Here is a 71,868-nt window from a genome sequence, read left to right on the forward strand (position 1 = left end):
TACGGGTGTAGACCTATTTAGGAAACTTTATAGGTCCGTCAAATGACTGCTTTCAGGTCTTTCTCACAGATGGTTCCTTGCATGACTCATTTAGCGATGGAGGAACAATTTAAAGGGTATACACCCTATCAAAATTCAGGAGTTTCAAGTACAGTTGACTGGTCATTTATATTGTCGTTTGATTTCAATTAGAAAGACATACATTGGGGTGGAGAATGTTGTAGAAGAGAGTTAAGGTCGGAGAACACGAAAAACTTTTAAAATCTACCGTTTTGTTTATGAAAGCTACAACTGAAGTCCGATGTGGTTTTTTTTAGTTAAACCAGAATTTAATTCATAAGTACGAATTCAATCTAATACTTTACATGGTTTTGAGACTTTTGGCTCCTTTGAGTACAACATGGATTTGCTAAGGTAAATTACAACGTGAAACATACAAAAGTAAAGACAACATGAAGGGAAAAAAGTACAATATTGCAAAAGAAAATAAAAAGACCATAAAGATCACAAACAAAAGATCCTAAAGATCACGAATGAGAAGACCATAAAGGTCGTGAACTTTATTATACTTAATTATATGTAGGAAGAATGAACCAAGTATAGAGGAATTATGGGTGCATCAAGAACACCACCAAGTTTCTCGGAGAACATTTAATGTTAATAGGTCGTCCAACTCCTTCATGAACAGAGACAAAAGTAACTCTTGTTCTTGAAAATTGTCTTGCTAAAAACTCATAAGAAGGTCATCATCAGATTCATCATCGTCGTCGTAACTATCGCTTCTCTGATTACCTCAATGATCTTGCCTAAGAATCGTAGAGCAGTCTGTTATGTAACCAATTAAGATGATGCGATAGTTCCACCACCAGATTGATGATCATTATTGTTAGTCAGAATCGCCGTTGAACTTCTTCATAAATCTTGATGAACGTCGAAACGGTTTTGAACTGAAGATGGTTGACGATGTAAGCATGCCATTTTTTGTTGTGTCAGAATGGGATATCATTATTGCCGGAAATGTATATTCTTAGAAGATGGAGGCAAGATATACGTAGATGTCACACAAAAATGGCCACTGAAGTCGATCGTTCAACTGAGACTGCAGATCAATTACGATATAAAATGTTGTCCCGTAAATTTAACGAACTTGCTGACTTGACTTCAAAGAACGAGGAGTATTTCTCAAGATATACTCAATGGTTGATAATGAGTTAAATTTTTTAAAGATGATGCAAACCAGTGCTTGTACGAAGACCAACAACACAATTGAAGAAATCAATATTGAAGAAGTTAACATCTATGACCCACTGGTAATCACTCGGAAATGACGTCCACTCACGAATAGATTGAAGCCAACTAAGTGGACGAGCAAGAAAAGAACAAAAGCGCACCAACAATTTGAAGTATGTATTTAATGTATTTCTATATGTTGATGCTCTCTGAACTTGTTTCGTTTTGTTGATGATGTTTTCTAAACTTTATATTTATGTATGTAGGTTCGAGGATCGAGCTTGAGATTTTGGAATGAAGCTGAAACTTGAAGTGGTTGAAATTGGATTTTATAAATGAAATATGGATTTGTGAAACCTTTGTAATAGATTAGTTTATTGTCTTTTAAATTTATTTTTTATTGTTTCGATGCAAATGTCGTTGGAACAACAATTTAAAACTGGTCGTCGTTTAGATCTTGAATGCAATTGTCTTTTGATTTGATTTTATATATCAACCTTGAATTAGCTGAAACTTGATTGTCGCTTGGAGCAACATTATGGGTTGCAGTTGCAGCATATTCGGAGCTGCAATATTGCAACAACTGCTCCTAAAAGATTGTAGTTTGGAGCAGCCATATCTGCTGCAATTGAAGCAACATGGAGCAGCCATTGCAGCAGCATGAAGAAGCCAAAGTAGTTTGGAGCTGCAACGTTTTCATTTATTTAGTTTCATCATATTGTCCTCATTTATTCTTTGTAATTTTTTCACGTGGGTTCCAACGATTAGCTACAAGAGCAAACAAATTAAACGGGTGTAGAAAATTTGTTATTTGAACAAGAACATGTACAATGTATAACCACATCAATGAGTTTTGTTACTAGTGTCATTTTGGCAAAATTAAATTTAAACAATTCCAGTTTGATTGGGCCCCTTGTGATGGTCGAGTGGACTGATGTCCACAAGTATGTCATTTTTAATATTTAGATCATAAGCACTTTAATCAAATTCGTCCATGTACTCTATACAAATTTACACCATTATAGAGTGGGCGGACCACATTAAATGTGAAGTTTGTCTAAATGAAAGGATTCGAAATTTTCAGAGGTAATAATAATATAATTGCTAGGAATATCATCTACAAGTATATCTCATCTGGATTCTGGACATTGTTAGGCAACAGATTGACAAGAATCAGTGAAAATCTGACTGTTATGTTTATATTCTTTTTTCAACCATCTAAAGGTCTTTTCAATAATATAATACAATATATGCAAAAAGTTAACTCAAATAACAGAAAATGCATTGGACATTCTATTTCAATATGTAGACAACCCCCAAACATTTACGAAGAATATAGTAGAACTCATACACCATGATAACTTGGTTATCCATTTCACCTTTCATAATCATATACATTTTTCATAGTCTTAAAAACCCTAAAATCAACTTGTGTCTTAAATTTGAATTACTCGATAAACAGGACAACAATGAGTAGTTCGGGAGTGGCTTCGAAAGCAAGTAGATCACTTTTGTATCTTTATGAATTCATGTATTCAGTAAGTATCTCCTTTTCACTTCAATATCTACATGAAATAGGCAAGAAAGACTATAAGAACACTTAATTTTGGTGTTTTTATGTGTTTGTTGTTTACTGTTGAATAACTAGGTAACTATAAGAACACTTGGATATCTTTGATAATACACCTCCTGACTTTGAATACCTTGAGTAAGGCCTGACAGTGGTGTGTGAAGGCACTCGTGAATACCTTGAGTCATGTGTGGTGCGTGAAGATGTCGTGGATAGCTTGAGTTGCCCATATATGGTGTAACAGACCTTGAATACCTTGAGTAATGCCTAGCTGTGATTGGTGAAGGAGACCCTGAGCTGTGCTTGACCCGTGAAGATAATCATGAACATGACTATGCTGTTACAGAGGAATACCATAGTCAATTTTTAGGCCAGAAACGACAAGTAAAATTTGTGGAATAAGTTAGTAGTTGATGAAACTAACAACCACGATATCGACGAGAAGATGGTATTGGTTCTTTCAAATTCTCCTTTGTGTTGGTCTCTGCAATTGTATAATAACTGATAACAAAAATCAAGAAATTCATGCCATTTAGAGAAGAAGAAGGCTTAATTAAAACTATTTTAAACGACAATAATCTTAGGTCAAGTGATAAAACTGCAAATACAATTAAAACATCATGAAAATAAAAACTTAACACATAGTCAGTCTATTAACATATAGCACAAAAATCATTAGACCACTAACAAACCCTAGGACATTAAAGGGGATTTCTTCACCAAAATCAAAATAGATTTTTTTTGGCTGACCTAGAAGATGATTTCAGAGTTAAGTGATTAACCGTAATCGACGAGAGGATTCAAACACCATGAGATTCCCGACATCAGAGAATTCCAACCGAGACATTTCCCGCTGAGATATTTCGAGCTGGGTGAAAAAACTAGAGAGTGAAAATTTTACACGAGAAGCGGCATTTGAAGTTGAATTTTGGGTTTTGTTTGATAAAGATTCAATCTAGGCGGTTCATTTGTTCAATACTCCAGATTCCCAGGTCAAATATTCAACGAAATCCACGTCACCTTGTTGACTAGATATGGTGTTAGTTAGGTCAAGCAATGTGTCAATAACATTATCGTTAGCAATATCAGTGGCTCATTTAACATCACTTTTATTTTAATGAATCATCACTTACTTGGACAACTCATTTTTCATTCACATACACCAAAGTCAAGTTTCATTCACACACACCACTCAGTAAGAGTCAAACTAATTAAAAATAATAATGTCATCCACCACACCAAAAATTTAGGAACTAATCCATTAATAACACTTCACCCGACCACTTTAAGTCCTTTTGTAGGTAAGTATGAATATTCTCAATATTACACCACAATCTTCCTCCAATAGCAGCTTCTGTTGTGTAGTTTTGCATTAGTGTTTTAATAGTGAAAATTATAGAAAATGAAAAAAAATTAAAATTAAAATTTAGATCAAAACAAAATGGCAAAGACAAAACAATCACCCACCTAAAAAGTATAAAAGGATTATGTAATCTTTGTTTCGCATATTATTTCAATGAAAATGGTGCATTAGGTTCGTAGTGTATGGGCCAAAATATGTCACCAAGGAGCGCCCCAAAAAATTCACGATTAATGGGCTTACATAGTGACCAAGCCCATAAATTAATGATTAATGGGTCTGACTTATTTATTTTCAGGCACCCCGAAGCAACGTTAAAATACTCCAGCACATCCGCCTTGGATAAAGAGGTTAGTCCTCACCTCCTAAGCAGATCTCCCTCCGTATATCTGTCGGGGAGACGTTACTGTCATTCAAGATGACAATATCCCTGATATACTCGTTAAGGGGTTACGATATCCGTATTTATGGTGACAGCTCCATGCGTTACCACAATAAAGACAACAGCTCACCGCCAGTTGACGGTCGACCACCAACACTATAAAGTGACCAAGAAGAAGATGATACCATCCATTTGGTTATCGACTAATACATCTCATACTCGCCGAACATTACTATCGATTATTTGAGATCCCGATATCTAAACATCCAAACCACTTTCTCTCTCATATAACCTTGCTCTTTCATAGAGTTTCGCTCTCTCACATAATCCTGCTTTCTCCAAGTATTATTGCGGTCTTTGACCATATACAAAACATTATGAAGTTCGTGGAAGGTACAAGACCTTACCAAGTACATCCACCAGGTCTTACCAAATACAAGATCTTATCAAGTACAAGAACTTATCAAGTATAGGGTCTTGAGGAAGCAAGCGTATATTTTTTATCAGCAAAGGTTTGCTTACTTTATCTCTCCTAGAGGTCAGACCTTTTCTACATCACCACGTGATTATCTATAAGGTTAGACTCTCAAAGTTCCCCATTTTATTTACGGTACATACCCCCAAACGAGGAAAAACTCACCAAGGGTTGCCTTATTCAAAGACATACCTCATAGGCAGTCATATTATCTCTCCATCCAAACCACTCATCCCGTAGAGATCGAGCTCCGGCCACTCTACGAGTTGTGCCAAACTCCGACCATCCCCTCAAGGATAACATTCACGTATCTATTACTTCTCTTGCAAGCTTACTGACTTGACCGTCGGAGTCCCTTTGTCAGGTACAATCTCAGTGTCCTCCAAAAATCTCACGGTCACGTGTGTTTCGTTTCTTATCATAGGTTAAGCCAAAGGGCGTCGTTGGTGCCCATAAAATATTAATAGGTGAAGGTCCGACTTTCCGTCAATGGTCTGGTCCTTTTGACTTCTTGACTTGCGATTTCGGCCCCTCACATATAGACCCTTCGACACAAAGTTGTCGATGGGTATATGCGTGAACTACATAGAGATGTATTGTAGAATCTATCGGTGAGTAGTGATGAACTACCATGTCGCCTTGTTGTCCCCGACCTTTCACAATGAATAACTAATAATTGTGTATTTTATCGATTTATATATGATGATCACTTCTCAAATATTTCAGACACTCAGTTTTCTTTTATGGATTATTGATATTTTAGTACGTAGTATCGTTTGTGAAGAAAATATTTTGACTAGGATAGAAATAAGTACTCAACACGGAGACTCTTGAATGTCTTCAAGAGAGATGAGATGCAATTGTCGATGCTATGACATGGTTGTATGTATATGAAAGTCTGAATGACGATGAAATTTATTCCTCAATTTAGATGTCTACATTTTAAAACCGTGAGACAGTACTAGTCGACTAAATAGTCAATATCAAATGTAGATATTTTCTTGATTTTCTTGTCTATGATATCAATTAAATTTATATTTACAAGTAAATGTTCTTCAATTTGCAAATGAATGAAAAATTACACTTTTTTTATGTAACTTTTATTTTTATTTTTCACAATTATTTTGGTGTTTCTGTTTGCAGGATGAGTGCAGATGACAAAATAAAATAAAATTATGGGCATATTTTCAAATTATTTCTGTTGAGTCTAATATTAGTCATACTTGACCAGTCATGAAATCAATCGATTGACTTATTGGACACCACGTGCTGGATCCTTGAATTGGCACGTAAGAGAGACTTCGACGAAACCAACATATGGATGGACTATAGGGTTATGGTTGTTGGGTTGTGATGCCACCTAGTGTTCTAAGAGGAATCTCAGACTTCTAGTACGTCTAACACTAGTTTCCAGGATCACATGCAAGAATTAAAGATGAACTAGAAACGGAAAGAAGATGACCTTAATCGCTTTCCCACATACTAAACACGATGCCTTTTCAGAAGATATAGAGCTCCAAATTGTAGATCCTCTTCTTGAGACACCCGAGTAGGTTGACTTGATCTCCCTTCTTTAATGTAAGCTAGGACCTTATTGAAGGTTGAGAAGGAGAACTTTTTTCTTCTTTGACTAGATAGATAGTTGGAAACTTTTTCTCTAAAATCTACTTGATATTGTAGAAATACATTTTTCTCTTGAGAAAATTCCACACCTTTTCTGTTCTAATATAAGTCCTTATATAGAGAACCCTAAAGTAAGAGGCATACTCCAATTAGGATTCAAATAAGATCTCTAGAAAAGATAAGACTCAGAAACCTTTTATGAGCAAAACTCTAGATGGGATTTTTGTCCCATTTGGACTCCTTCATGTGGCCGGCCAGGGCAAACCCTTTAGTGGGCTGGACCTTGAAGAAGATGTCCTTCGACCAAAGATGCGATGCGAGTAATTTGTCGGATAGGACAATTGATGAAGAAGATCATCAAATGCGGACGATTTAGGGGTCGTAGTATTTAACTAGAAACCAACTACGATCGTCGAATTACGAAGTAATTCGCGGCTAACTTCGACCAGATCCTACATCGGGTTACACACAAGAATGTCCATTTGATTAGATGATATAATTAGTGGGAAGAGACATATAATCATGGGAGAGTCTCATAAACATGTCTCATAGGTCTAAAAGAAGTTTAGGCAAATATAGCACAAAAGGCCCGAAAGAAGGGATTTTGGGTCGGGGGCAAAAAGTGAAGTTTTTTGGCCCAGATTGGGGCCGAACTTGGCTGGACGGTTCCCCTAATGGGGCCGTCAGACTGCCCAATTGGGCTTGGTTTGGACGGCCACATGTTAGGGAAATAGGAAAATAAAAACCAGTTTCTATGTTCGACTATTTCCTTAATCTTATTCAAAAAGGGACTTTTTGGAAAACCTAATTAGGGTAGGACTCTAACTAGGGTTCTATATAATGTCTCTTAGGGAGTTGAATAAGGTGTGGAATTTCTCAAGAAGCTTTCTTACTCTAGAGAGAGGGAAAGTGAGTTAATTCCCAAGATATCTAACTGGTCATAAAGAAGAAGGTGTTCTTCATATCAAACCACCATTGGAGTTCTAGCTAGCTACAAGGTGGGAGATCAAGTTGATCATTCAGGTGTCTTAAGTAGAGGAGCAACACGTGGGGCTCTTGGTCTTCGCATTCGATTGGAAAGGTTCGAGGGAAAACTAACGATTAAGGTAATCTTAAACTCTTAGTAAATCATTAGCTTATGCATGATGATCTTGGGACCATACTAGTGTTAGAATGAGATGTATGAGATTCTGCTTAGAACACTAAGTGACACCACAACCCAACAGACCTGGCCGCCCACTTCATGTGGCCGACAATAACATGGGCGCCCCATCCTCTTTTGGTCTCGGCCCCTTTTTGGGCCTAGTTCTTCCTATCTTTGTCTGGACTCTTTCCGAACCTTTTGGGTATATCAAACTGGATCTAATCCGTCTATTTGACTAGTTCCCTCTAGTCAATTCTCTCCGATCAAGTCACAACTCTTTGGTGTAACCCGTTGTAGGATCTAGTCGATATTAGCCGCGAATCACCGAAGTGATCCGACGATCGTATTTGGCTTCTAGCTAAGCATTACGATCCCTAATTCGTCTGGACTATGATATTTTGGATAGTCATCATAATCCTATTCAACAAACTAGGCGCATTGTCATCTTTGTCGAAGGACACTCCTTCAGAAACACATTTCCTTCAGATAGAAAGGGCATATCCTTCAATAGTGTCCACTAATGTTCTAAACGGAATCTCAGATGTCTACACGTCTAACATTAGGTTGTCTTGATCTCATGCCAAAACTAAAGATCGATGAACTAGAAGTTTAGAGATTTACCTTACTAAACTGATTTCTTTCTCCAAAGATCTAAAGCTCCACTTGTGCAGCTCCTCTACTTGAGATAACCAGACAATCGACTTGGTCTTCTGCCTTTCAAGTTATCCAGAACCTTCTTCAGCAGTGAAGATGAAAACTCTTTCTCCTTAGACTCACTAGGTAGCTGAGAATTTTCTCTTTTCTATCTTCAGCTTGATGTAATCCGAAAGATAGAAAACTTGGTGAGAGTTTTCCACATGTATTTTTTTTAAACCATATCCTTTTATAGAGACTTTTAAAGTAGAGTCTTACTCAAAATAGGATTGCTACAAAGAACAGAAACAGAAAACCTAAACTGAGTGGGGTTTCCAAATGAGAAATATGTCTCATATGGTGGTTGGTCGAGAAAAGCCTTCACTCGTAGAAGAAAAATAATTCAATGAAAATGTAAATGAAGATGCATCACTATCAGCTAAGAATCATTCAGAATAAATTGTTGATATACATATTAGATCTTGTCATTCTTAATTTAAAAGTAGATTCGAACAGTTTTAGAAGTGCAAAAACATATTGTGGAATATAACTATAATGAAAATATTTTAGTACTTATAATTTATTTATGGGTTATTTCCCAAATAGCCCCAAACTTTATGACCAGTTTCCTGCCTAGCCCCCTACTTTATCAAAAATACTCAGATGACCCCATTTTTTAGTTATTGTTATAACATCGTTAACTAGTCATCACCTCTCTCCTCCACCTCATCACCTCTCTCTGCCACCTCATCTTCTCTGCCACCTTATCACCCTTTTTGAGTCACCGGGCGACCGGCGACTTTGATCGGTGAAGACGATGAGGTGGCAGAGAGAGGTGATGAGGTGGAGGAGAGAGAGGTGATGACTAGTTAACGGTGTTATAACGGTAATTCAAAAATGGGGTCATCTAGGTATTTTTGATAAGTAAGGGGCTAGGCAGGAAGTTGGTCATAAAGTTTGGGGATATTTGAGAAATACCCCTTTATTTGTATATAATTCTGATTTGCGTATAGTCTAGGGGCCACATTTTCAGGTCTCGCTTCGACCCACCAAAAACTCAGAGTTGCCCCTACAAGTGAGAAATTGTTGGAAAAATCCAAATTATGTGGGCTCACATATGTAGGGATGTGTATGGTTATCCTAAAGTATAGTCAAGCCACAGGTGATTTAATATGGTTTCCAATTGACCTAAGGTATCAAAGTGTCCCAGAATAAATGCGTAGAAATTATTAGGTGATTTCTAATTTAATGAGGGATCAAATTAGAAATAAACAAAATAGTTCAACTATTTAAAGGGGGCATGGTCCGCATTTGGTCTTCTTCTAAATCTCTTTAATTTTTTGTTTGAATTTCACATCCCTTTCATCAAAAAAGAGATTCCAAGAAGAAAAAGAACCAAATCAAGTCAATCACTTGAGCCTATGGATCAAGAGATACCCTTTCACTTATATTTTCTATGATATCTATGAATCTAATGGAATTTATTCTACATGTTTATGTTTGTTATTTGATTTGATCATTATCATCTTAGAAACATGATTAAACTATGATTTTATGGTTAAATTTTTCAACATGTAAAGAAGTGATCCTGAAGTCGGTTTTATGGGATAGAATTGGAGGCGAGGGTTTAGAGAGCATCAAACATGATTAACTCTTTAGTAATACTTGTAATATTGTTATGCATTCACAATGAAAATTATCGTGCTTTTGTTCGTCGTTGAGTGGGTCTCACAAACCGGACCACGTAAATATATTGTGGTTGTGTGATTGTTTACTTTCCATTGTTGTTTTTCTTGGGTTGTTTGTTCTTCGTCATAACACAAAACTTGAAATATTCAATCTCAAGGTGATTAAAAGTGTTACTTGCCTCTCTAATTTCAAACACTATCTCATGAGATATTACATATACACTTATCATCTTTATGGCATATGCTCACAGTCCAGACCCATTTTTCATATATACACACATTTTAGCCAAAAGTCTTTTGGTTGATAAGACAACTACAGATGTGATTTTAACTAAATCAGATAGATAACTCCGATATAAATGTTTGGTTGTCAATACTAATCCTACTTACGATAAAGTAAGAGCAATAATTTATAGGGGTAGACCATGATTAATATGTAACCCTCGTTTTTTTTTTTTCTAGTAAGACAGACACTAAATCCAAATAAACTTGATGATGTCGATAAGTAGCTTCTCGTAGATCTTCCTGAAAATCATCGTTATTCATTATATAGACTTGCACGGAGGTGGTGAACCACCGCTTTAATGGTGGTCACGTGGTAGGACCGTTAATGGAATCTTTCTGATCATAGTAGATATAATTGTATCTAGAGATAATAATCGGAGCTACCTGGACTCCCACACAACCAACATTTTTCTCATGCATTATAGAGCTCTATCGAGCATACTTCTACAAACTTCCTATGTTAGGGTTCGGTTGCCAGAACTAGGGGTGGGAATCGGGCGGGTATGGGTGTCACGGGTAACTTAGTTTCGGGCTCGGGCGGGTCGGGTAACTATTCTACTTGACCACTCGGGTAATTCGGGCGGGTATTTTTTATTTTCCCATTGATCAAAGCCCGCCCACGCCCATATAGAAGCTCGGGTCTTTCGGGGTCGGGCATCGGGTGATGCTTTACCTTGACCCTTTGACTAATCAGAGAACCATGAAAATGCTACTCACCTTACATCAGTTATAAAAGCTTCAAAATAGCTTTGCTCACTAGTAAAATGATGTGGGACAGACTATGTGAAGTGTAAACTCCAACTCTTACCTCTCATTATTTATCAAAGCTTGCTATAACTCTCTCATTAGTAAATGAGCAATGTGGGACTAAAGTATGTGGAGTGTAAATTTTCCATGGACTTAAGAATATAGTCCCACATTGGAGACCAATGATAAAACTGCTTTGAGATTGTGATAATAAAGCCAACACTTCCCAGCTCCTTATGGATTCATAATGATGCCTACCTGAGTACATAGTAGTTGTTGGGTGAAAAGCTTCATGAATTTTTGTATCTTGCAATGTATCTTGCTATGGGATTGGTAAAGCCCATTATTACTAATTTTAAATGATAAAGCTTCGGGCGCCCCTCGGGTACAACATGTGGGTTCGGGCCCGGGCGGTTGCTCGGGTAAGCCTCCTCACCCGAGCCCGCCCGTTATATTTCCTCGGGCTGGGTGGTGTATGCCCATTCCGGGCATGGGCGTCCACGGGTAGGTTCGGACCCCGGGTGCCCATAACGGGTGACGGGCTGCCGGGTGGAAATCCCACCCCTAGCCAGAACTGACTCGAATCCACACTTCTGTTGGCCTTTAAGTTATGACAAAAGCTCAAAGAACATAAATGGCTCTTGCCTACACATTTATTCCGTGACACTTTAATACCTTAGATCAATTGTAAACCATATTACATCACTTGTGACTTGGCTTACTTTAGGGTAGTGATATTACATGTGCCAGCCCACATATATTGGGGTTTTCCAACATTACATTGATAACAACCTCTTGTAGGATTAGGCAAACATAACTAAACAGGTCGAACCAAAATTTCAGATAGCTGCATTAAAACGATTTTCGAGTCGTAAACTGGGTTAAACATTGACCCGTATTCAAGATACTTTAAACATATCGTAATTAATCTCGAGTCATCTCCTTTGATGCGAATAAAAAACCTTCTTTTAAAGAAGCCTTATCTTTTGCTGGATCGAAAGGAATAAAGAAGAATAAGAAATATTTTCGAACTCTTTATAAGAAAATGTATAAAATCTAATAATTCGAAGCTCAAAATTACACAGAGCTATGACCCAAATCATCGAATGAGGACAAATGAGATGCCAAAATATGATTAAGAAATGTAAAGAAAAAAATTAAAGAACGACATTTTATAAACTACTCAAATACGATACAACGGTACGTAAACACCATAAAGAAAGGTTAATTATGTTTTGACCCCCAATTTGTGGTCAACTGGCCTATTTGGACCTCATAGATGTCCGATCTTCTTGTTTGGACTCCAATTGTCGAGAATTCGATTTGGTCCCCAAGCTTTGTCAAACCTTCAATTATGCCCTCATACTTTTTTTATAATTATAAATTCTTTTATATATTCATCATATTCATTCATTTTACACTTCATTTTTTACTTTCCTCAACTTCATTATCACAGGAAAACGCCCTCATCGATAATATTGAACGATAATATTGAACATATCCATGCTCCATTATAATAGTTAGAGATATTTGAAACAATTCCTTTGGCTTTAAAAGAAAAATAATTAAAAAGTCTATCGTATCCGACAAAAAAATAAGCCATTATGATTGAACATATGAGGACCCACTCCGAGTCAGCACCACATAATAAGCCTATCTACTACTTGTACACGCCCGCAAATTCCAACATCCCTATCCTCTTTACCAAAAATACCCCTATCATCAACAAGTAATCACAATTTTGTTTGTAGTCTAAACGAGTGAAACACGAAGAAACCAAGGGGCAATTCAGTATCTTGATTTCTCAATCGGTTACCCCAGTTTCTTAATACTGTACCATTTTTTTTTTACTCAAAGGCGGTTTCCCGCCATCCCTGTAGCTGGATCCATCTTGGTAGTTATAAAAAAGGCGGCCGCACCTCGTTTTTTGTAACGGTTCCTGTCAGTCTGGTTTTCTTCTCCCAATAAAATCATTTTCCTGAAAACGATACCATTCACCATCAACCTAGAGAGAGAGAGAGAGAGAAAGAATCAAGATTCTATTGAGCAGAATTCTAGAGAGAGAAAGCATTTGAAAAACAAAAGCTAGACGGTGGGTGGGTGGTTTTCTCTGATCTTTGTTTGGAATTGGGGTTTTTTTTTTTTATTGATTGAAGGAAGGTAATGGAGAACAGCTTGAATTCTAAAGGATCTGAGTGCACCGAATCATCTAGTGAATTGATGGAGTTGGGATATGGGGATTACGGGTATTTTATTTCTTAATCACCTAGGAGTAGTAATTAAGATTAATAGTTAATAATTTGTTAAGAAAATTTGTCTAATTAAATTTGGGGTTTAAAATTGGTTTTGCATAGGTGTGTTCATTATAGAAGGAGATGCAAGATTCGAGCTCCTTGCTGTAATGAAATCTTCAATTGCAGGCATTGCCATAATGAAGATAAGGTCTTTTTTTTCTTCTGAAAATGCATTTTCAGTAGATGAGATTAAGATAGATAGAGGGGGGAGTGAGAGAGAAGTTTCTGATTTTTTTTTTTTTTGTTTTTGAACAGAATTCAATAGAAATGGATCCTCTCGATCGACACGATGTACCTCGGCATGAAATTATGAAGGTTAGGTTCTTCATCTTCTTCTAATTCTGATACAAATTAATGCAGATTATATTAGGCCTATCGGCCAAGTTTAATGGGTCTCACGGCCACGAGAGGGAAGACTAGTGTGGCCAAGTTTAATGGGTCTCACGGCCACGAGAGGGAAGACTCACGTGGCCAAGTCTAATGGGTCTCACGGCCACGAGAGGGAAGACTGACGTGGCCAAGTTTAATGGGTCTCACGGCCACGAGAGGGAAGACTGACGTGGCCAAGTCTAATGGGTCTCACGGCCACGAGAGGGAAGACTGACGTGGCCAAGTTTAGTTAGATCAGATTTAGGGAAATGGTGAATGGAGATTAAAATGGTAAATTCCCCCTACCATTAAATGATTAAACTTGTCTATTTTGGGGAAAATGGGGAAAAAGAAAGAAACAGAGAGAGAGATGTTTTATTTTTTATCCCTTCAAAAGTTCCAATGATTTTTATGGATATTTTGATTTCTAATCAAAAGCTACCAACTTTATGAATTATGGATAAGATGTATTTTGTCTTCACTCTTCAACCATATCTCTAGTTATCTCTTTCTTTCTCTTCTGTTTTTTTTTTCTTTATTTTTGTTAAACCAAGAACTTAAAATTTCTTTAGCTTTTCTAATACATAAATAAATAACCCATCTCATGGCTGGAAAAATGGGTTGGGACCAGAGGTCCAAAATGAATATGATCATTTCGATGACGAGAGAAACAAATTTTGTGAAACTATGTATCAAAATAGCCTTTCAAAGAATGTCTATGTGATAATATAAATGGACAAACTAATTCGTCAAACGAAAAATAGGCTTGATTTTGATACATATAATAGTTATTGTTCTAGAAATCAAAACTAAAAATGAAGCTTAATGAGATGATGATAAGTTTAATTTCTTTCTCGATTCGATCTCTCTTTTGCTGGAAATGACATTAATGATAAAATTTTACCTCTAATGGATAATCGAAGCGTTGGAAGCTTGTTAAATGGAAATGGAAAAAAAAATTTATTTTGATACACTAGTCTGAATTTATTTTCTGCTCATAATGTATTATGAACAATTATATTGTGTTGTACATGACATGACATAACATAACATACTATCTCCATTCATAACGCAAAAAACGATGTTGTAATAAAAAAACGATGTTGTAATCGAATTGAAGAGCAAGATTGCATCCTGTTATAGTGCATTATGATGGAAAATTTCTTTAATAAATATTTGTTATATAGCCTTAATTTCAAATTAAAATCACTAATCCACTATTTCTAAACATTTCAGGTCATATGTTCTCTCTGTGACACAGAACAAGATGTAAGTTCCAACCTAAAAAACAAACGTAAAACACAATTCAATGGTTGACGCAAAAAGTATTTATATAGATGTTTCGTGGTTCTTTTTCTTCCTTTCAGGTACAACAGAATTGCAAGAACTGTGGGGTTTGTATGGGGAAGTACTACTGTGCAAAATGCAAGTTTTTCGAGGACAATGTAAGTCATCTTCAAAGAACATAATTTTATTCTGGTCTCTGTACTCAAAAGAATTGCTTAAATGAGCTGATTACTTGTGCAGGATTCAAAGAGCCAATACCATTGTGATGGGTGTGGAATATGCAGGTTAAATTCTGCACCTAGGTTTCATTTTTTCTGTTAGAGTCTCTGCTTGTTCATTCTGTGAATTCTACTCACCCACTTTCATGTGCTTGTTGTTTTTCAGAACTGGAGGCAAGGAGAATTTCTTCCACTGTGATAAATGTGGTAAGTAGAAGTCTGTCTTCTGCCTAAATTTTGTTTTCGAAAGTAGTAATTTTCTTAGGAGTTTATCTTCTGCCTAAATCTCTGCTCATTCGTTGTAACTGATGTCGGGGTGTTACGAACTTCCTGATTCAGGATGTTGTTATGCAATTTCATTGAAGAACTCGCACCGATGTGTTGAAGGAGCAATGCACCATAATTGCCCCGTCTGTTTTGAGGTAGAATATAGAACAAGAAACACATCCTTTTCTAGTTCTTCTTTGTTTTCTTAATAGAATTATGATTTTGCTCGCCTGTTTGTTTCTGCATTCAGTATCTCTTTGATTCTACTAAAGACATAAGTGTTCTCCTCTGTGGACACACGATACACTTGGATTGCTTGAAAGAGATGGAGGCACATTATCGGTAAGTACTAACAAACAAATTTGTTCTCTTTGGGAGTGCTTTGCCGAGTTGAGACGTAATGGCTTTTTATGATCTCACAGGTTTGCTTGCCCTGTTTGTTCAAAATCCGTCTGTGATATGTCCAATGTGTGGGAAAAGCTCGATCAGGAGGTATGTTAGTAAAATAATAGTAATGATTGGAATAAATCCCTGAAAATGATCGTGTCTTACTCCTTTCTCTTACTTGATTTTTACCATGATTCAGGTAGCTTCTACCCCGATGCCAGAAACCTATCAGAACAAGATGGTGAGATTCAAACCAACTCTAAACGCGTCTTATGTTACTTATTTACGAGGACTGGTTTCTGAAAGCTGCTGCTTTTTATATTGTATGATTAGGTATGGATTCTCTGTAATGACTGTGGAACAACATCAGAGGTTCATTTCCATATTGTAGCACACAAATGTTTGACCTGCAAATCGTATAATACCAAGCAAACACGCGGGGGACCTTCTTCATGCTCATCGAGGGACTGAGAGAGTTATGGCTGATCTCAGTCAATATTTATCTTGAAAGAAGTTTCAGACCTTTCAGCTTTTAATGAATAACAAGCGACGGGTAGGCAAGAAGGGTTAGATCTGATTTTGTGAAAGAATGGGAAGAAGAAATCATGGTATCAACAAGCCAGGAGCTTCTTATCGGCCACAATCTATACAAATCACTAGTTTTACTGTCAAGAACGATATCATTCATGTAACAATCACTTCATTAGAAAGGACAGAGAATTCATTTAAAAAAGAATGATGCATAAGCATAGCTTGTCTTTTTCGAATATTTACATTCTGTTACTATCCCATGAATCGATCATTTTGATAGCAAACGGGCTACAAAATTTCAAATACATTAATTGTGTGATCAGTTTTTGCCACGTACGGAAATTCTATCATAAAAGTAAAAGAATATCAAATTCTTGTTTGGCTTTCCAGAATTACCAGTAATCTTGACAAGAACATGTTCCTCCGACAAAATGATGAAAACGGTTGCTATCTCTTAATATTATCTCTCTGTTAACAATCTTTGATATGAGTTTTATAGCAGAGTGGCAGTCATCACAAACCCGGAGATTTTTCACAATTCTAATTGCAGTTCCTTCAGGAGTATTAATCAACCCAAAAGCAACAGCAAGTTTCTCACTATGGACATTCAACGATTGTTCCTTCTCTTCCTCTTCTATGTCACACGATACAGAATTCACATTAGGTTTATAACCTTGAAGCTCCAATAGTTTAGCCAAATCACTCACCTTTTCATAAATCTTGTTACTTTGGGGGTGTGATTTATCTCCTGCAAAAAACTGATGAACAATGTTATTTAGCTCTATCCAACTTTTACCAGGTATCTTCTTCATCCCCGAAACCTTCATCATTTGCTTAACCTTCTTCAAACCATCCCCATCTCCCAATCTAGTATAGTAATTTGTTAGGTATACAAAACCACCAGAGTGTTTAGGATCGATGTCCAGAATCCTTTCTGCAGAAAGAACTCCAAGTTTGAAGTCTTTATGGATCTTACAAGCACCAAGTAAAGCTCCCCAAATAACAACATCTGGCTTGATGGGCATTTCCTTGATGAATTGGTAAGCTTGATCTAGATGACCAGCTCGACCAAGGAGATCGATAATACATGCATAGTGTTGTAGCTTAGGAACTAGTGAGTACTCCTTAGTCATGGAATCGAAATAAAATTTTCCTTTCTCGACAAAACCCGCATGACAACAAGCACATAAAACGCCAATAAATGTAATATCATTGGGAAACATACCTTGAAATCTCATATCTTCGAAAATTTCAATTGCCTCTACTGCTCTTCCATTCATGGCAAATCCCACAACCATGGAACTGCAAGAAACAACATTTTTCCGAGGCATTTTCTTGAACAGTTTATAAGCATCTTCAACCATACCACATTTACAATACATATCAATAAGGGCACTAGACACAAATATATCAAACTCATAACCATTATCCTCCATGAAAGAATGTATTTTCCTTCCAAATCCAAGAGCACCCAAATTAGCACAAGCTGATATAACACTAGCAAGAGTAATTTCATTTGGCTTCATCCCAGCATTACCCATGTTATCAAACATAGCCAAAGCCTCACAGAAATACCCATTTTGAGCATAGCCTGATATCACACTCGTCCACGAAACTAAATTCTTCTCAGGCATTTCTTCAAACATCTTCCTCATGGTAGAAACATCGCCGCACTTAGAAAAGCCTGATATCATAGAATTCCAAGAAACAACATTTCTAACAGGCATTTCTTCAAACACTTGATGTGCGAAATCAATACCACCAGACTTAGAATATGAATCAATTAAAGTTGTACCAACATAAACATCTGAATAAGTACCCAATTTTGTTAATTGAGTATGGATTTCTTGTATGGGTTTTACAGAAGAAAATACAGAAGCACACGCCTTGAGAATTGGGGGAAAGGTGAAGCGATTTGGTCTTCTAAAATGGTCATTAATGTCAGTGCGCAATTGAAAGGTAAAGAGAGAAAGGGCTTTAATTTCAAATCCGGGTGTCTCAGATAAAGCTTGAATCATGGCATTATACAAAAATGAATTAGGGTTTTGGGTTTGGAAGAAGATAGAGAGAGAATAATGTATAGACTTGAAACGGTAGGTAAGAAGCTTGATGAGATTGGTAATGAGAAATTGATCTTGGGTAAGGTCTAATAGGATTAAGCGGGCATGGATTTGTTTAAGGTGATTGGTAGTTGATGAGCCTTGCAAAAGAGAATTCAAAGTGTTTTGAAGGTTTGATGATTTTATTCCTTGCATTTAAAAGCATCTGAGGATTAACAATCTCTTCTTCTCTCTCTCTCTCTCTCTCTCTCTCTCTCTCTCTAAACGGCTAACAATAAAAATCATAAGACCGTTTTGATGGAATTCCCTCCAAAAATACAATAGGGGAGTCCCGGACTCTGCCAGAAACGCCGAGTCAGGAGGGCCGCTGGTGGCACCCGACTCGGGCATACGCAAACCCACCCGAGTGACCCGACTACCAGACATGTTCGGGATTGTCTCACCCAACTATCCTACCCAATACCCCCCCAATTTTTGTTTTATTGAAAGGCGATACGTTAATATAAAGAGTCTATTACAATAAGCCAAGTAGAAAAACAAAATTACAGTAAGTAAAGTAGTAAAACGAAATAACAGAATTGAAGAAGTGCATAAAATATCTTCGATTTGTCGAGCAGTCTTCATTCTGTAGCTTGCTAGGCTGGCAGCTCTTCTTGAGAATGATATGATATTTGATCTCGAGAGTCTGTCTGATTGATTTAAAGATGAAACTTTTACCTAACTTCCTGTAACACTTGAGATGGATTGAAAATACATCCAAAACTTCAAGAAGAAATAAAGATGTCTGCAAGGTGGAATCAAACGATGATTCCGGGTTATCTCGTCAGTATTCTCCATATAAAGAGACCATATCTGATTGAATTCTACAAAGTAGAAACAGATCAGACACCTGGTAAATGGGGTCGTCGTCATAGCCCGATTATAACTACCCAGCTAATCCGACAAACGATCGCAATAAAATTGCGAAAAGGGGTGGAAGTGAACATGTTACGGAACTTGGATTAAGAGTTAAATCTATATGAAAATCAAAGACAAATGTTAAAAAAAAGTAGAGGAGCTACACTTGAAGCTCTTGATCTTCTCATAAGCAATTGGAAAGGTTCGAGGGAAAACTAGCGAATAAGGTATTTATCTTTCTAGTTTTAATTAATGATTATCATAGGCTTATGCATGTGATCTTGGGAATACTAGGGTAGACATTAGATGTCTTATTTTCGCTATAAACACTAGTAGAAGGGTGTAAAACCCAACAGTGGCGTCAGAGCCTCTTGCAATTAGCCTATCTTATCTAAGTTTTGGACCAATTCCATGCTTTTCTAGATAGATTATTGTGTTTAAAAGTGTTTTGAACACAAAATTTTGATTAATTTTGGATAAGATTAAAGTATTTGTCAAAAGATTTCAAAATTTGTTCTTGAAAAGAGTTACAAAACCTAAAATTTTGATCCAAATTGGTTTGATTAAAAGAGTTGTTTTTAAGTTTTTGGAAACTTGTGAAAAACAAAATTTGGAAATTTAGAATTGTTCTAAAAAGAATTTGAGATATTTTAGAAGTGTTTCAAATTTTGGAAATAGCAATTTAGAATTGCAACACAAAAAAAAAAAGGGAAACTATTGAGTTTTAGAACATCAATAGGTCTGGCCAGGAAGCTTCCTGGCCGGACCAGTAGCCTGGAGTAGGGGTGGGAATCGGGCGGGTATGGGCACCCGCGGGTAGTTCTGAGTCGGGTTCGGGCGGGTCGGGTAAGTTTCTCCTCTGCCCACTAGGGTTCTCGGGCGGATTCGGGCGGGCTTTTCTGAAATCTTCTATGATCAAAGCCCGCCCAAGCCCACTAAAGCATCGGGCAAGTCGGGCTTCGGGCAAATCGGGCATCGGGTTTCTTTATCTGGTATTTTTCTACCAGATCAGGAAACTCTAGAAATTTGATATTGTTCAAATAAGCTTCTCTAAACAAATTGATACCAAATCTTTACAAAACTTATAAATCAAGAATGAAAGAAATACTCAGATTCCGTAACATAAGAAATCAACAACTGATATAGATCTATATATGCAAACATGAGACTTGGTTGTCTTCCATTTTTTTTCTTGTCTTTGTATGTTCCATTAGTTCTTCTTTGTTCTTCCTCACATCAAAATAATCTTAAAATTTGACCACTACATAGAGATGGAAGATGATCCCAATAACTTATTTAATAGAGAAGAAGGTTGGCATAAGAAGGTCTAGTAAATAAGAGAGAAACGGCTAGAGAGACAACGTAGATTCTTTTTCTCTCTCTATGCTACCGAATTTTTCAGATTCAATGTGGTAAACAATTAGGGTTGCTTCAATGTGTAGTTTATATATCTTGGGAGAAACCTTAAATCTACTTTGGGCTTTATAGTGAAGTATAATCGACACTCAAAGTGATTGGCATCTATAGGCACCCGTCGGGTGAGCATATCGGGCTCGGGTATGGGCGGGGTGGCGGGCAGAGCTTTTCACCCGAGCCCGCCCACGAAAAATCATCGGGCTGGGCGGGTAGTACCCATCTTCGGGCGCGGGCGTCCATGGACATTGTCGGGCGCGGGTAAACGTGACGGGTATCGGGCTTTCGGGTAGAATTCCCACCCCTAGCCTGGAGGACGCGTCCCAGATTACTGGTGGATGCGTCTTCCAGACGCGTCCAGCTACTGGGTGGACGCGTCTTCCAGACGCGTCCAGCTACTCCAGGTCGCGTCTTCCAGACGCGACCAGTAGCTTAACCAGGACGCGTCTGGGACGCGTCCAGTAGCTACCACCAGACGCATTTTTGGAGACGCGTCTGGGGTCCTGGGTGTCTCGGACTAGGTCCGAGACACCTAGTGCTGGTCCGGTCCAGCACCAGATGCGTCTAGGACGCGTCTGGTGCTTGGACTAGCGTCCTGGCTCCGGCCAAGACGAGATCAGGCCTATTGGCCTCGGCCCGGACATGTAGGCCCTATGGGCCGTGCCATGTTCAGACCCTGTCCGAGCTCTTTTGTGGGCTTGGGCCGGGACTTGTCTAGGACTTGTCCCGGGCCTTTTAAGGCTTTTCGGACCACAAAAGGGACCATTATTCGAGTGGGAGTTTTATCCAAATTTTCTCCCGATTCCAATCCAAATATTTCTGAAATTAACCCGAGCCATTCAAGGCCCAAACGGAATTTCTCTTTAAAATCAGATTTTAAAATCAAACCAAGACACACCATTAGTCTAATCCTTTGATGTAGACTTAAGGTCTGTACATGACATATGGATGTCGACAAAAGTATCTCCCGGATATACATGCATATATAATTGATAGCCTTGAAATATATTATATGATTGCATGTGATGTGAATGCGGAAACTAGTATGGCCATAGAATTTATTTCTTATTCTTGTTTTAAGCACGGATGGGTGCATGTTTTGTAATAATTTTAATTTCAAGTTTCCACGATTTGCGAATCGTTTGAGTCTTGTAATTAGAGTTTAGGGTTAATGAGTCCATTGATGAAATTCAAGGAGGAAATCCAAAGGCGAGTGGGAGAAATCGATGGAGGTTCAAAGATGGAGATCTAAACGAACTAAAAGGCGAAACAAGAAGCAAACCAAAGGAGATTAGATCTTCTAGGTTAAGGGCCATACTAGGATCCATATGTGCTTGATTTACTTTCTTGCGCGCATTTACTTATCTTTTATGCCTTATGTCGTGGATGTTAGTTAGGCTAATTAGTTCACTAAAACGAACGCCAGACTAGCGTAAAAGTCCCTAAAAGTAATTTTGAGTACAGTGCCTATCCAAATTAAGACACTCCTTGCGCCCTTGTTCGAGGAAGGTGGGTCGGCCTTCGCAGAGTACCTCCTCTACCTTGGGACATTGCGGGTAGGCCTATGGAAGAGGCCTACATGTCTAAATGGTTCTACTCAACGAGATCAGCAAGAGAGTCTTGGATACTCGAGGCAAAAGGATTGATTTTACACTAAACATGTAATCCATCAACCGAGAATCATATGGTATGATCAGTAAAAGTGTTCACTCACCTAAATCAATGGGAATTAAGGGCAGGGCCCTAGTCCGCTTAATCCTTGAGAGATGGGATCTCGGAATCGCATTATTCATCTAGGGACACGTTTTATCTTGAATAATGTGGCAAAAACTTAGGACTTTTTGCAAAAATTATCGAATGTAATACTTAGCAAAATCCTTTTTCTGTTTCATGTAGTTTTACTATGGCAAAAATCAATCTTTTCAACCTATGTTCAATCCTTAATGAGGACAAATTGAACATGGATAACTTCCTTGATTGGGAAAAGAGATTGAGAAGTGTTCTCAAGTCTACAAACAAAGAAAGTGTACTGGATACCCCTATTCCAAGGATAACTGCGAACTCAAAGGTTGAGGAACAAAAGCAGGCCAAAAGTATCCGGATGAAATCAATTTCAGTAACTTGCCTTATGTTGGCCACCATGGAGCCTAATCTTCAAAAGAGATTCAGGAAAATGGGTGCGCACACAATCATCCGTTGATTAAGGGACATGTCCCGAAACAAATCACGGTTGAGGAAGTACGGGACTTCCAAGGCAATCCGGAGAGGCATTGGAATGTCTGAATCAAAGAAAGAACTTCAACTGATTCAGAAGAACAAAAGGAAAAAGGAAGGAACTCACGATTCCGACCAAGGTATCTATGTTATCGTAGTTAACTTAGCAAATACATTTGATTCTCAATCCTGGGTATTCGATATCGGATGTGGTGCTCATATCATTTATGATGTGCAGGGCCTTAAGGGAATCAAGTATTTATCTGGAAGGGAGCTTGTCCTACGAGTAGCAAATAGAGCAACGGTTGCTGCGAAAGCTGTAGGAACATTCAGTCTACCTTTAGAAACTGGTCTAGTTTTAGAACTTCATAATTGCTATTATGTACCCTCTATTTCTAGAAACATTATCTCTGTCTCAGAATTAGACAAAGAGGGATATCACCTATTAATAAAAAACCAGCGTTGTTCTTTATACAAAGGTGAAATGTTTTATACCAGTGCTAAGCTATACAACGGTCTCTATATATTACGAATATTGAGAACGAAGTCTTTAACATAAAAACCAATAGGCTACGGTCAGATGATTCAAATCCAAGTTACCTTTGGCATTGTCGTTTGGGTCACATTAACATGACACGCATGAAGAAGCTCCATGAGCATGGACTTCTAGGTTCGTATAATTTAGAATCATATGACACATGCGAATCATGTTTAATGGGTAAAATGAGGAGGTCTTCTTTTAAAGGAAAAGGAGACCGAGCCAAAGAACCCTTGGAACTCATACATACGGATGTATGCGGATCAATGAGTACTCCGGCGAGAGGTAACTATGGCTACTTCATCACATTCACGGATGACTTCACTCGTTATGGTTACATATACTTGATGAGGCATAAGTCCGAATCGTTTGACATGTTCAAACAATTTCAGAACGAAGTAGAGAATCAACTTGGCAAGAAAATAAAAGCCATTCGATCCGATCGAGGTGGTGAATATCTGAGTCAAGAATTTGACGATCATCTTAGGAGTTGTGGTATAGTATCTCAACTCACTCCGCCAGGAACACCCCAGATGAATGGTGTTTCTGAAAGGAGAAATCGCACCTTGTTAGACATGGTTCGATCTATGATGAGTTTAGCAAATCTTCCAAACACGTTCTGGGGGTATGCTCTAGAAACGGCTGCTTTCACACTTAACCGAGCTTCGTCAAAAGCTGTAGAAAAGACGCCATATGAGTTATGGTTTGGAAAGGTTCCAAAGCTGTCTTTTCTCAAAGTCTGGGGATGCGAAGTTTATGTAAAACGTTTACAAGGAGACAAACTCGCACCTAAATCAGACAAATGTCTCTTTGTGGGCTATCCAAAAGAGACAAGGGGTTACTACTTCTACCACGAATCTGAGAACAAAGTATTTGTTGCTCGAGATGGTGTCTTCCTTGAAAAGGAATTCCTTTCCATACAGACAAGTGGGAGAAATGTAGATATCGATGAAATTCGATATGAGAAACAAATAAACACAGATATAGAGATATCCAGAGGTTTAGCGGCTCCTATCTATACACAAAGTATGGAAGAGGAGAATGAGGTCGAGATAGTACCTCCCGCTCAAGTCGAATTAAATTCGCAGGAGACATCTCAACTAGTTGAGAACACTCCAAAAGTTGCTCAGGCCCCTCGTAGATCTCAAAGGCTCCAGGAATTATCTCAGAAAACAGATATCTTACTGTTAGAAGATAATGAGACGAGTACCTACAACCAAGCTATGACGATCCCCGACTCCGAAAAATGGCTAAAGGCCACGAGATCGGAAATGGATTCCATGTCAGAAAATCAAGTATGAAACTTGATCGATTTGCCCGATGGAGCAACACCAATCGGATGCAAATGGGTTTTCAAAGTAAAAACTGACAAGGATGGGAACGTTAGCGTTTTCAAAGCTAGACTCGTGGCAAAAGGATACAAACAGATTCATGGTATAGACTATGATGAAACCTTTTCACCTGTCGCAATGCTTAAATCCATTCGGATCATTCTAGCAATTGCAGCTCATTATGATTAAGAGATTTGGCAAATGGATGTCAAAACCGCCTTCCTGAACGGACACTTGGAAGAGGATGTGTACATGACACAACCCGAAGGTTTTGTAGATTCCAAAAATGCTGGAAAAGTTTGCAAGCTTAAGAAATCCATTTATGGACTCAAGCAAGCAAGCCGGAGTTGGAATCTTCGATTCGACGAGAAAATCAAAGAATTTGGATTTCTCAAGAATGCAGAAGAATCTTGTGTTTACAAGAAGGTTAGTGGGAGCGACCTAGTTTTCTTAGTCCTTTATGTCGATGACATATTAATCATTGGAAACAATATTCCGATGTTGGAATCAGTTAAAGACTGGCTTCGGAAATGCTTCTCTATGAAGGACCTAGGGGAAGCAGAATACATATTGGGAATCAAGATCTATAGAGATAGATCAAGGAGGATGATCGGACTTAGTCAAGAAACTTATATAGATAAGATTCTTCAACGGTTCGAGATGACAAACTCCAAAAGAGGATTCCTTCCCATGTCACATGGTATGGTGCTTAGCAAAGATCAGTGTCCTAAGAGTCCTGATGAGCTAGCACACATGATGAAAGTACCCTATGCTTCGGCAATAGGATCAATCATGTACGCCATGATCTGCACTCGCCCAGACGTCTCATATGCTTTGAGCATGTGTAGCCGTTACCAATCAAATCCAGGCCAAGCGCACTGGCACGCCGCCAAGAATATCCTAAAGTACTTGAAAAGGACTAAGGATCATTTCCTGGTATATGGCGGGGAAGATACACTAAAGGTTGTAGGCCATGTGGATGCAAGCTTTCAAACTGATAGAGACGACTTCAAATCACAATCTGGGTTCGTCTACTGTCTGAATGGAGGAGCGGTATGTTGGAAAAGTTCCAAGCAGAGCACAGTTGCAGACTCTACCACTGAAGCAGAATACCTAGCGGCCTCGGAAGCTGCAAAGGAAGGAGTTTGGATCAAGAAGTTCATGATAGAACTTGGTGTCGTACCTGGCATAGAAGAGGGCGTAACTCTCTATTGTGACAACAACGGAGCAATAACCCAAGCCAAGGAACCAAGAGCGCACCAAAAATCCAAACATATCCAAAGGAAGTACCACTTGATTAGAGAAATCATAGAAAGAAAAGATGTGGTAATTTGCAAGGTTCATACGGATGATAACGTTGCAGATCCGTTGACCAAACCGTTACCTCATCCCAAACATGATTCACACATGAGGGACATTGGTATAAAGCGCATTGGGGAATGGCAACAAATGTAATTTGGATTCATAAAAGAGTTTATGTGCCTAATTACTTACATTCGATAAATAAAATAAAAGGAATTTTATTTTGTCCTTAAAATTTGGTTTGGTATTTTAAGAGACAGTCCACACGATAAAGAAAACGCTCCGAGTAGGCTTGTCAGATACGTGATCTGATGAATGAAACCCTACTAAGTGAACTTGGAGTGATTCATTATCAGTTCCCTAGTCCAGGTCATTGCATGGTCAACAATGACTCACGAAGACTAGTACGGGAGTCGATGGGATAGCGCAGTTTCATGGGCTATAGGAATAGTGTATTCGATTCGACTACGTGAGTGCATAATAAGGATTATACGCTGGAATAACCCTCAACATGAGAAGTTCATCCAAAGAATGATGAAATCGTCAAACTTCTCATAAAGACAAGATTGAAGAGATTCCTCAAAACATGAGTGCTCAGCTCATCTTATGTAAGGAATGTCTGACTTTGGTTTCGTTAAACGCCGCGTCGTAAAAGGAGGTTATAAAAGCGGATACTGGGAAGGACAGGATAGACATGAAGTTGAGTGGGAGCGCAAGAATGGATTATGTCCTCCTAACCATGTTAGGATGCAGTATCCTCGGGCCACTTGACGAGCAACAACTGAAAATGCATGGCCGTGCTCAAATGGATTAAAAGTTAATCATTTGTTTTGATAGTTGTACTCGAGATCAAGAAAGTCTGAATGACGTGACGTATCAGATGGGATACTAAGTGACATGGGAATCAAGCATTGTACTTGTTCTAAGTCCAAGTGGGAGTCTGAAGGAGTTGAAGGAGATGTCCTTCGACCAAGGTGACAATGCGAACAATTTGTCGGATAGGACAATTGATGTGGAAGATCATCAAGTCCGATTGATTTAGGGATCGTAGAGTTGTAGCTAGAGACCAACTACGATCGTCGGATTACGAAGTAATTCGCGGCTAACTTCGATCGGATCCTACAACGGGTTACACATAAGAGTGACAAATTGATCTAGGATATGACTAGTGGGAGTGAGATATAATCATGGGAGTGTCCCATAAACATATCTCATAGGCGTAAAAAGGAATTAGGCAAAGATAGTACAAAAAGGCCAAAAACAGGGTTTTTTGGGCCTAGACCGGTTCGGGTACTTCTAGGACTCGGATTGGGCTGAATTTTGGAGGGTTAGTTGCTGATATAATAAAAATTATATCTGAAAATTTTCGTGGTGTTTGGACACCTCCTCCTTAGGGAATTGAGAAAATACCAATAGTTGTTATTTTCGACTATTTCCCTAAATCTTATTCTAAAGGGTGTTTTAGGAAACCTAAAAGGAGGTGGATTCTTATTAGAGTTCTATATAAACACTCTTAGGGCAGAGAATAAGGTGTGAAATTTCTCTCTAAGCTTTCTTACTCTACCACATCAAGTAGAGAAGAGAAAGTGAGCTAATTCCCATTAACTATCTATCTAGTCAAGAAGAAAGGAGTTCTTTTTCCAACCACCATTGGTGTGCTAGCTATACAACAAGGTGGGAGATCAAATTGATTGCTCGTGTCCCAAGTAGAGGAGCTACACTTGAAGCTCTTGGTCTTCTCATAAGCAATTGGAAAGGTTCGAGGGAAAACTAGCGAATAAGGTATTTATCTTTCTAGTTTTAATTAATGATTATCATAGGCTTATGCATGTGATCCTGGGAATACTAGTGTAGACATTAGATGTCTTATTTCCTCTATAAACACTAGTAGAAGGGTGTAAACCCCAACACCTTCAGCATGACTGGTAGACAAATAGGATCGAGATCAGATTGAACCTTAGAGGTGTATGGCGTACAACCAAAGTATTTGTCGATCTTAACTCGCTCTAAGGGATTACTATGGAGGGGAGAAGTGAAACCAGATAAAAGGTTTTCCTCAAGGCTGAAGCATAACATAAGGTAGCAATGCAATCGAGATGATTACTGCTCATGATTAAGGGGGCTATCCTCTAAAATTAATACAAAGATTATAAAAAGTAGAGAGAAAATATTAATAGATTATATATTTAATCTGTATATACGTTAAGAAGTACTTCCCTGGATGCACCCCTGACTACCAAGATGGTGATTTGCAGTGATTCAGGTTAAGAGATTGAGTTGGATTTTGGGTGATTTGAAAAAATCAGTTAGGGTGTGATCGGTAGAGAGAGAGAGAGGAGAACTCGTTTCACCCTATATTGACGACATGCATGTCTACAAGAAAGTCAAAAATTGTTCTCAAGTATTCAGACCTATTGTTGTTTGATCTTCTTTATCTTTTAAGTTTTTGATTTGTTGTAAGAGAAATTGAAACAACTGATTATGGTTTAGTGATGAGATAACCTAGGTTGTAGTGTGTGTTAGATAGAAGCTATTTGGAGTGTTTTGAAGAGATTAATTAGGTGTTTGAGGAAGGATAGGTTGTTGTAGATTTGCTCTTCCAAACTGATTCGGGGAGGATTCAAATTGTTGAAGAAAGTAGCCAAGTAGGATGAAAGTAAGGTGATGGATTTCTAGGGTTTGAGTAAAAAAAGGAAAGAGGGAAAAAAACCGATGACTTCATGTTGGACCATCTCTCTCCTAAAAAAATCTCCTACCCCTGATCGGTACGGCTTGCATAAGCGATTAGTCGTCAGCCACCCCCAATTTAGATGCCCAACTAAAGTTACATCTGCGTCGCAGTGAGAGTCTGACGCCGTTGTTGATTTGACGATCTTGCTAGTTTTTTTTTTTTGTTGAAAGATAATATATATTAGATAGAAATAAAAGTTCTATTACAATACATCTTGCAAAGAAAGTAAGGTACATTTTTCCAGGCCTTCGATCTGTTTTTCGTTCGTGCCCATTTAGCCAGCTTATCTGCTACTTTGTTGAATTTCCTGCTTGTATGCGAAAATTTGACTCTTTCCAACCTCTTTTTTATTTCTTTGATCTTGTTCAAATGTACTTGGGATTGCCATTGAATATTATTCTTTCATTTCTGTAGATATTTTATGATTTTAATATTGTCACTTTCGACTATGATTCTTTTGTATTCATGAGATTCTGCCCATTGCATTCCTTTAAGAACTGCAATTGCTTCACTTTCCTCCGGGTTTCTGCTTCTAACGGTGAAAGTTGCAGCTTCGACCAATTTTGATTCATTGTCGTGGATAACTAAACTGATTCTCGTTATACTTTGCATGTCTATGAACGATGCATCTACGTTGATCTTTAAAAAAGACGATTCAGGAGGTATCCATTTTCCTTGTTCTGTTATGATTTGTGGTGTATGCACCTTTTGGATTTGAGGGAATGTCGTTATGATAGAAATCATTTTGTCTAACTTGTTGATTTCGTGTTGAAAGCAATGGTCACATCTTATTTTCCATATGTTCCACATGATGGTAGCAAAATGGATGTTGTTATTAGCATAAGCCGTTTGGTTATTAGTTTCCCAGGAGAAGATCCAGTCTCTCACTGACAGTATATTTTCGGAAATTATGTTGAAATAGAACCAGATATTTTTTGCAATAGGGCAGTGAAGTATGGCATGTTCTATGGTTTCTATTTCATTACAGTTTGGACAGATTCTGTTGTTATATATGTACTTTCCTATTCTATCCTTCACCGGGAGAGCATTAGTACAAATTTTCCATACAAAAGTTTGTACTCTAGGAACTACTGGTAGGGACCAAAGAAAATTCCAATTCGGAGATTGGGGTTGGGGTGAATTCATGCTGAGACTCAGATGTTGATACAAGGATTTGACACTGAATTTACCATTTTTTGTGAGAGTCCATTTCCTTTGATCTTCACTATCTATATCAATCGGGATGGTGAGAATAAGATTCTTAGTCTCATTATCAAATTCATTATTAAGTAAGGTTTCGTCCCAGGTACCATGGTTGATGAGCTGAGCTACCTTAGTTAGGTTAGAGGTTTGATTGTGCGGGATTGACGGGGCATTGGGAATCCAATTATCGGTCCAAATATTAATACTCTTACCGTTGTGGACTTCCCAAGTCGAATAGTTTTCAATAATCTTAATATATTTGTTGATGTTCTTCCATATCCAAGAGTGATAAGGTTTCGACGGCCCTGGATTCTCTGTATTATCAAAATACTTGGGTTTTAATAGTTTAACCCATATGGAATCTGGCTCAGTTTTTATTTTCCACGCTAATTTACTTAACATAGCTTGGTTATCCAGCTCCGTGGAGTGGATTCCCAGACCACCCAAGAATTTGGGAAGGCATATGGAAGACCAAGATTTGGTGCATATGCCTTTGGACTTACCCCACCAGAACGACTTTTGTAAAGTCGTAATGCTCTTGCATATGCCCTTGGGAAGGGCGAAGCATTGCATTTGGTATCGGGGTACGGCTGCAGCGATAGTCGAAATGACTACCGTACGACCTGCTAGAGACAGGAAACTGTGATTCCATTTGTCTAACTTCATTTTAATTTTTAGAAGAATATCATTAAATATTTGCTTTTTGTTAGCACCAATGAAAAGTTGAGAACCTAGGTATTTTTCCGATGTGGCAGCATATTTAATTTTAAGGGATCGCATGATCATGCGTTTAAATTTTGGGTGTGAGTTTTTAGAGTAGAAGATGTTAGATTTAGCGTAGTTGATCATTTGTCCTGAAGTATTGCAGAAGTCCTTAAGTATAGATTTAAGGACATGGATATTTTCTAGAGAGTTGCGACCAAAGATAATGCAGTCATCTGCGAAGAGGAGATGAGAAATGGAGAGATTTGGGTTTTTAGTGGGGAAGCCCATGAAATTGTCTCTATCCTGTTCCTCTTTAAGCAGTCTACTAAGCCCCTCCATTGCTAAAGTGAACAAAAAAGGGGAGAGAGGGTCTCCCTGTCTGATCCCTCTATTAGGGTGGAAAATGGGTCCCGGACGCCCATTGACTAACACTGCCATAGAGGGAGTTGTAATGCATTGGGCAATCATTTTGACCCAATGATCCGAATAACCCAATTTAGACATGATATTGGTAAGGAAGCTCCATTCAATCCTATCAAAGGCCTTGGACATGTCAAGCTTAAGACCAAAATAACCAGTTACTCCTTTCATGGTTTTGAGGGAGTGAATGATTTCCTGCCCCATGATAATATTATCCGAGATTTGTCTACCTGGGACATATGCAGCCTGGAAGGGGGAAATGATATCATGAAGCGTGTGTTTGAATCTATCAGCCAAGATTTTCGTTATAATTTTATATGTGGTGTTTAACAGACTAATTGGTCTGTAGTCCGCAGGGGTTTGGGGGGTTGTGGTTTTCGGGATGAGGCAAATGTGAGTGTGATTAGTGTTCTGCGGAAGCACCGCCGACTCAAAGAATTCTTGAACAAGGAAGTAAATATTGGGACTAACAGTGTCCCAGTTAGATTGATAGAAGTAAGGGGGGTATCCGTCCGGCCCCGGGGCCGCCTCTTTTTTAAGACTGCTGATAGCACTATTAATTTCTTCCTGATCAGGGATTTTTGACAGCTCTATGTTTTGATCCCGGGTAATGGTATTCTGGAAAAGATTGAGAATGGAGTGATTATCCGAAATACCCTGAGACGTACTAATGTTGAGAAGATGGGCTGTAAACACCGCTTGGATGTTTTCTAGACCCTCTTGCCAATCCCCATTGGAATCTTTGATGGCTGTTATTTTATTAGTTCTGTTTCGCTGGATGGCTTGAGAGTGGAAGAATTTAGTGTTTTTATCTCCTACTGTGAGAAAGTTGTTCCTAGATTTTTCTTTCCATAATGATTCTTGGAGATTGTATAGCTCCTCCAATTGATTGTGTATAGTATTGAAATCTTTTTTTGATTTAACGTTATTAAGCTTTGTGATTAATTCTTTGATGTTATTGTCTATGTTACCAAAAACTGTTTTATTCCACTTCGTGAGTTGTCTACTAAGGTTTTTCAGATTTACTTGGATATTTTTATGATTAGTCCATTTGTCGGAAATGAACTTGTGACAATCTGGATGTGACATCCAGGTCCGAATAAATTTAAAAGGTTTAGGTTTATTGCAGCTTAAGTCTGTGTCATCTAGGAGAATAGGTAGGTGATCTGAACCTACGGTATCTAGGTGAGAAATGCTAGAGAGTTGAAATTTTTTAAGCCACTGTAGGTTGGCTAGAGCTCTGTCTAGTCTTTCCTGGATAAAGTTTTCTCCATATTGTCTGTTATTCCACGTGTAAGGATAGCCCTTAAAACCCATGTCTGTTAAGTTTAGGTTGTTTATATAAGTTTGAATCCTATGATTGTTTGAATTCATGTTCATATTACCTCCTTCTTTGTCCTTGTTGTCCAGAATAACATTAAGGTCCCCTATTACCATCCACGGAGTCTCTTCTTGAACATTAAGCTTATGTAACTGATGGGCCTAGAAAGTTTCCTAAATAGGTCACCACCCGCAAGTATACGGGCGTCAAGTGATAATTCCGGTAAGTCCGGTTCGTTCCTCAGAGACTAAGTGAAACCTATTCTAAGACTTGGAAGTAACTCGGTTTTTGGTTTTGATGAGGTTTTGGTAATAAAATAAAATATATAAAATATTAAAACAAATAAAAAGATGAACTTAAAATGGGGGGAGAAGTCTAGGGTTTCTGAATTCACCACATAAAATCACTTTAAGAATCAATACTTAGACAAGTTAAATTTCTCTTTTCATAACTCAAAATTCAAGGTAATGAACTACCCGAATTCCGGAAGATATTTTCGTTAAAGCCGGTTGACAATCATAAACTCGTAATTGTTTTCTTTTGAAAAACAAATCTCTAAACTATTGACTATTAATCGATAAGCATACACCATCAAAGAACTTAATCTAAGCATGGTGTATCAAACTAAAAATATAGGCAATGAAAAGAAAATAAGTTTAACTAATTAAAACAACTTGAACTTTTAAACGCAATCAAGAGAATTAATTATACAAGAATGTGTCTCTGAAAGCTCAAAAATGGGTTTCATCCTAGCCCTAGATTAGAGTTTTAGCTAATCATGATCAAAATTAAAATTAAATAGGAGAGAAAGAGGAGAAGAATAACTAAACTTTTTTATCGCAGGAAAATATTTTCCTTCTGTGAACCAAACACTCCCTGGAGAAAATGATTTTCCAGCAAAGGTCTTAATCCAAACAGTGTCTTCTTCTTCAACACAATTTCTCTCTCTACTGTTTCTCCTTTATTTTATTTCAAAACCAGAAGACTAACACCAACAAATCATGATTATATTAGATGAAAAACAGAAAATATTCCTCTCTACAATTCTCTCTATTTCCACTCTGTTTTATCTCTCTCTCACAAAAAGGAAAACAGAAGAAGAAGATAGATAATAATGGTGAAGAACAATGGTCTCTGTTCTTTATAAATTCCACTCTCTCTCTCTCTCTCTACAAGATTTTCTTCTCTGTTCTTTATATATTCTGTTCTTCTCCTTCTCTTCTCTTTATAATTTTCTTGAAGCTCCTAGAGAAGGAAGAAGAACAAAGTTTTTAATTGATAATTTCAGCCCCCAGAAGATGAGATATCATTAGCTCTCTTCTCTTTCTGTCTTATACAAAACCAAAAGCCCAGCTGCAGCCGAACCTTCTCTCTCTCTAAAAATCTCTTTCCTTCTCTGTTAAAGCCTCAATCTCTTGATATCCCTTCTTTAAAATAATCTTACCATCTCTAGTTTCTCTCTATATTTGTATTTGTACCATAGAAAGTAAGAAATACCAGCTCCTGTTTTCTTTTTCAATTTCATCCCAGTTGTCTTGGTTCTCTCTTCCTCTAATAATTAAAATAGTTTCCTTTGCAAAAGAAAATCTCTCCATCTATGATTTTAATATGAAACTTCCTTAAGAGAGAATATATTCCTTCTAATATATCCGGTTGATCTTTCTTTGTAAAGTATCATCTTCTCTCTATTTACCATCCTGTTTAAATTTCTAGAATGAAACCAGTAGTTAATAGGAAGGAAAATGATTTCTTTCCAATAAAGACCAACGTGAGCTGCCATGCGGATTTGTTTCCAATAAAGACCAATCGTGAGCTGCCATAAGGATGTTGAATTTTGAATTCAACACAATCTCAGCAACTGGGTTAATGGGTAACTATATTAAGTGGGACCCAATGAGCTATTAAAGGGTGTGATTTGCTATAACATGGTTCATCAAAGAAATGAAGAAACTTATGTTGACTCCATTTTGACCACCACTTTGACTCGCTCTAATTTGCACATCTGGACTCCAATTTGACTTCTGTTTTCGCCGCTAGATTAGTCTCGGATTCTACTTTCATCCGAGAATCAAAATCGACCACAACTCGCAAAATACCCTTACCACCAAAATGACCAAAATGCCCATCTTTTATCTATTTTTGAAGCTTAATTCTGTAGAAGACACCTGGACAAGAGAAACACATAATTCATCAGAGTAACTGCCCGAACTGGACTAACTAACCCGAGTAAAGAGATTTAAATGAGACACTTTCATGTCTCATCAGTAACGTTTTCCAAGGTTGAAGTTTGCTCTTATTATATGGGCTACCGTAAAAACCTGTAATCGAATATTCTGGGTTATGAGTGGAATTATAAATGTCCATGTGGACCATATTAATGTCCGAGTAGAGAATTTTAAGGTTGAGGTTGTGTTTCCAATATAAGGCTAGGCCCCCGGCCTTGTTTATCGGTTCAACAAAGAAGTGGTCGTAATGTTTGCTAATCTTAATATAATTCTTGATTCTATTGGATTTAGTCTTGGTTTCAGATATAAAGATAATATCCGGGTTATGTCTATTAATCAGACTCATTAGATGTTTGCGAGTGCTAAAAGAAGATATACCTCTTATATTCCAACTAAGAACTTTGGGCCCAATATTGGTATTCATCTAAGTCTGCTACAAGGAACTAACTCTAATCTGTCTATATAACTTAGAACGTCTAAAGGCCCCTCTAGGTGAATCGGGTTTAAGTGGGAATAGAGGGGAATTATATAGGCGCTCTATCTGCTAGACAAACCTTAGAAGCCCAGAGGTGAAGAGGCTCAGAACCTCTGCCTAGAGGATAAAGTTGACGTTTCTAAAGGCACTCCCAGCAGAGAAGATGGGAGAAAGCACAGTAGAAACCGAAACAACTACAGGTCTAACTAGTAATATAAGAATTAGAAAGAAGTTCTACCTATAAGAATAAGAATAATAGTAGCATCCAAGAGGCAACTAGAGTTTAAGCTATAAGATAAGAATTACACTAGATAAGATAATATTATATCATGAAAATACTATTAACTTTGAACAAACTAAACATAATACCTCTAAGAGATAATAACAAAAATTAACTTACTTAAAACAGTTCTAAGTCTCTGTCCCAACCTATGACAGAGGTGAGAACTAACAAAAAGATAAAGATAATCCAAAAAACATAGTAATGTTCATTATAATTAACAAGAATTAAAAACTACTAATCACCTAGAACGGAATTTCCAAAACCAAGACTTCAGGCTACTCATTGTCTCCATCACTCCTGTTTTCCATGAAATGCCTTGAGGGTTCCAATAGTTGATCTGCAAAGATATGCCTACGACGCTCTTCCTGACTGTCTATCGACTCCGGAGGAGGTGTGTACCAGCTTGGAGGACCATAGCCAATGAAGGAAGACGACCCTGAAGATTGACCAGAATTCCACCCATGAAGAAAGCTAGGAAGTGAAGAACCCCTACCCAAACTGTGCTCCTTGAATTTCTTGCTCATAAACTGATGATGTTCATCTATTTCAATTTTAACATCGATCAATTTATCTTGGTCCTTCCTCTTTCCTTTCTATTTAAAAATCTCATGAGGGGGAATAGGATTGGGAGGAGCTATATTAGGGGGAACGACAGTAAGGGCCCAGTTCTCGGCTGGACCATGGGCTACAAAGTTCACTTCCATTGGGACACTGTTGTTGTGATCATGGGGAGGGAGACAAGGATTAATGGGATGCTCTACTATCCTACATTTGTGACATATGGCCTTAGGGAACTTAAGATAGCTGAAGTTGATAGGCTTACCTCCATCAGAGAAAACCGAGTTAAGGGTGGCTAGCAAAGGTGTACGAACATCGTACATAAACTGGATCCGAAGGGTGGTGTTTGTAACCTTGCTGAAGTTACGAGGTTGGATTTGAAGAATGAAGCCCATGCAAGAAAAGATAATATCTAAGTCATGTCGATTCTGAATGGAAGATGGCAAACCTGAAAGGCTACACCACATCGGCTCAAGCATCAAATCTGGAATCTCTCCTTGAAATGGAAAATGAACTTCTTGCATAATAACAAGGTAACCTCTGATAACCCAAGGCCGACCTTGGTTTATTTCACTGAGAGCTATAAGGTTTCTGGGTTTAATCATAAAGTGGTTGGGACCTGTAGAAGAAGGAGTGATCCTACTTTCTCTAAAGAATCTGGACTGAGCCGAGAGGTGCTTTCTTATGAAGCCAATACCGTAATCGTATTGACAACATAATCGAGCAAGAAAGCCAGTCGATATCACTGGTTGTTGCTTAATCTCTGCAGGTTTGGGGTAGTTTATCGTCAACTTGCCGTAGTCTGATAAACTCAATTGGATCGACATTAACTTAGAGATCTCGTCTGTGTTAGCTTGGGGTTTAGACGACATCAGAGAAAGACAGAGAATGAGGAACAAGAGGAGAAGACTTCTCTGATTATGAAGGCTGAACATTACTACTCTTAAATGGGTAGAGAGAGAGAAAGCTATGAGGCTTCTGCATGTCGAGAAAGAAGCCTCATTAATGATCTCTCAATTGAATGTTGACCACGTGTTGTCTACAAAGGTTATACTGCTCAACAATCCTTCTCTCTATAAACCACTTGGAAGAGCAAGGGACAACGAAACAGAGACGGAAGGCCGAGCGTCTGCAAATCCTTGGAATCCGGCGCATGCGTGATGTTCTTATGAGTAGCCCGTCTTGGTTTACGGATTAGCTATTCCCCATGTTAATTAAGCTAATAGAAATAAGACAGATGTAAATAAATGATAATTAAGAGAATAACTTACCTGTTTGCTTGATCTTCTTTGGATTCTTCCCGAGGGTATTCGGCTGGACTCGCAGGTTCACTGGATATCCTTCTTTGAGATCCTTTTGGCGGCTTTAGATTTAACTTGATTATTCCTTTTTCCTTTAGCAGAGATAAGATATCATTAATGGAACCAGTTGTATGATTGTGGTTTTCGATTCCTGTTGAGGCTTGGTAGATTGTTGATGGATCTTATTGCTTTGGTTTAATCTTGGTTAGATTTCCGATGAGGTTGATGTTAGTTGTGGATAGGGATTAGGGTTACCAAAAGGAGAGAAGGAGAAATCGCCCGCTGACGTCAGCACGGACTCTCTCTCTCCTAAAAAAAACCCTTTGGTCTGGTCGACGATCTTGCTAGTTGCATTGGATTATGTGAATGTGAGATTTCTATAAAAGTTTGGCTTACTGCCTTATTGTCGAACCCGTCAATCTAGAGAATTTGGGGTGCATAGTCCGGAAAATAAATTTTAGCTTCTACATGTCTTGAACCTCCCTGATGACCCTAATGTGTAATAGAAAATGACTCTTTAGGTCAAAATATTTTACATAATAATTAAAAAAACAGTTAACTTTTTCAAACAATTAAAATATGTCATTAATATTATGTATAATTTTCGAACCTTATGTAAACTAATATGCCTAGTTATTTTTTAGGTCATTTGGTATAAAAACCATTCCAGAAATATCCCCGTACTCTTTACTTCTATTTTTTTCTCTTCACTTTTACTTTCTCTCTCCAAAATGCCGTAGTCTTCATCTTCTTTACCTTCATCTCCATCAAAGTTGTTTGCAACGTTGGTTTTGATCCATCAAATAGTTATTAATTTCATGGATGAATTCGTATTACTATTGATTTAATCTCTTCTTATTCCATAGGGTTTGAAAGAGGGCTAGATTCAGCCATGGAAACCCTTTGCATCCTTTGGAATTCTTCAAATCAACCTACATATATAGATTGGTTGGGTTTCATATAATCTCACTGCTTCATGTGATTCAACTGATTGACACTAAAAGAACCAAATATAGATTTTGTTATATGAAAATGAAGAAGATGAGAAAGCTTTTCTATTTCATTTACTTTCTGCCTGCTTCTTTAAGTTCGTTTTTCATTCCAGTGGAAGACTAGCGGGTGAGATAGTGAGGCAGTTCTTGTTCGGGTCTTTGTGTTACGTGATATTTTCTTCTTCTTTGGTTCATCTTCTTCTTCTTTTTCGATTCTTTTCTTCAAATCTAGTTCGTCATCACCACTAAGTTTTAGATCTAGGTTTTTTAAGTGCAAATTGATTCAGAATCTATAACTATCAAGGAACTTGCAAACCCTAGATCTGAAAACTAATTTATTTGATGATGATGAATATGAAACTTTTCAGATCTGAAGAAGAAACTTAAGTTTTTTTTTTAATCGCGTTTCAAATCGAGTTTGAAAAATCTTAGCCCGAGATTACAGTATGTAAAGCTTGTAAATCAAGTTTGCAATTTACAGTTTGGAAACCCTAGTTTGCAACTTACATTTTGTAACCCCCAGTTTGCAATTTACATTTTTCAAACCCCTGTTTGCAACTTACATTTTGTAACCCCCAGTTTGCAATTTACATTTTTCAAATCCCTGTTTGCAATCATTCTAAACCTAGTTTGAAGAAAAACAGAAAAAACGACGTTTTTCTAAATCTTTTTTGAAAAAAATGTATGGAAAGTGGATCTTGTTAGCAAGCTAATGAAAAATCCTTTCTAAATATATAAATTTTATACAAATCTGACATCTCAAGAAAAAGTTATATAGATTTAAAGTTAAAAAAAAAATTAGTTACACAAAATGACAAAAGGATACTTTAAGTCTTTTTATGGTTTTTGACCTGAATAATAATTATGAAATGTTTTGTGCTTTTCTACTCATTTTTAATATGATTTTGACATTTTTAATTATTGTCCCAATGTATAATTAACTTTGCTAACCGTCACTCGACTGTCGTAGCCCCCAATGCTAAGGTAAAAGAGAAATGGATATGGGGGATGGAAGCTTGCCTGATGGATTAAGGGAAAACAGTCCGAGAATCCGAGACCTGACCATATCCACCAGGTCCGCAAGGACTCGTAGACCGAATTGAGCCCGAGTCGGGCTTACCAAACCCGTTGTATCGGGTGTTAGTGGGTAGGACTCGGTCAAGGCCTCAAATCCGAGTTGCGGCCCGATACGACCAACCGTTAGAAGTTCCGATGAAATCCGCCCAACGCCCCGTCCAAGATGTCCGCTCGCTATCCCTCTCCAAGAGGTCTGCCCGATCCAGCACGTGTACTTTTCTTAAGATCCAACGGCTGAGGTAAGGCGTCTCTTCAAAATAGACCTCAGTTGTTGGATTATGAGGGGCGCGTCTGGTATAAACCCTCAGACTCCCGTTGAAGCCTATAAATAGGCAACCTCCAACCGTTGGGTTCTCTTTTACCAACAATCCTAAACCTAAATGCGCTTTTCTGTCTGACTCTCTCTTTCTCGTCTCCACTGTGTCTCGATTTCTCTCTCTCTCTCTCTCTCTCTCTCTCTCTCTCTCTCTCTCTCCCTTCTCATGTAATATCAGTATGTAAGAGACTAAGACTAAGATAAACCCTAAACCTAAAGACCATTAGAGATCACTTACCGATCTACATATCTTTCTCTCGTCATGAATCTTCATTATCTTTCTCTGATCTACACACAGGTTAAGAAAATAAAATGATGTTTGGTATACGCGGATGATCTATGATCACATGACGCGGTTAAGTGTTTGAACATCATCTTAGACATTAGTATCTACATTTTTTGATGTGATACTGTGATGTAATTATGTACGTCTCAAGTTCAATCTCTGGATTGATGAAATATGGTTATGTAACTTTTTGTTATTTTGTTTAGTAATTGTGTAATTTTGTTAAGAATATAATCATAAATGAAATTAAATTTATTAATGATTGGTATTTTAGTTTTTTTAAAATCCGAGCCCGTTTGGCCCGTGATCGTCGAAGTTCAATAGGGCTAGCGGGCACGGGCACGGGCGGGCAATGGGCACCATGAAGGGCCAAAGTGACCGTCCCATCCGCCCGACGGTCTATAGTGGGCTTCGAAGTCCCGTACCCGATTCGCTAAGACCGAAATAAAAAAGCCTGCGGACGACCGAGCCCAGCCAATTCTTTTTTTTGTTGAAATGTGGCCATGTAGGGGCTCATTATTTATAGATGAAAAATACAAATACTGTTACAGAAGTTAATTACATGCACTAATTCTGTTCAACAGTTAAATACAAAGAGCTATAATTATTTAGCGAGTCTAACATGGACTCGAACATCACACATACATTTATTCATAAATTTATTAGTAATTAATTAAAAGCTAGTACTAGTAGTAGAATCATCGGTGACCAGCTCAAGATGAGGATTGTTTGGACTGTAGAAGAAAATATCACGATCATTGAGTAGTTGTATTGGTCTTGCATTGTCGTTCTGCGTTAAAATAATAATTACTAATTAGTTAATTATCACCATGATTTAGATAAATAAATACTATTCCATTAATAAAGTAGCTAGATTAGTTGTAGCAACTTACATGGTGAACTGCATCTTTAAACAACTTCAATTGTCTTTTCGAAAGAGTCCTAATCTGAAAAATTAAATTAAAATAATTAGAATCGAATGACGAATGTGAAAAAAATTAACTCATGAGTAACTTTTTGTTATATTCAAAGTTTATTAGGTAAATTTTTATACTTACATTTTTCTTGATGTTCCAAATGACACCTTCAGTACAATTAGGAGTAGTGAGAGAACCCATGTATCTGTAATATTCCAATCCACCAGAGAAAACCCCTGGTTCAAGCTCCCCTACTTTCACCTCCTTTTGGCCATCAATTATTTGCTTGATAGAGTGTTCCAACTGAGTTCATTAGTTAAGTAAACACTAATTAGTCACTTATTAATGGTTGACTAGCTAAACGAAGATGGTACTATATATATACTGTCCAGTATACATGGTACTCTATGATGTAAGATGGAAAAAGAAATATACCGGCTTTAAAAAAACATTGCAATGAAAAGCATGTACTCTATATAGTACAGCAATAACAGCATACTCGCCATTTTCGCTTTTATGAACCATATGTTGTTCCAAAGCAAACCTGCCCAAACAAATCTCAGTGTCAAGGCTCATTATCCCTTCAACTATATAATAGTATTAATTATAGAGAAGAGAGAGGAAGAAGAAGAGACTTGTCGCCGTTGATGGTATGCTCAGAAGGTGTATGCCAATGCATCTGTAGGAGGTCATATTTGGTGCCATTGATTTTAATGTTACCAGCTTTACCAGCTTCAAACTTAAGCTACAAAAATAGATCAAACCGCCATAAGATCAAACAGATAAATAGACACTAATAAGATTTTTAGTTCATACTAAAAGACACAACTAGAAACAAGATTTTTATAATTATAGACTAGTATAGATGATAAGAGAAACATATAAAAGAGAAAAAATGGGTTGCACATGATAAAGGGATGCGGATTTGAACAAAGGCATCTTGGAGCCCTTACCAAGAAGGATGCCACTTCACTAGCTACTTGGTCCGCTTTCTTAAATTCATAGAAACCTAATATTTGGGTCCTTCACTAGGATGGGGTCTAAAGCAGTCGCTTTGAAATATCTATTGCCATGAGTCATGACGATTTATAAGTCAATTCCGTCACTAAGGTTGTGTTTGTTTTTTTTTAATGTCTGAATCTGAATTGGCTGAATCTGAATTGGCTGAACTGAATTGGGCTGAATCTGAATTAGCTAAAATACTTTGCAAGTTAGATGTTTGTTTTTTACATCTGAAATGTTAAGTCTGAATTAGAATTTTGACAATTATACCCTTATATAATATTTTATACAAACAAAACTCTAATTTCTCACTCATCCCTTGTTAAAGCCAATAACTAACTAACTAAACCCTAATTTCTAGATCTCCCACGTTAAAGTAAAAAAGAAAACTAAAACCTAAACTTTTCATCTCCCTACCGTCTCTCTCTCTCTACCTCTCTAAAACAGAAGAAAATCCGGCGATGGAGGTCCGGTGGAAAGGTCTCTCTCGCAGTACATCTATCTCTCTCTAATCTCAGTACATCTCTCTCTCTTTCTCTCTAATCTCAGTACCTCTCTCTCTCTCTTCGAGTTCCCCTCTCTCTCTTTGTCCCTCTCTTTCAACAGATCGGTGAAGGGAAACCCTCGCCAGATCCGGCGAGGGTTGTCTCTCTTTCCCAGATCCGGTGAAGTGATTTTAATGGTGGTTAGTGATTGTAATTTGTGGTTATGGTCTTTGGTGGTGGTGTTGTCTTTTGAAGCCACGGTTTGGTCCATGTTGGTTGGTGGTGTTTTATGGTTTGAGGTGGCGATGGTGGTGGTGGTTTTCTGGTTATAGTGGTGGTGGTGGTGGTGGTGGTTTTCTGGTTATATGGTGGTGGTTTTATGGTGGTGGTTTTTTGGTTATAGTTTTCTGGGGGTGGTGGTGGTGGTTTTCTGGTTATAGTGGTGGTGGTGGTGGTGGTTTTCTGGTTATGTGGTGGTGGTTTTATGGTGGTGGTTTTGTGTGGTGGTGGTGGTGGTGGTGGTTTTATGGTGGTGATGGTGGCAGCGTTTTGGTAATTGGTGGTGGCGGCAGCGATCTCTTGTGTTGGGCAGGAAAAAATTTTTGATGGGAAACTTTTTTCTAAATTAAAAGGTTATAACAGTCTTTTTACATTTTTCAGCAGATGGATCTTTATTTCAGACTTGTTTTGAAGTCTGAAATATTTGGTCTTCATTTCAGCCAATTCAGACCAGGTCCCAATTCAGATCAGATTTTCAGATTTCTTTAAATAAAAAAACAAACATCTGACATCTGAATTGACATCCAATTCAGATTTCAGATCTGAAAAAATAAAAAAACAAACAGCACCTAAGTTTAACTTTTCCTCACAAAAGTAAAGGGTTCTTTGGGAAACCATCTCGACTTACAGTGATATCGTGGCCTCGGTACTCTAGTGTTGATTTGACCAAAGGTGCATAATTCTGAGTAACTTTTTGTGATTCAGGCAAAACTTTTCTTCCTTCATCAAACAAATTAATTGGAGACTGCGATTTCCCAATATTACATTCACCGCCCCAGTGAGCAGGTCCTTTATCGCTACTATCCGAGTAATCAAAGTCTCCATCTGTTTCATCGTCACAAATATTAACAAATTCATTTGATCACTCAAAATTCAAAAATGAAATTAATTTTGAAGTGCAATAAAACTTAGAGTCTTAACAAGACTATTAGAGCCCATGCATGGAGCCTAGCTCCTTATGAAAATCGACTTGTAAATACAGAATTATCTTATTATAAGTTCTCAAGCCTGCGAACTTACCCGATCCTAGAGATGGGGTTACTCTTGAACTCAAAATCAAAGCCATAAACATAAATGTAAAAACTAGGATGGGTGTGTTCAGGTTCTTCATGTTTGAGACACAAAATAAAGAAGGATTTGGAATTAAATCAAAGCAATATAGATGAGAGATCAGTATTATAGATTTTGTTTAATCTGGATTGTTCAAATGATGGTAGTTTAGATGGAAAATGCTATGACATTATGGTGGGTTTATATAAAAATTCAATGGGGTAGGTTTGTAAAATGTCACAATTTTGATTTGATAAAAAACGTGACCAACTTCATCCACCATATTTTTCAAGTAATTGATTAGTACCACTGTAAGTTCCAATAATTAATGCTATTGAAATTGATACTATTTCATCAAAAAAGTGACTTAACATAAAACCGATATAATTGTCAAATGTAATTAAAAAGAAAAACGTTAGCTCTGCCAAGTGGTTGAAAATGTTGACATAAATTCCAAAACTCTGGAGGTCTCAGGTTCGATTCTCACGGAGGGTGGAATCCATAGTTTATCAAACTTGGGTTATTAAAAGGTGTAAATAATATAATAAATTTGTCGGGCTTTATGCCTCTTTCATTATGTAAAACTTAGGCAGTACTGACGTAGATCATAGTCGATTTCTCAAAAAAAAAAAAAAAACTAATTTGACGCAGGGTTCACAGGGGTTTAATAAATTTCATGTCAAGTCCTCCAGTTCATTAAGTTTTCATCCAAGTCCCTGCATTTTTTGTCTGGGCCGTCGAATTTGATCGCCTATGTAACTAACTACTTTATTTTATTGTTAAACTTAAATACATTTAACGCATGTGTTAGATGTGGGATGTATGAAAATCATGAAATATATACATAATTTTGGGCCGCGACTTTGGGGAATAAAGAAAATTCTCCGGGGAATAAAGATTTTTCTTAAAACTAGTCAAATAAGATTGACTTTTTATGTTTCTTTTTATTGCTAAGGGGCTTCTAATTTTAGAAGATGCTATAAAAAAGGCTCCTCCATCTCATCACCTCTCTCTGCCACCTAACCTTCTCGCCACCGGAAAATTGGCCGGCCGGCGACCTTCCCGGAGAAGATGATGATGAGGTGGCGAGAAGGTTAGGTGGCAGAGAGAGGTGATGAGATAAGAGGAGAACTTTCAAAAAAATGTATTTTGTATTCCCCATAAAAATTTATTTCCCGGAGAATTTAAAAAAAAATCTGGATTCCCTCGAGAATTTATTCCCCGGAGAATTTTCTTTATTCCCCAAAGCCGCGGCAATTTTGTAAGGTGTTTAGAACAAGATCGACTTTCACTTTTTGGTTTCGATCATTTCTTTTGTTGTTTGTGGTTTCTGCAAATAATAGTTTGCAAATTTAGAACTTTTGCAGATATTTGTTTGTAAAAAGAGAACTTCCGCAACACATCTGTTTGCAAGTAATAAGATTTGCGCAGAGTTGCCACTTGCAAAAGTAAAAAAACATTGTTCTCCAAACAACTATGCATTTTACGAAATTAAACAACATAATTGAAAAAGAAAATAGAACTCTTACATATGGCTATTTGGGAAAATAAGAAAAAAATAAAATAAGAAAAATATGAAAGTGAATCTTGTTTGAAAGATAATAACAAGTTTATGTTAAATATATAAATTTAGTCGAAAATTGAGTTGTAAGAAAGAGTTAAATATCTTCAAACTAAAACTAAAAGATAAAGTATACAAAACATTTGATGAAACTCTGTTCCCAAAAGAACCAGCGAATCCATTATATATCACATTCCCCACTAAATTCCTCAGACACAACTAAAACTAAGTACTCCCCTTAAAAATTAGATAATTACTTAACGACAATTCAAGATTAACAAAAAAAATATAGGTAAACGAATTAATTCTATTTTGGCACCTAAGAGTATTTTTGGTAAAAATTGAAACTATGTTGGCCTATGGGTGCCAAATCAAACACTAATAGGTCAAAACAACAAATTGGTCACAAATTGGAGGCCAAAAACACAGTTAACCATTTTATTAATATGTTAATTAACATTTGTTCCATCAACTATTGACTAAAATCTTATGGCTATCAACATTTTTTCCGTGATTGACCCTTATTATGATAACTATCTTACAATGATACCTCCTTGATTTATTATTTCAGTTCAATTATCTGCAAGGACTCATTTTTCACGATTTCTATCATGGGAAGTTTTGGTAAGGGGCTCCCATTCGTGTTAATAGGTCCCTCTCGTGAATTCGATACGAATCCACCGAATACAATTTGGTACGAGTCCATCGAATTCACAAAAATAGGCTACTGAAGTGAATTTCAATGGACTCGCACCGAATGGTCTCCTATGAATTTAGAGGGCTCGTAACGAATGGTCTCTTGTGAATGAAATGGGCCATTCCATTTTCTAACAATATCAAAACACTTTAATAGAGGTTCTATCTTCCTATGACGATAATGACTGTAGATTTACAATACCAAACCCATAAATTAATTCTTAAGGGTAATCTTTCACAAGTCACAATACCAACAAGAGCTTGTTCTACATTAATAATCTCATTCTGCATGTGGCTATATAGTATAATATATCCAGCATGCAGCACGAAATTAGGTTGCTAATTATATGGGCATCCTCATCTTATTGTGCATTTCTATCACATTGACTTTTTTTTTGTTTAAACGATCACATATCTCATTTACCAATCCTTGGCAAGTTTTTGTATGACTATCCGACGAACTGCTCTCTCCTACAATCTCGAAAGTACAAATTGTATAAATGGGTTTGGAGTGGCAAGCACGAACCCTATCCCGAATAATTTGGCTTCATGGAGAAGCCTGCCACAAATAATATAGTTTTTTTCGATGAGATACCACAAATAATATAGTTCACACAATAGTATATAATATTTCACATTTTACATGTGAGTGGTGACTGGTAAGGTATAGATTATCCACGAGAAAATGACTGTTTAGGGTGAAAATAATATTATAATAACCAAAAAAGCCTACATGTTTTTCTATTGACTAAAAGTTGCTCAAATATTATAGTTAATGATACATAAAGTGTAAAATAATATGATTAATTATCATTAAGGTCATTTTTTATATTTATTGTTCCCAAAATACCCTGCCCATTAAAATTCTATTTTTCCCAGAAAAACACACCCGCGATTTTTGAGTAGATTGCTAGTGCCCAGAGGGCTTTTCAAACACCCTAATTTCAATCTCTTGAACATCTAGATTTCTCTGGTATTTCTACACAAATTCTAATCCTAAATGGCATCATCATCAACAGGGCAACCTCAGTGTCTTCACCTTCGTAATCTCCCATGGGAATGCACTGAAGAAGAACTTATCGAGCTCTGTAAACCCTTCGGCAAGATAGTTAATACCAAATGCAATGTCGGTGCTAATCGTAATCAAGCCTTTGTTGAATTTGTAAGTGTACTCTTTACTCTTTTTCTAATTAGTTTGTTAGTCACAGATAAGATATTCAGACTTACTAGTTTAGTGTCAGGAATCCACCCTAAAGGAGATAACTTATGGTTTGTTTGGATGGCGGAATCATGAATCCGCGGATTCATGAGTCCTTGGGATTCATGATTCCACGGATTCATGAATCCAAGTAATATTTTTTGGTTTGTTTGGCAACTAAGAATCCTATGATTTATTATTATTTGACTATTTTTAAACGTCTTTAGAAAAAATATGATTTTTGAAAAAAATAATGATTTTGAAAAAATAATAATGATTTTGTAGAAGGAAATATTTTTTTGTTGATTTTAAGTTTGAAATTTAGGTTCATTAATCCAAAATCCTAGCAAATCTTAGGGGGTAGGGTGGGATTTTGGTCCAATACAAATTTTGGAATTAGGAATCCTTAGGATTCAAGAGTCCTAGGATTCTTGGTAGCCAAACACACCAAGGATTAATGATTCCTACCAAATCCCACTTTTAATAGGAATCCTACTTAGGAATCCTGCAACCAAACACACCATTAGTTCATTTGAAAATTCTTGAATTATTTTGACACCTGTAGAATTTTAAGTTGTCATAGTAACTCTAATTGTAATTTTGATGAAGATCTTTTCCATATGGAAAATCATTCATATATGCACGCTAGATACGATAGCCTAGTGTGCCGTGGCTAGGGCAAAATCTCTGGCCATAGACACTACATTGGTACAACAAGGCCGTGTTTGTGCCGTGCCGTGTTGGTATGTGGCTGGGCCCAAGGGATTCTTACATTTTCTGCACAAGTTCCGGGATTTTATGCCACACATGAACTGTACTTTACTTCTTGACGTAGAACTATGCCCTTGCTTCGACTCTTGTGTAAACTTTGTTTGTGAAAGATTGGTGGTTGGATTATAAATGACACCAACTCTCGCTGCGCTAAAATGGCAAACATGAAGTGTGTCTGGAGTGTCGTGTTAGTATTATGTGTGTACCTTGTCGTGTCGAAATCCATGAGTGTGTCTAGAGTGTGTCATGCCACTATTATGTGTGTATCGTGTCGTGTTGAAATCCAATTATTTAATCACGTCACATAAGACATTTGACATGTCGTTTCGTTCTTTGAAAAGACATGTCCTTTTTTTTCGTATTCATGTATTTGACTCTACACGTTACCTATGTTCAAATTGACCTAAAACACGCTTAGAGAACGCCACGCCTGAAGAGACATGTTAGTTAGATCTAAAGAGTGTAAGAGGAGTGTGTGTGAAAATGGGAGAGAAAGAGATCAATTGAAATATAATATGGGTACCTGATGATGTGGGGATGAAGGTATTAAGGATTTGAGGTTGGAGTAGAGTAAGTATTCTTTGAGTCGAAGACGAATGAGAAGAAGTTGTTGAGTAGTAGTAGTAGTAGGAGGAGTTTTCTTCTTCCTTATAAGTATTGAATCTACTCTTGCTTTAATTACTCCATTTATGTATTCTTGTGAGTTATAACTAGTCACAGAAGCTCTTATTAGTTTCTTCTTATTGTAGTTGTGATGTAGAACGCAGCGGAATTTAAGAATAAAATAAACTAATACGAAGAACGATAAAATAACGATTAAATAACTCTAAATAACTGTAAACTCGATTAAACTTGATTGGGTTTTCTCTTCAACATGGCAATAATGGACAAACTAGATATCCTTTTATAGGATTCTGGACTTTCTTAGATAGACTTGAATTAGACTTTGCTAAATAAAATACTGCAACTTCCTAAATAACTAGACTCAAATCTGGACCTTTCCAATTATTGGAAATACTAAAATAACATAATTTCCTAAACCTAAATTCTCTAATAATCATACTAAAATTGGGACTTCCTAAAGCTACTCTCCATGGCCGGATGGCCCATGGCCCGGTTTAGTCATGGAAAAAGCCTCCACGCCGGGTGCCCCTGCATCAGCATCCCCTTCTCCCAAGAGGTTCGTCCCGAACCGTTTGATGAAGAAAAAAACGTAATGCACCAGCAAACGGTGAACTCTGTTATGGCGATCCGTAATTCCCACTTTGTTCGACATTTGCCGGAATTTCGAAGAAGAATAAGGACCAAAACACCAACTTCATACCGAATTGTTGTCGGAATTCCTTCTTTTGGTGATTTTGTTCTTTAAGTGTCTTTTCTATATTCTTCTCTAATTCCTTAACTTTTTGCTTCAAGATAGTTTCATCTTTCTTCTTCAATTCAAGATCTTTTTGAACACCATTCTTTTCAAGAGTAACCCTTTCGAGATTATCCTTCATTTTCTCAAATTCGGATTGAAGTTTGCTAGTTTTTCCCACTTGGGTTTTGTAAGATTCTTCATGTTTTGAAGAAACAACTCTGAGATTGCTCAATTCTTTTTGAAGTTCTTCAATTTCAGTCTCTCTCTTAACCTTTTCCTTCTCAAGATTAGCTTTCTCTTCGTCTATTTTCTTAAACTTTCTTGCTACTTCATCCAAAGTGTTCGAAACTTTCGACTGTAATTCTACTTCACTCTTTTCCATTACAGATATGGTGGTTTTAAGCTTTTCAACTTCCTTTTGTAAGTCATCCATCTTCATCTTCAGATTAGTTCCCTGTTCATTAATCTCTTCATTAATCTCTTCCTTCTCTCTAACAAGTTCATCTTTCTCTCTCTTCAGATTCTCAATTGATTTCAAGGAATCAATCAACTTTCCATCAACTAAATCTTTTTCCTTAATCAAAGATTGAATATTTATTTCCCTAACTTTTCCTTCCTCAATAAGTATTTATTTCTCTTTCTCTAATTGATTCAGTTTCTCCTGAATTTCTAATCTAATTTTATCAAGTTCAATGAAATTTGATTTCAAAGTTTTAGATTCAATTACCTGAATATCGAGATTCTTCTGGATCAAATTCATCTCACGAACAACAACTTCAGAAGAACTTCGTTCACGACCTAACTCTCCATTGACGATATCATGCTGCTTCTGCAATGTCTTGATCTCAACATCTCGATCAATCTTGTTAAAAGGAATGTATATTGCAAACTTGAGTCAGTCAATTCAATATGACCATGTTTGCTTAAACGCAATGCCCTAGTTAACCGAATTTGAGGGTTATCTTCACCCAAGTTCTATTTCTCTCTCTCTTCAAAATCAGAAACTAAATCAAACCTTGGATGTCAACCCCGATTCCCTAAACCCTAGCTTCATCTCACGGAAAATATCAATGTCACCGGTCAACGACGACTTTTGAAACGAGTTTACCACACCGATTATGTGTTGGAGCCCATTCTGTTCGCCCCCTCAAACTCTAAGTGCAAGAGGTATCATATTTGTTTGAGACCACAATGGATGAAGAAAGTTCCAAAAACATTGGGGAAACCTCAAAAGACTACAACAAAACGATTTTTGGGCAAAATTCTAGTTCTAAAGAGGTATGTGAGTATTCTCTAATATTTTAATTCGTGTTTGAAGGAGTAAATCTCGGCATTGATTAAAAAGAAAAAATAGGCATCGACCTTGAAATCGGGCTGGTTTGAAAGAGTCTGTGTCTAAACCGCGGTATGACTAGACTGAATTAACATACATGCTTTATGTCATTGAAATCGGTGAGGCAGGACCGACTGGCACTACCCTCATCAGTACGAGCTCACCGATTGCCACTGCCCCCATCTGTACGGGCCCAACCGATTCAACAACAAAAACATAATTTTGGTTAGCATCTTTAAATCGGTGACATCGTAAGATTTGTAACTGACTTACCAGTCCAGGATAACCGATTTCAATTCTAGAGAAGACTACAAGGTTAACATCTTCTAATGATTGCCTCAACTCCGAACTAAAATAGCCAGTAGAAACGCTTCAACGAAGACTCCAAACAACCGCGCACAAAGAAATAAAGTTTTGGAACAAATATTTTGAAGAAAAATCGATCTCCAAAACTCAAGGGTTTTATGGGCAGAGAAAATGCGAGAGAAATGGAGAAGAGAGTAACAAGGGATCTTGTGTTGGTAAGCCCTAGTGCCTGATTTAGACAAAAAGAGTGAGAGAGAGTCGATTTGCAAGAGAAGAAGAACACAGTCGTGATTTTGATTTCTCGGTTGGAGGGAGGGGTTAAGTCAAGATTTTTTTACTAACCGTTACCTAACCGTCTAACATGGGCAAAGACATTGCCTCCTACCCACACATTGCCTCTAACGAAACTAGAGTCCGCCTTTAGCGAGATTGCCTATTAACAATTTTGGGCATTGCCTATAAAATTTGACACTTTTTTTTAATGAAATTTAGGCCTTAAAATTCATTATATTTTTGTTTTGGGCGTCCCAGGCACCGACCTACCTAACTTTTTCTCTCACGGAATGAACTAAAGCTTTAGTTGTCATCTAGAAGAGTAGAAGAATAGCAAGATGCATGCCATAAGAGTTGAAACTTAGGAAAAGGGAAGGTTTTCGGATCTTTTCATAGAATGACTATAAGTTCAATGGAGAAGCATGTGATGATCATAAAATGTTATAGTCTTCTAGATGAAGAGAAGTCTTTTTTTTTTGATGAAAGAGATGAAGATGAAGAGAAGTCTTAGTGTCTTACTAATAACCAATACAATGGAAAAGACAAAGACACGTGATGAGTGCTATTTGTTTTTTTGCACAAAACAAAAGATCTTCTATTTCTAGTGGGAGAAGATTATATCACTAGTTGATTCTTAGACCTTTCTTCTAAAATATCATCTATTCGAAGATAATTATAAAATATATGATAGATATTCGTAAGAATACGCTCATAACTTCGAGAATCATACTATTTTGTGATTAGGGGTGTTCGTTGGTTCGGTATCCGGTATTTTGGTGTCATCCGTTACCAAACCACTCATGGTTTGGTTAGTGATTTTTCAAACCGTTACCAAACCGCTCGTGGTTTGGTTCGGTTACTAACCAAACCATCATAAGCGGTTTGGATACTACTGGATACCAAACCATCTATAAAAACAATTTGTTCTCCATAAAAATCGGTGAATCGAGTTACTTTCTGCATGTTAGAGAATAGAGTGTTAGAGAATAGAGTGTCATATGAGTCATGTTAAATAGTCCCACATTGGATGGGCTATTATTAGTGTTGGTTCCTTGAGCCTATATAAAGGCTTCATATGTAATAGCTAATAGATCATCCAACTATCAATACAACTCTTCTCTCCCTCTCATATTTATTTTATCTTACATGGTATCAAGAGCTTATAAACTCTAAAGAGTTAGATCCTTGGGTTTCCGATTAACCGGCGGCGGTAGTCCGTCAATGGCTACCGTCCGCCGGAGTATTACCGGAATAGTTTTCTACTTTACTTTTTCAATCTAAATAAGTTAGTTTTTCTTTTTTTTTTAGTAGTCAAGTTTCAAAGATTTTGAGTCTTCATGTAAGTCTTCAACAATGGTTTTCACCATTAAAGTTTGAAGGATTGAAGATCAATCTTTAACTCTTAGATCTATCTATCCCTACTTGTTAATAGTAGGAGATGAAGATCTAAAAGAGTATAACCAAACAACTATATTTGTTCAACTTTCATGGTAGCCTTCTTTTCAAACCCACAATATCATAAATCAATCTCTACCCCCATAACTTATTCTTCTTGGTGGTTGTTTTACACACTTTATATAGATCTTAAAGTTCACAAGTATCATCACTTTCAACGCCATTTCTCTACTTCATTTTTCTAAAAATAACAATGAAAATATGAGAAGTCAAAACAGAGACAAGGTCTCATTTCCTCCCTACTTATTCTACTACTAATTTCCTCTCTTCATCCATCATCTAAATCTACTACTCATGCTACGGCGTTTTGAATTTCACTCTTTGTCTTAACCTCACTACTCATACTACTCATAAATTTCGGCTAACATTCGTTTCTTGTTTGGTGTTAACAGTAGTAGTGGTGGTACTGTGAGGGAATGGAGTTTTTATTGTGGGAGTTTGTCTTTGTAATTGGATTTGTCTGCTTTCCTTCTCTTTTCTTTTCTTCCTAAAGATAGAATGAAGAGTTGTTTTCTAACAAAGATGAGGCTATGATTTTTAGTGAGTTGTTAGAGAGAGAAAGTGAGAGAGAAGAAGAAGAAGGCAGCTGCTGTCCTTGAATCAAAAAAAAAAAAATGGGGAAGGAGATTTAGGGTTTCAACTTCTAATTACGTGGGTGCCTACAAAATTTCGGTTGACTAAGTTTCAAATGGTTTGGCTTCTTCCCTGGTGTGCTCTCAAGAATGATGGGTAACTAGCAACCAAAAATATAAAGAATAGGTCCTCTCCACTCATTGCCAATTGGTTTTGAGTTGGATGGCCACAAACTTAACATGGTATCAGAGCTAGGCCCACACGTGATAGGCTTAAAAGCCACACGTGCTCCACGTCACCCGTAAAGAAAAAAAACACACGTGTTAGGCTCAAAGAACGCCACACGTGAGGGGGCGTGTGAGAATAGTCCCATATGGGAGAATGGGTAACTAGCAACCAAAAATATAAAGAATAGAACGCCACACGTGAGGGGGCGTGTGAGAATAGTCCCACATGGGAGAATGGGTAACTAGCAACCAAAAATATAAAGAATAGGTCCTCTCCACTCATTGCCAATTGGTTTTGAGTTGGATGGCCACAAACTTAACACTGCATACATTGACGTATAAAATCAAGGCAACGCTCCTTAAAAACCTGGAGAAACGATCAAAGTAACATAATACGCCGAAAAACATTGAAAACATTAAAGACATGTGCAGCATCTATCGAAATATTTTATAGTAGCTAGTAACATTAGTATTAGTAACACATGAATTGTTTTAATCTAATTCTAGATAGTGACATTATATTGTAGTAGTATTGTTGTTTTGTATGTGTAGTAGTTATTCTTGTTTCTGGCAAGAACTTGATCAAAGATGTGTATTTGTATGAAATTATAGAGATATGATAGATATATTTTAGAAAAAATTATGTAAATATATAATACAATTATGTATAATAATTGAACTTGACTGGTTCGGTTTGGTTTTAATGGTTCCTAAAAATTACATCCACTTACCAAACCAAACCAGTTGGTTTTTGGAAATCTACAACCGTACCAAACCACTCGTTGTTTGGTTTGGTTTGAAAACCGACTGGACCGGTTTGGATTGGTTTGGTTTGATTGGTTCGGTCTATTTCTGCACACCCCTATTTGTGATATTATTGGACCGTATAATTAAAATAACCAAGTAGACTGGCCCAAATTCGCAGACCTTCACGTACTAGTATTTGTGTATAAGTTGCTTGAATGCATCCTTGTGCTTGGAGTAATAATCAATCTCTGCCTGCACCACCAACCCATCCATACAAATTATTGTACGGATCAAGAAAAAAAAGGTAATCCAAAATATTGAAATGCTATTCTTATCTATTCAACTTCGATAGAGTGTTTGAAAAAGTGGGCAGAAATTCAAAGTAGGCAGCTGAAACCTGTTGGATGGGAAATATGGGGCGGAGTCCAGTCGTCCACTTCAGATTTTGGTTTACTTTTTCGGACAACACTATTATTTTTTGTCTATATATCTATTTTTGTCCATCTATAAATTAGGAAATTACCTTACGAACACTTGTTATAGCTGTAACAAGTTTTTCACCAATAAACTCTTTCAAAATCACATCTTTCTCAAGAGCTTCTACGGCTTCACCTAGTTGGGTTGGCAATCTTTGAAGTCCCTTGACATCACAGGGATCTGTCTCTGTCCAGGCAGAGAGGAAAATTATAAGGCCCAAAATTCGGGTCAAAATATCAAATGAAGCCCAACCCGAAATAATAATGCAAAAAAAACCCAAAATTTAAAATTACAAAACATTAATGAAAATTTCTAAACAAAACACAATTTGCTCTCAACAACTTTTTATTTGCTCTCAACAATTTTGTAAATGTATGAACAAATTTGTTTTTGTTCACACATAATTATATATGTTGTCACAGTTTCAAAAGTGTTGTAACAGTTTCAAAAGTATTGCCAACAGTTTAAAAATTGAGTTTTTTTTCGTATTTGGGCTCAAATCTTGGGCTTTTCTTACATAGTTGTGGTCCAGGCAAAAAGAAATAGAGGCAAAAAAATTATACAAGAGTCCCAATATTTTAACTTGGGCAAAGACCAAACAACACCTAATTAAGGCGGAAAATAACAAATTCAATTTCGGACGTTTTAGGATGTTTCGTCTAATTCATTGCGATGGTTACACGAATCTACCAAGTGATGGGACATTTTGCCTACCGTCCCTTTGGCTCCAATAACGTCAATTATCTTCTTTACGATAGATTTATAAATGGAATATAATCAGGTAGCTTTTTAGGAACGTCATGAAAACTAGATAAAAAAAGTCATACCAACGGGTTCGGGCAAACTCAGATGTTTTCGAAGTCCATCAATTCCAGCAGCAAGAATTGAAGCCAAACCTAAGTATGGATTTGTGCATCCATCAAAAGGTTTAATCTCGAAGTTGCTAACAAATCCATGAGATATTCCCGGAGGACAAGCAGTTCTCAAGGGAGCTTCTTTGTTTTCTTTTCCCCAACAATGGTAAGCTCCACTCCATGTATGTGGTTGAAGGCGATCATAACTAAACATAAAATTAAATTTTGTGAAAAAGAGAATCAGTTAACATGGTAAAAAAAAACTACAGTATTATTTAGAAGAAAAATGCTAAATGGCCGAAAATGGTCCTACTCCAGGTTGAAAGCCGTCGTGGGCCATTCCCACTGGATAAGGCCGTGTGGAGATAGTAACGGGCCATCCAATAAGAGTTGGTCACGTCGACTTTTGGCCTGTGGTCGGTCCATTTTTTAGGGCTGTTTTCGCATTGTTGTATTTAGAAATATAGTTTGGATAAGTCCAGAGCGAAGATTCAAAGGTCAATGGAATTGAAATTACCTGTTTGGAATTGGGGCTGTAAATGCCAAGATTGAAGGAAGATGACAAAAAACTCCTGCCATGAACTCTTCTCCAAGTTTTGACATTCCGTATCGTGACGATTCATCAGGCGCCATATATACGTTATTCCCGTTCTGCCAGAGACTAAGATGCACATGTGATCCAGATCCGATATCATCCAAAGAGTATCTGAGAGACCCAAAGTGATACACTAGTATGAGACACTTGGGCGAGAAAACGTTGAGAATTTGGATATTTGATTGCACAGAAAATGCAGTTTATTACTGAGAAGATTAGAGTTTGAATCTTACTGTTTTTAAATAGAAGATGCAGTTTATCAAAGCATAAACTAATGAACTAAATCACGATACTTACTTCGGCACAAAAGTTGCCAGAAGACCATGTTTTCTTGCAACTGCCCTTACAACTTCGCGAGTGTAAACTAACTTGTCAGCAGAAGCCATACAAACTGTATGCCCTAAACATATTTCGAATTGTCCATTCCCGGATTCTGCGTGAACCTGCGACATTAGGATTTTCAGATTCAAGTTTTTATCGGATTTGTTTGTCTGACTTGTCTAAATAGTTGACTGTGGCTATTTGAGTTATTCAAGAAACACGTCTAAGGAAATACGAGAACGAGCTTAACTGATTTTTTGTTGAAATGGTGAAGTTTTTACATGGAAGTTTCATTTATACGATTTCCACAAACATCTAAATAAGAACTCTACGAGGATTTATAGTACCTGTTCAACTAAAATATTCATGGATTCAAGTGCAGAGTTCATTTCCTGGAGTAAAAAGGAAGCAGCGTCAAACGCCGAAGAAGAACAGTAGGGTGTTGAGTCAAATGGTACCCATTCTTCCTTTCCTTCCCTGTAAAACTTGAGTCAGATTTCAGATCTGAATTTGAAAAAAAATGTCACCTAACAGAAAAAATGATAACAAACCTTATTGCAACTTTCAAAAGATAAAACTCATTTTCAAAACCCGCATTCACTTCCTGAAAAACATTATATTTAAGGATCACATACGAGCAAAAAATTTGTGCATAATACATTAATGAACTCGAAATATCTAAAAAAACACATACCAAGTTAAATTCATCTTTCAAGATTTTCGAAACTCTTCGTAAAGCATTCCTTGGACAATATTCCCAAGCTTCACCAGGCTTAAGTTCCATATCAGCCAAAACGATTTCTTCCCGTTTAGACCTTTAACGAATCGAACTATAATTTGTTAACATAAGAAAGAACACATACAAAGATTATGATCTAATTAAGAAGAAGATTATAGTACCATGGAAGCCTAAACTTGGTTGAAAGATCAGGTATGAGTCTAATCTCTCCAACCCCTGATAGGTTACTACCATCAGCTGGTTCATCATAACATGAAGGTAATGCCATAGATGCACAAGTTAAACCTACTCCTTTGCTTTTAACAACATCATAGAATCGTTTCACCGGAACCACCTGAAATTATAAACTTACAATACTATTAACAAGACATCGATAGTCCCACATTATCTTATAGTATAAACGCTAAAGAATCCGATTTTAGATTACTAGAAAACAAGCAAAACCCATAACAAGATTGAAGCTAGTGCAGACAATGAATCCAAATTTATTGCAGCTAGTGCTACAACCTCTAGGAGCAGAAACGCAGAAGAGAGCGAAGCTATTGCTATTTTAAATGGCATGATTTGGGCTGAATCCCACAAATATAAAAATATTATCATTGAAAGTGATAATAAAAATATCATACAACATTTAAAGAATCAAAGTAATGAAATTCAATGGCAATCCAAAATTCATATAAAGAAAATTCAGGACATCAAGCGACGGCTGGATAAAGTTAAATTCTCCTACACAAACAGGAAGTTCAATCAAGTTGCAGACAAGTTGGCGAAGTGGGCGAGAAAGAGGAACAGGAACCAATCTTGGAATAATGTACCGTTTATGATTTCTAAATTGTATTGTAATAAGACTCTTTTGTGTTAGTTAATATATTCTACCCTTTCAACAAAAAAAAAAACTTACACGACATCGATGAAGTCCAGCAGCATCAACCCAGAGAACAGAGCCGGCCCTGGCCCAAAGCGAGCAATGCCTCGCTTTGGGCCACCAAATTTTGGAGGCCACATCTGTGTGGGCGTCTGTAAAATTTTCTACAAACTAAACGTTTTAAACCTGGCCCAACCCGTAACTAGCATGTGAGCGCCAACATTCAGATGTGTTGACCGTGTAACTTCTTTTTGTTCATTTTCAATAAATGGGCCCCACCAAATTATACAACTTTTTCAACAAATGAACTCTAACCTCTTGAGTTTTGACACATGTCTAGTAACAGGTAGTCCTTGCTCTTCATGTTTCATCTCCACTTTAACTTCTCACTACTCTTTAATTTCATTACTCTATTTTTTTTACCGAGGTTCATCTCTCTACATTTTTAGTAGTATGTGCTTATTAGTGAAGTTGTTATCTATTACAATATTAAATATTAGTTATTATTTGAAATCAATACAAAATGCACACGTTTAGAACATATGTAGCTTTACATTTTTTCTTTGGGTTATTTCCCTAATGGCCCCCTACTTTGTGACCAGCTTCCTGCCTGGCCCCCCCACTTTACGAGAAATATCCATATGGCCCCCTTCCGTTATAACACCGTCACTCTCTCTCCTCCATCATGTTTTCTCTCTCTGCCAACTCACGCCACATGATCTGTTACGCCACCTCATCACCTTCTCTGACAGAGGTCGCCGGCCGGCCAAATTTCCGGCCGGCGACCTTCAAACTAAAAAAAAATTTTAGACCTTCAAATTTCCGGTCGGTGACCTTCAAACTAAAGGGCGATCTTCAAGAACAGACCACTCCGGCGAAGGTCTCCCTTCGCCGGAGAAATTTTAGAGAGAGAGAGAGAGGAAGAGAGAAAAAATAAAATAAATTTTTTTTTTTTTAGTTTGAAGGTCGCCGGCCGAAAATTTGGCCGGCCGGCGACCTCTGCCGGAGAAGGTGATGAGGTGGCGTAAAAGTAATGGAATCCACCATTGTTAATAAACGAAACTAACGAAATAAAACTGATAAAATAACGATAAACAATAAAGTTGATTAATAACTTGAATAATAATAAACTTGGTTGATAATATTCTCTGATCTGAATAACAAGGACAAACCTAACTTTCTTTTATAGAAACTTAGAGACTTCTAGATAGACTCAAATTAGGATTCCTAAATATCAAAGATACTCAAACATAGAAACTTCTAAATCTAGACTTAGTAGGAAATACTAAAACATGGAAACTCCTAAACTCTAACCCTAATGGGTTCGGCCAAGAGGCCCTCTAACTAGTTCGGCCGTGAGGCCCATCTTGATGGTCTCCATCACAAACAAAACTCTTCCAAATAATTTACAAGCAAATCATTTTCTTTTCATCCATGGAGGTCGAAAAATTTGGCGCATGGGAATTTTTTTTTCTTGTCTTCTTAGTTCTTTCTGATAATGTAAAACAAAAAACTTTTTTTATACGTAATATAGTTAACAAAATAAGTTCGATAAATTTTATTTTATCCTAGATAAATCTAAATGACCATCTTTATTGGGAGACATCTCCTTCTAATCCAATATGAGATCTCAAACTCAATGTTTTAAGAAGTCACTCTAGGGGGATAAAAAAAGACGGTGATGCCTAAAACAAGTGGTGTCGAATACCAAAGATAAAATCATCCTAATATCTTCTGTCCCCATTTTAACATCACAAAAAAACTGCACCCATATTTGTTAACTAACCATTGTCATGATTCCAACCAAGATTAAATTGGTAAAAAGTATATTATGTATGTGTTTTTTAATGAAGAAAAAAATGTTTAGTTTCTGCGTAGAATTTGTAGGATGATCTCGGGGCCGATGTAGTTTCGTGAGGGCCTAAGGTAAATATTGAATTTACGGATAATGTAAGGGGCCTCATTTTTAGATTTCGCTTCGGGCCACCTAAAAGTCAGGGCCGACCCTGCCAGAGAAGACGGACAAATACAATTTCTTCCTCTGGTGCATTAGCTTCTGTAACTGTTTCTCTCACTTGGTCGTACTTCTTCATCTTTCTCTTTAGTTTCTCCTCTGTCTTTTTCCCCTGTTTCTAATAAGTAAAAATTGAAACGGGCGAAGACTTTTTTTGTTTCGTGTCCACTTGGTATTTTTTTAATTTGCGTCATGGTAGGTGACTAATCTATACTAATCTTTCACGTGCCAGAAACGTACTTCTTTTTTTGATTTTCTTATTTAATCCTCTCTTGACACATGATTTTTCGAAATAAGCCTATAAAGTAAATGTAATTGAATGCTGGTTTCAAGGTTAGAAAGGGAGAAAAAAAATATAACTTCCAATGCTCGGGGAAGTCACAAGAGGATTTTGTATTTACTAAATATGAAAAGTGGTGCAAATGAGAAACAGATAAAAAATAGTAATTGAGCTTTCCAATCCAACCATCACAAGTAATTTAGTTTCCATATATGACCCGATTATCATTTGTAATATTTGTGATTTCAAATTCTAAATTCAAGGGCCTCATCAAAAAAAAAAAAAAAAAAAAAATTTAAATTCAAGGAGGTAAGCTCGATTACTAATTATTGAAGGAGGTAAACTCAATTACTAATTAGATTTGGCGGTAAGCTCAAAATACCTTTTTCGCGATGGTGTAAATAATTTGAATGAAAATCAAATTACTATGGATAAAAAGGTAAAATATTATATAAATTTTTCAGGATAAGAGAAAGAGATTAAAGAAAACAAGAACATGAAGAGAAAGAAGAAGGATTAAGAGATGAGAAAGATAAAGAAAGATTCTGAAAATTGTGAGAAGATGAAAGAGAAGAGGAAAGTGAAATAAAGATAATTTGACATAAAAAGAAGTAATTGTAAAGTTTGTGCGTCTGATCATCCAGCTCAAAATCAATTGACAATGAGTGGAGATGACATATACATTATATTCTTAGTTGCTAGTTGCCCTTTCTCCTATGTAGGACTATTCTCACACGCCCCCTCATGTGTTACGTGGTTAGCCTAACACGTGTTTTTTTGTTTCGGGTGACGTGGAACACATGTGGCTTTTTAGCCTATCACTTGCGGACCTAGCTCTGGTACCATGTTAAGTTTGTGTCTTTGTGGTCATCAAACTTAAAACCAATTAACAATGAGTGGAGATGACCTATACGTTATATTTTTGGTTGTTAGTTATCCCTTCTTCCATGTAGGATTATTCTCACAGTAATTAGGTAGTACATGAGAATTCATAACTTATTTGCTACGGTTAGGGATGATTCAACGACCAACTAAAACCGGAGCAAGTTCAATCACTCATTTTTGCCAAAGAATAAGAGCAACTCCAACGCCGGACAACTCAGGTTCAAAATTCAAATTTTGGGTCCAGGTCGGTCACTCCAACCCGGGTCGGAGGGGGCTGAGCTGAGGTTCCGCTCTCCATTGCAGCAACCCAACAAATTGGGTCGGCTGAAGGGTCCAAGATGATCGTCGGGGTCACTACAATGGTCGTCTGGGAAGGCATCCTAGCGGTTGCCCACCTGCCCTTATTTTAACATAACCAGAATTTCACCAGGAGTTCCAACTGATGTGGCGTGAAAATGTCACATTTAGGTCACTTAACTTTGATGAGTTAGTTCTTTTCGAGTTTTATTTCTAATTATTTATGTTTTTTCATTGCTAGGTAGTTTATTTGGGATTTGGCGTGTAATTCGGAATAAAGAGAACGAATTATCACATTTTCATCTTATGCGGCAAAAGGGAAGAAAAGAGCACCAGGGGTATTTTGGTCAATATCAGAAGTCAAACAACAAGTGAGGTCAATGACGAGTCCGACGGTGAAAATGAAAGTTGATTCGGAGTTCGGACGGAAAAGTTGTGAATGAAAGAAGCCGAGGTTCGGTCTTGAAACAAGGATTCTATGAAGGCACCCCTTGGTTCTAAATGTAGAGACAAGATGAAGGCACTCCCTTGCTTTAGAAAGAAGCCCAATCCAAGAGCCCAAAGAGGAAGAGAACAATAGAGGTTCTATGAGCACCCTTTTTGGTCCAAGTCAAGAGTCTTTAGTGATGGACAAGGTCAAGGGTTTGAAGTAGTCTAAAGACTTAGTCAACTTGACTAAGTCTAGGGTTTTTATTCAAGTTAGACACTATTCATCATCTTCTTCATTAAGAAGCAAGAGAGAGGAAAAGAGGCTAGGGTTCTTCATCAAGGGTGCTAGAGTTTCAAAGGTTTGGGAGCTAGAAAGAGAGAGGGTAGAAGGAGGTGGGCCGGCCAAGCATAGGCCGGCCTAGCTTAGCCGGCCAAGCAGCAGCTCGGGTTGCTCTAGAGACGGGACATCAGGCCGGTGAAGATCAATCTAGCATGGGACAGCTCGGGTGTAACCAGCAGCAGCTTCAGTCGCGCGCGGGAGCAGCAGATCGGACGCTGGACAGCAGCTGCTGTTCGGTCTTCAGCACAGCCTGCAACAGCAAGCTTCTCATGCTCGGCTGCAGCTCGGAGCAAGCCCGGGACACGGATGCAGCTCGGGACGGCACTGGGGACGCGCGCGCTCGGCCGGGACAACAAGCTTTAGCCGGATTTTCAAGCGATTTTTGGCCGGAAACCTTTCCGGATTTTCTTGTTTTTTCCGGCAACCTTTTTGGCCGGAAAAGTTAGGGCTTTTGTTCCCTATGTCATTGGCTTGCTTCCCATATGGTTTGATTTGATTTTGGTTGAAAATTGCTTAGAGAGAGAAAGCTTGGTGAAGCTTTAATGGTGGTGGGTTTTAAATGAAGAAGATGATGCTGATTGCTAAGGGGAGATCTGATTTTTGCTCGGGGACACCCATTATGCACTGTTAAGGGGAAATCCAGAAATTTGCTAAGGGGAGATCGGCTGAACCTCATCTACTCATATTTCCCGACGAACCTAACCTCGAACTACATCGAAAAAGGGGGATTTCTCATCATCTTCTTTTCATTTATTACTTATCACCATGTTTAGCTAAATCAAGTGTGTCGATTATATGGATGAAATGTGATGAATTTGTGATTATGTTCGATATGATTTAATGTTTTGATAATAAATTGATGTTCTCTTATTTTGATTACTTGTTTCAATCGTTTTTCATGTGTCTTATCAAGTACTTCGCATAGTTAATCGATTAGGCAAAGTGATCGATATCGATCGTAGTCTAGATTCAAATTTCATGTGTCTTGTCATGCACTTCACATAGTTAGGCGACTAGACGACATTTTCGATGATTCGGTTTTAATCGTTTAGGAAGTTTGTATGACTAAGTATGATCTCCGGACATATGTAGTGCTTATGAATGTCCACCTTAGGAATCGAGACTAGATTTACATCAATCCATTCGATTGGACCGTACATAGTTATAGGTTTATTATCATGGATTCCCGGACTTCGACACCTCGCTCACTTATTTGTCTCCCGACTTTTGTTGCTTCCCGACTCTTGTTCCTTCGACTCTTCTCTCGAATCTCTCTCGCCCGTTCACATATATCGTTTAATTAGTTTATTTCTTCTTTTATTACTTATTCATACTAAAACCCTCCATTTATCCTTGTTCTTTTCTTTTTAGTCTAAGTTAGCTTTTAATATCTAGACCGAGGGATAAGACCCTTCGATATCCAAACTACCTTCTTATCCTTGGATCGATCCCGGCTTTGCCGGATTACTACTTGATAGCTCCGCTTGGGTGTGCAACCTTTTCGGGTGCATCACCAACTCAGCTGTCCTTGGTCTAAAATAACACATAATACCACTCAGTGAAGTCTAGGATTTTTCAAGATGGCTGAATTTGAGCTCAACAATAGCTATGACACCGGACACCTTATCTGGTTAATTGGGTATGGCAGACAAGATGCCCTAATTATATCATTTTTATACTTTTTATGTACGTACATCCATAGTAGAAGCTTGTCATTGACTTGCATAAACAATTTGTTATTATTGACTTGGTAATTGAGCTCTGGTGAAATCATATAACTTGGCTACTAAACCCATAAATCAAGACCAAACCGTGTGAATGTCCAAAAATTGTTTATCCTTGTTAAAATTAATGAAAATGTTTATAGCTTGTGATCTACGGTGACAAATACACAAGGATTAAAGAGGAGAAGGGAACAAAAGTTTGTCCCATCCAAAGGACTTCGAAGTCTCCTTTGAAAAAATGCTTTTGTAATAGATGCACCTCCAGATAACAAAGATCAAATAAAACGGACCGAATAAATCAGGAATTTTTATTAGTTGTAGTACTACTCGAAGTTAATGACTGAGCTATACGAAGACTAATACATGCTAATATGCTATTGCATGGCTGGTTAGAACTTATATTGTTCTTAACAAAGACCAGACATTGACATTAGTTACTATTGGTTTTAGGATTGTCTCGCTCTTGCGAGGTCTTCAGGCAAGTCTCTCCATGGATTTTTGTTTCCCTATCCCTAAGTTGTTGATGGACACAACTCGCATGGAATGACTCCCTTTGGATCTAGAGCTTTTGGAGCGCCTAAAATGTATCCATGGGATGTTTCCACTCTATGCCCGAAGTTCAAATGGTTTTGGTTGTTGGATCATAGTCGAACAGTGCCTAAGATTTGGGTGTTTGATAATTGAAGCTCGACAAAAAGATTTTTGGATGAGTCAAGCATTTAGGTCATCAAATCGTATCCGTCATGCACAAAATGTCCACTATAGGATGTATTTGTGATGATGACAAAATTTGGATATCTAGGCTATCACTTCGTAATGATTAGCGTCTTACTTGTTTTGCCTCTGAATCCCTGGTTACTCTAATAGGAGCTCGTCGAGGGTACTTGCAAGACACTCTGATGATCAAGTCAGTAGTGGCAAAAGTATGAAGATGAGAATTTCATAATTTCAAGTAGTCGCTCCCTGAAATAGGGTTTATCATATAGTATTTATAGTTATGCATGGTCTTCATTGACTGAGTGAGAGTTAGCGTCGCAACTCTCGGATGGGAGAAAGGTGTTTTTGTCTAAGGCGTGTGAGACAAGCCCACGTGATATGATTTTGGTGTCGGTAACAGTTTTGTGGTATGATCGTGCGTATCTTCGTATGCTTACCTGTTATTAAAGCAAAAGTGGAGCTTTCAGGTCTCGAGGTCGTTGTTGCCAACCTTTTAACTCTATATCCAGAGTTGAGCTTAGGAGCGGGATAACTCAGTCACGTTGTCCTTGCCTCTCAGCCATGCATAGTAGAGTTTGAATGTTGGGGAGACTCGTGGGTCACCTCCCCTCAGTCTTTTGGGTAAGCTTAGGTGGTAGAGCCTGACTCGGATCTACTTCTTCTTTAGTTGGATCGAGGAGTTATTCTCTTGGGGTTGGCTCGTGTAGCCTATGTACACACATTGATTTCTTGACTGGTCATCGTTGTTCACCAACATTTGTCTCAACACGAGTCCCTCCCGTCCTTTGTAGAACAAAGAAAGACTAAGGAGAAGATTGATCCTACCGAGCCTTTGACCTACACTAGCCTGTCATATATGATAAGAGAAAGTAATTGAATGCTAAATAACTAAAGTTGTTGAGACCTGGGAAAAGCGGGTTGTTCTGCTAAGCGGTCCTTCTTCTCGGAAGTTCTGACCGAGCTTCATAGTCGGGGTTCATTTCTTACATGGCACAACTTATGGTTTGCTCCATTTGGTATGCACATGCTCCGTCCCTTGGTTTGGTTCATGTATGCATTAAGTTTCAATTGGGCAATGGATCATGTTTGAACACTTGAACATCCATTCATCGAATTGATTTGGCCACATGGCTTTCATTCATTCATCGTTTAGTATCTTCGAATCGTCGGATCCGAGTAAAGAAGGGGGAAATCTTCTTCCATATTCTCGTTAAAGTTTTCAGACTTTCCCTCTCCAGAATTTTTTTTTTGTTCTTCATCCGTGATCCTATTTCCTGCTTGGATCTTCAGCAAAAAAACTTCAATCATTTACATGTTCGGTTATTTTGATAGAACTCGAGTTGCGCTTGATGTGGCGTTAAAATACCACATTGAGATCACTTAACTTGGATGAGTTAGTTCGTTTCGGGTTTTATTTCTAATAATTTATGTATTTTTCTTGTTAGGAAGCTTATTTGGAGTTTGGCATTACATTCGGAATAAAACGAAGCAATTCGTCACATTTTCATCTCATGTGGAAGAGATCAGAAGGAGAGGGAACCAGGGGTATTTTGGTCATTTTGAGAAAATCAGAGGTTAGATGGAAAGTGAAGTCAATGGTGAGTCCGACGGCGAAAACGGAAGTTGAATTGGAGTTCGGACGGAGAAGTTATGGAAGAAAGAAGTCGGGGGACATTTTTGTCTACTTTGAAAATTAGAAATGTAAAAATATATGCTGAAGGCACCCCTTGGTTGCTAATGAGATACAAGGCCCAAAGCCCAAAAGCTAAGAGTCTAACAAAGAACAAAGAAATTCTATGAGCACCTCATTTTAATGTCCAAGTCAAAATAAGTCATGATTGACTAGGGCTTTAGTTGTGAAAGAACAAAAAGGGGAAAAGGCTGATTGGGACATCATCTTCTCCATCAAGGAGCTAGGGTTTGGAGATTTCGGGAGAGGGAGGCAGAGAAAGAGAAGGAGTACCTGCCAAGCTTGGCCGGCTATCACTCAAGGCCGGCCAAAGCTTTGGCCGGCACGGTTGCAACAAGAACCAGCTCGGGTTCTTCATCAAAACCACAGAAGCTGCTGAGATCGACACCATTAGCAGCTGCTCGGGACGAACTCAAGCACGGGAGCAGCAGCTCGAGTTCGGATTTCTTAGGGATCAGCTCGGGACAGCCATTGACGGCACGGGACGAAGCTCTAGAAGCTCGGACAGAACCAACTCGGGACGGCAACGCTAGCTCGGGAACTCGGCAGGACCTTGTTTTGGCCGAATCTTCTTAACTTGGCCGGAATCTCACTTCCATTTAGCCGGATTTTATAGCTGTTCCGGCCATCAATTGGGTTGGAAACCTTAGGGCTTTTCATTGACATATTATTGCCTTGATTTTCTTAGTGTTTGATTGTGATTTAGTTGCCAATTTCTAGTGAGAGAAAGCTTGAAGCTAGATTTAATGGTGGATTTTGTTTAAGGAAGAAGATGATACTGGCTGATAAGGGGAGGTCAAGTTCTGCTGAGAGGACACCCATTGTATACTGTTAAGAGGACCCCTGCATTCTGTTACAGGGAGATCGACAGCACTTGAACACTTATATTTCCCGTCGATCTTAGTCTCGCGCCTCATCGGAATAGGGAGATTCTCGCCTTAACTCATGTCTTTCTTTATTTTCTTCCCATTTATTATTTGTATCGCCATGTTTAGCTAACTTTTGTATTCGGATACTCGTGATACATGTTTTGATGTGACAAATGAGTTTTAATGATGAAATCTTCCGGATTTTTAGACCGTTCATGGACTAGAATCTGAGTTATACAAAGAGTTCGTTGACCAATCCAAGTAAATGGGTGAAGTTAACTAACTTTTCATGCTTATTGATTATTTGTAATAGTCACTATCGACTTTGTGGATCGAAGTATCCCCTCACTTTATTCTTGCTCGACCCTTTTTCCCGAATCTCTCCACCTCTCACTTTTAGATTAGATCGTTTTATTTGTTTATTTATTATAAATCAATCAAAACCCCAATTATCATCTTTTCATTTTAGTCTGAGTTAGTGGTTGACACCTAGACCGGTGGGCTAGACTTTCTCGGTATTCTTATTACCTTCCTATCTTCGTGGATCGATCCCGGTCTTACCGGGTTATTACTTGATGCCCGTATACTTGCGGGTGGAGACCTTTTAGGGCAACCTTTTAGGCCCATCAAGTTTTTGGCGCCGCTGCCGGGGACTTAGTTTAAATTTAATCTAATTTTATTTCTATTTTTGGTAAGTTTATATTTTTGGACACTTTTACTTGCTTTTCCGTTTTTGGTGTAGAAAAAAACACTAAGGAGCAAAGGAGAAGGTGCAACAAGGAGAGGAGCTCAAGAAGAAGAATTTACATTTTTTTTTGTTATTTTTTTTTATTTTTTTTATTTTTTATTTTGGGTGAGAGAGAGACTTTTTAGACTTTCTGGTTTTATTTTTTATTTTTAAGTTTTGACCCTAAATTGGAGGGCTTAATTAAATTGTAACCGAAAACCAAAACGAAGCCTCGGGTCGGAACATTCGCGGGTCATCTACAAAGGTCATCGCCCGTCTTGAACGGGAGGTAAATTTCTTGAACACCCACGAATCTCCTGTCAGTGGGTTTTTGGTGTGAATTCGTGTGCCTGATTGCTTTGATCGAACTGTTAGTGTAATCATTCTAGTAAGGGCACTAACCCAGTTACAAGATAAGAAACGGATTTCATCACCGTTCTCTTGCCCACATAGGTAACAACATTCACGAACCCAAACCTCACTTAAAAAGCTAAAATATTATTTAGACATCAGCCCCTAAGGTAACGAGCTCATAGGACCCTTCAAAAACAACTCGGGAAATTGACTTTTATCTAGGCATTCTCAGAGGAAAGTTTGTAAACAATTCTTGTTAAAAAGGCCGCCTCGAGAAGAGGAAACGTTTGCCGAAGGAAGACGGCTGTCACAACGTTCATCGTTGGTTGTCTTCCTGGAGAATTGTTTACCGACTACTCTGATCGAGTAACCTTTATAACAGTCAAAGTTCAAGTGTTGTGGAGAAGTAGGAGCTGTCTAGCTTTTTAGGTGAATCTGACAAACCCACTCATTGCTAGATTTTGTCTAGGTTGCTTGGTGGAGTCAGCCTGATTGTGTTTGCTTTCCTATAGGATCTTCGTAGGGCTTCCTCGGTTTTCGGTCTCAAAAAAATAAAATAAAATAAAATAAAATAAAATAAAAAAAAAAAAAAAAAATAATAATTTTGAGTGATGGATAGATCGTGGTCCCAACATAATGGCAGAAGGGACGAGAATTCTTCAAATCTACCATGGTGGTATTTAGCAAATGGTCAGAATAGTGTTAGTCATCCTAGATACAATGTGCATAATGATGGTCCTAGGGATTATTATCAACCTCAAGAAGGTTATGAACCATATTATAGATATCCTGACAGATCATCTTACATGCATTATATTAGAGAGTCTTATGCTCCAAATGTGTCCCAACCTCAATGGGAAAACATTGAAGCTAATGACTCTTACATGCATTATAACGAAGAATTTTATGCTTCACACGTGTCTCAACCGCAATGGGATAACGGTGAAACTATTGATCCTTCATCTTTAGCATCACCTTCGTTGGCCGAAACTATGAGTATGTTAAAGAAGGTTCATGAAGAGTCTATGACTGCGGTAAGGAGGATTAATGGAGAATCTTCTGCTCCACACGTGTCCCAACCTCAATGGGATAACAGTGAAAAGGTTGACTCTTCATCTTTAGGATCATCTTCGTTAGCCGAAACTATGAGTATGTTAAGGAAGATTAATGAAGAGTCTTATGTTTTAAATGTGTCTCAACATCAATGGGATAACGTTGAAACTATTGACTCTCCATCTTTATCATCATCTTCATTGACCCAAACTGTTAGTGATCTTCAAAAGAGTACTTTCGAGTTTTGTCAGACTTTAGAAGAAAAGACTGACAATATCTGTGGAACTCTACAAGAAATAACAACTAGTATTATAGAAGAAGATCACCATGAGAATGTAGAGTACGGTTCACAGTATCATGTGTATGATGATGACGAGGATACGATTTTAGAGGAGCATAGTTCTCCCGACAACATCGTTATTGAGACTAAAATCTCAGAAACGATGGAGCCCGATATTGAGATATCCTCTCATCGAACCAAACTTGAAACCCATTCAAACCATAATGAAGAGTTCACTAGAGTTGAAGATGATTTGAAGTCGTTTGACTCAACTGAGGATGATGAATCATGGTTAACCAATTTGTTAAATGAGAGCATTGACTCGCCTGACTTAGGCGAAGATTTAGAATTCTTTAGGGACACCGATGATAACATGATAAAAGAAATTATAGAAGGACTATCTAACCCGACTTCTAGGGATTGTGAGTCTGATAGTAGGGTTTCTCCATTGAAGGAACCCGAAGTACCTGTTTTAGAGAACCCTAGTTTAAGTCCGGGTGTCATTGATAGTCCTCTAGATTGCTTTGTATTTTGTCCCTCGAAACCATGTGTAGATTTTGAAGCACTCGTTCCCTCTGTCTACCGTCCATATGAAGACCCCTTCTATCAGGTATGTACTCTCTCGGGTGCAGTACCAAACTTAACTCCCTCAATGTCGTCTAAGTTTGGGGATTGCCCTTCTTTCCTGATAGTCTCACTATCACCAAATTATTTAAGTATGAGACTATCGTTCACTGAAAAATTTGTGTTTTGGGTGGACCCACAGATGTATCGACTATTGGTTTATAGTTAATCACATTATCTGTAATCCAGTAGGTTAATTCTTTCGATTTTTTCGAGTCATCTACTTTCGTCTGGCTGAAGACGTTAAACTTAGCGCTTTCTGGGAGGCAACCCACGGTCAGGACGTTGGAATAGGTAATATCTTTCCCTTCACCCTGTTATTTTTGCATAGTCTTCAGAACATTGAGGACAATGTTCGGTTTAAGTTTGGGGATGGGGGATTGAATTTTTAGTCCTTATTTCAAAAATTCAAAAAGGGTTCAAAATTTTTAATTTTTGGATTAGAAACGTGAGTCTAGTTGTTTTTGCTTGTTAATAGTTATAGAGTCTAGTTGGTTGTACTATGCTTTTGCTAAAGGTTTTTTCCATGAATTTCGAGTCTTGAAGTTGTCTGTGCACTAGCCATGTGAGTATTAGATAGGTGAAGAGTAGACTTTTCTAAGAGAACTTAATCGATCATTAGTGGAGACTTAACCCATGTGAGATTCTGAGCCTTTCTTTTTGTTTTGAGTGATCTCTTCTGAGATAATTCTGAGTAGAATGAAGAGCTACTCAACCTCGCAGTATTCCTTAGAACTCAGTTGATCTCTTGAGTTCAAATTTTACAACCACTAGGGATGTCATCAGGAATACAAACCTTTCTCTTGTAGTCTGAGAAACTTGAAAACAGTGTCAACTAGAGGAAGATAGGAACCTCATCATTTAGAACCCTGAGAATAAGGCATGAAGCAAAGTGGAGAGAATTATACCCAAGGAAAGTGTTAAGAAAGAAAGTATGTTCTGTATTTTGAGTTTTATTACCAGAGTCAGTAGCAAAAAAAAAAAAAAAAAAAAAAAAAAAAAAAAAAAAAAAAAAAAAAAAAAAAGAGAAAAGAAAAGAAAAATAATTAGTATGAATAGAAAAGAAGAAAGAAAGAAAAAAAATTTGTTTATGTAGTTTGTTTGAGTATTTATCCCTTGAAGTAGTTCTTGAAGATTTGAAGACGTCGAGTTCTCAGGAGTTCTAGTCAGATCCTCATTAGTGTCTATCGACCTCTAGGAAGCATTGTTAGATAGTAGATCAGGTGAGAAGAGTTGGTTAGCTTCCCCATCCTGTATTAGTGGTTGTTTCCTTCTTTGAGATCAGTCGTCCACAGAATTTTAGTCCGTCTTTTTCATGTGTTGAGTTTTCTTTCATATTCATACCAACACATAGAGTGAACCA

At 37.6% G+C, this 71,868-nt stretch overlaps 3 protein-coding genes and 1 pseudogene across 5 annotated transcripts; 1 reads left to right on the forward strand and 3 right to left on the reverse strand.

Moving 5' to 3' along the window:
* Positions 1-12,970: 12,970 nt before the first annotated feature.
* Positions 12,971-16,940, forward strand: LOC147558177 (CHY-type/CTCHY-type/RING-type Zinc finger protein). The gene is made up of 12 exons (XM_086659744.1): positions 12,971-13,383; positions 13,492-13,579; positions 13,687-13,746; positions 15,037-15,069; positions 15,168-15,245; positions 15,328-15,371; positions 15,472-15,512; positions 15,645-15,727; positions 15,823-15,914; positions 15,995-16,064; positions 16,159-16,200; positions 16,293-16,940. The coding sequence occupies exons 1-12, from the start codon at positions 13,301-13,303 to the stop codon at positions 16,428-16,430; spliced, it is 852 nt and encodes a 283-aa protein (XP_086515870.1). The 5' UTR covers positions 12,971-13,300; the 3' UTR covers positions 16,431-16,940.
* Positions 16,684-18,835, reverse strand: LOC147558178 (pentatricopeptide repeat-containing protein ELI1, chloroplastic pseudogene; annotated as a pseudogene). The gene has a single exon (XR_015234303.1). The product of XR_015234303.1 is annotated as a pentatricopeptide repeat-containing protein ELI1, chloroplastic pseudogene (transcript).
* Positions 18,836-40,712: 21,877 nt separating this feature from the next.
* LOC147558179 (alpha carbonic anhydrase 7-like) lies at positions 40,713-44,094 on the reverse strand. The gene is made up of 7 exons (XM_086659745.1): positions 43,842-44,094; positions 43,450-43,646; positions 41,691-41,800; positions 41,491-41,599; positions 41,197-41,358; positions 41,032-41,085; positions 40,713-40,928 (listed from the first exon to the last, which is right to left on the reverse strand). Exons 1-7 carry the CDS (start codon positions 43,930-43,932, stop codon positions 40,812-40,814), a joined length of 840 nt encoding a protein of 279 aa, XP_086515871.1. The 5' UTR covers positions 43,933-44,094; the 3' UTR covers positions 40,713-40,811.
* Positions 44,095-54,484: 10,390 nt separating this feature from the next.
* LOC147558180 (uncharacterized) lies at positions 54,485-58,288 on the reverse strand. 2 transcript variants are annotated; one of them, XM_086659720.1, is made up of 10 exons: positions 58,259-58,288; positions 57,519-57,691; positions 57,313-57,433; positions 57,170-57,222; positions 56,966-57,095; positions 56,595-56,740; positions 56,220-56,408; positions 55,676-55,908; positions 54,895-55,034; positions 54,485-54,623 (listed from the first exon to the last, which is right to left on the reverse strand). In XM_086659720.1, exons 2-10 carry the CDS (start codon positions 57,623-57,625, stop codon positions 54,561-54,563), a joined length of 1,182 nt encoding a protein of 393 aa, XP_086515846.1. In that variant the 5' UTR covers positions 57,626-57,691; positions 58,259-58,288; the 3' UTR covers positions 54,485-54,560. The 2 variants fall into 2 exon arrangements, with proteins under 2 accessions (XP_086515846.1, XP_086515847.1); XM_086659721.1 differs by lacking the exon at positions 58,259-58,288 and adding an exon at positions 57,865-57,911 and having other exon boundaries at positions 54,895-55,028.
* Between the last annotated feature and the right edge of the window lie 13,580 nt (positions 58,289-71,868).

The sequence above is a fragment of the Eschscholzia californica genome, unplaced genomic scaffold (assembly GCF_041429995.1).
Source record: "Eschscholzia californica isolate CP2 unplaced genomic scaffold, dmEscCali1.0.p SCAF_2, whole genome shotgun sequence".
NCBI classification, from domain to species: Eukaryota; Viridiplantae; Streptophyta; class Magnoliopsida; order Ranunculales; family Papaveraceae; genus Eschscholzia; species Eschscholzia californica.

What these genes read in the sequence shown, in the direction of transcription:
- LOC147558177 (XM_086659744.1), top strand. Translation starts at nt 13,301, where the DNA reads ATGGAGAACAGCTTGAATTCTAAAGGATCTGAGTGCACCGAATCATCT. An exon ending in CTCGGCATGAAATTATGAAG is followed by an intron (nt 13,747 to 15,036) that starts GTTAGGTTCTTC and finishes TAAACATTTCAG; the next exon opens with GTCATATGTTCTCTCTGTGA. An exon ending in TCTGTGACACAGAACAAGAT is followed by an intron (nt 15,070 to 15,167) that starts GTAAGTTCCAAC and finishes TCTTCCTTTCAG; the next exon opens with GTACAACAGAATTGCAAGAA.
- LOC147558179 (XM_086659745.1), bottom strand. Translation starts at nt 43,932, where the DNA reads ATGAAGAACCTGAACACACCCATCCTAGTTTTTACATTTATGTTTATG. An exon ending in AACCCCATCTCTAGGATCGG is followed by an intron (nt 43,647 to 43,841) that starts GTAAGTTCGCAG and finishes ACGATGAAACAG; the next exon opens with ATGGAGACTTTGATTACTCG. An exon ending in ACCGAGGCCACGATATCACT is followed by an intron (nt 41,801 to 43,449) that starts GTAAGTCGAGAT and finishes CTATTTTTGTAG; the next exon opens with CTTAAGTTTGAAGCTGGTAA.
- LOC147558180 (XM_086659720.1), bottom strand. Translation starts at nt 57,625, where the DNA reads ATGGCATTACCTTCATGTTATGATGAACCAGCTGATGGTAGTAACCTA. An exon ending in CTTTTGAAAGTTGCAATAAG is followed by an intron (nt 57,096 to 57,169) that starts GTTTGTTATCAT and finishes CAAGTTTTACAG; the next exon opens with GGAAGGAAAGGAAGAATGGG. An exon ending in CTGGCAACTTTTGTGCCGAA is followed by an intron (nt 56,409 to 56,594) that starts GTAAGTATCGTG and finishes TGGGTCTCTCAG; the next exon opens with ATACTCTTTGGATGATATCG.